The sequence below is a fragment of the Helianthus annuus genome, chromosome 16, assembly GCF_002127325.2.
Source record: "Helianthus annuus cultivar XRQ/B chromosome 16, HanXRQr2.0-SUNRISE, whole genome shotgun sequence".
Taxonomy (NCBI): domain Eukaryota; kingdom Viridiplantae; phylum Streptophyta; class Magnoliopsida; order Asterales; family Asteraceae; genus Helianthus; species Helianthus annuus.
Window position 1 is genome coordinate 10,470,561 of NC_035448.2, and position 72,089 is coordinate 10,542,649.

General features: G+C 38.7%; 3 protein-coding genes across 5 annotated transcripts; 1 reads left to right on the forward strand and 2 right to left on the reverse strand.

Annotated features, from left to right (window-relative positions):
- Nucleotides 1-8,299: 8,299 nt before the first annotated feature.
- LOC110916327 (pentatricopeptide repeat-containing protein At3g53170) lies at nucleotides 8,300-13,047 on the forward strand. 3 transcript variants are annotated; one of them, XR_004884721.1, is made up of 6 exons: nucleotides 8,300-8,917; nucleotides 9,012-10,107; nucleotides 10,203-10,349; nucleotides 11,646-11,725; nucleotides 11,905-12,007; nucleotides 12,969-13,047. XR_004884721.1 is itself a non-coding variant. In XM_022161074.2 (3 exons), the coding sequence occupies exons 1-3, from the start codon at nucleotides 8,564-8,566 to the stop codon at nucleotides 10,223-10,225; spliced, it is 1,473 nt and encodes a 490-aa protein (XP_022016766.1). In that variant the 5' UTR covers nucleotides 8,300-8,563; the 3' UTR covers nucleotides 10,226-10,525. The 3 variants fall into 3 exon arrangements, 1 of the variants encoding a protein (XP_022016766.1); XR_004884722.1 differs by having other exon boundaries at nucleotides 11,966-12,007; nucleotides 12,969-13,033; XM_022161074.2 differs by lacking the exons at nucleotides 11,646-11,725; nucleotides 11,905-12,007; nucleotides 12,969-13,047 and having other exon boundaries at nucleotides 10,203-10,525.
- Nucleotides 13,048-14,727: 1,680 nt separating this feature from the next.
- LOC110916780 (transcription factor MYBS1) lies at nucleotides 14,728-16,606 on the reverse strand. The gene is made up of 2 exons (XM_022161445.2): nucleotides 16,102-16,606; nucleotides 14,728-15,471 (listed from the first exon to the last, which is right to left on the reverse strand). The coding sequence occupies exons 1-2, from the start codon at nucleotides 16,569-16,571 to the stop codon at nucleotides 15,012-15,014; spliced, it is 930 nt and encodes a 309-aa protein (XP_022017137.1). The 5' UTR covers nucleotides 16,572-16,606; the 3' UTR covers nucleotides 14,728-15,011.
- A 21,282-nt stretch (nucleotides 16,607-37,888) lies between these two features.
- LOC110916628 (aldehyde oxidase GLOX1) lies at nucleotides 37,889-39,425 on the reverse strand. Its single transcript, XM_022161334.2, has one exon. The coding sequence runs from the start codon at nucleotides 39,383-39,385 to the stop codon at nucleotides 37,889-37,891; it is 1,497 nt and encodes a 498-aa protein (XP_022017026.2). The 5' UTR covers nucleotides 39,386-39,425.
- Between the last annotated feature and the right edge of the window lie 32,664 nt (nucleotides 39,426-72,089).

The window sequence follows — 72,089 nt, forward strand, 5'->3', positions numbered from 1 at the left end:
CATTGGTAGAAAATGAGCTGATTTGGTTAATCGATCCACAATTACCCAAATTGCATCATTACCTTTTCTGGTCTTGGGTAACTTAGTAACAAAATCCATTGTTATGAGTTCCCATTTCCATACAGGCATTTCTAGCTGTTGTAGTAATCCTGAAGGTTTCTGGTGTTCGGCCTTAACTTGTGAACAAGTTAAACACTTAGATACATATTCGGCTATATCCTTTTTCATTCCTATCCACCAGAAATTGTTTCTTAAATCTTGGTACATCTTATTATTTCCTGGGTGTACGGTATACCTAGATTTATGAGCTTCTTCTAAAATCTTATTTCTTAATTCTCCTTGCTTAGGTACCCAAATTCGTTTCTTGTGGAATTTCCAAATTCCATCATTTCCTTGTTCCAATTCTTTTATGTAACCTTTCATTCCTTCAGCATCATCTTTGATTGCTGTTTCCTGAATTTCCTTCAATTGCTCCATTAAATCTACTTGTAGATTTAATCTAAGAGCACGGACTCGCTTTTGCTTCTCATGATACTTACGACTTAAGGCATCTGCGACTACGTTCGCCTTTCCTTCGTGATATTGAATATCACAGTCGTAATCACTTAGGATTTCCATCCATCTTCTTTGTCTCATATTTAACTCTTTTTGCCCAAATATGTACCTTAAGCTTTTATGATCTGTATAAACAGTAAACTTACTTCCATACAGATAATGTCTCCAGATTTTAAGGGCAAAAATTATGGCTCCTAATTCTAAGTCATGAGTCGTATAATTTTCTTCGTGCTTTTTCAATTGCCTTGAGGCATACGCAATTACCTTCTTGCGTTGCATCAACACGCATCCGTATCCTAATTTTGAAGCATCACAATAGACTTCAAAGTCTTCTGTTCCTTCAGGTAAGGCTAAAATTGGAGCATTTGTCAATCTGTGCTTTAAAATCTTATAAGGCTTCTTCTTATCTAGGTCCCCATTCAAACTTAACGGTTTTACAGGTTAGCTTAGTTAAAGGTACAGCTATCTTAGAAAAATCCTTAATAAATCTTCTGTAGTATCCAGCTAAGCCTAGAAAACTTCTAATTTCCATAGCTGTTTGTGGGACCTTCCTTTAGTGATTGCTTCTATTTTAGCAGGATCTACATGAATACCTTCGTGATTTACCACATGACCTAAGAATTGCACTTCTTGTAACCAAAATTCACACTTCGAGAATTTGGCATAAAGCTTTTCTTTTCTTAACAAAGTTAAGAGTACGTGTAAGTGCTCACAATGTTCCGTTTGACTTTTGGAGTAAATAAGTATATCGTCGATGAAAACGATCACAAATTTATCCAAGTATGGTTTACAGATTCGATTCATCATGTCCATAAATGCTGCGGGTGCATTTGTTAATCCAAAGGGCATGACCGTAAACTCATAATGACCATACCTAGTTCTGAAAGCAGTTTTAGGTATGTCTTCTTCTTGTACTTTCAACTGATGATATCCGGATCTTAAATCTATTTTGGAAAAATATCTAGCTCCTTGAAGTTGATCAAAAAGATCATCAATCCTAGGTAATGGGTATCGATTCTTAATTGTAACCTTATTCAATTCTCTATAATCGATACACATTCTCATTGATCCGTCTTTCTTTTTCACAAACAACACTGGTGCTCCCCAAGGGGATGAACTAGGTTGTATAAATCCTTTGCTTAGTAGTTCGTCTAATTGCTTTTTCAATTCTAGCATTTCGGTGGGTGCTAATCGATAAGGTGCTTTCGCTATTGGTGTAGTACCCGGAATTAGATGAATTCTAAACTCTACCTCTCTATCGGGTGGTAACCCAGGTAATTCTTCTGGGAAAATATCTGGGTATTCTGAGACTACAGGGATGTCCTGCAGTTCCTTACTTTTAGTGTTAATGATTACAGAAATCATATACACCATTTCTTGTTTTCTCGAATAACTAGCTAATTTCATTACTGATATGAATTTCAGTGGCTTTCGAGGTCTATCTCCTGTAATTAAAATCACCTCTCCTGTGGGGGTACGAATTTCTACGGGATTCTTATCACATAGGATTCGAGCATGGTTGGCTACTAACCAATCCATTCCTAATACCACATCGAATCCGGCTAATTTCATAGGCAACAGATTTGCAGAAAACTTATGGCCTAATAGTTCTATTTTTCCTTTTTGCAAAACTTTGTCTATGTTAACAGGATTCCCTTCTGCGGTTTCGACTGTAAAAATCTGCCTAAGGGTAGTTAATGGTAAATTAAGAGCTTGGCAGAATGAAGTATTAATAAAACTTTGGTTTGCACCAGAGTCAAATAATACTTTTGCAAACACGTCGTGAACTAGGAACGTACCAGCTATCACGTCTGGAATGAGTTCGGCTTCTTGAGTGGTCAGCTGGAATGCTCGTGCATTCTTCTTGGTTGTTCCGTCGGCTTGTTTGGCTTTGTTATCGGTTGGTTTAACTAACTTAGGACATTCTGGTCTAAAATGCCCGGTTTCTCCGCAGTTGAAACAGATGGTTGTCTTCTTTCTACAGTTTTCTTCACTATGTCCTACAGCTTTGCAAAAATTACAAATTGCATTGCATTTTCCAAAATGTTTCCTTTTGCAACTCCTGCAGAATGGCGAGTTTGAAGATTGCCTTGCTCCTTTTCTTTTGAAACTGGTATTATTACCCATACGAACGCCTTGGGTAATTTTCTGAACCAAGTCCTTCTTTCTATTTTCATCTCTAGTACGCACCAGTTCATCAGTTAGAGTATTAGCTAATTCTACCGCATCGTCAATAGTGCGAGGTCTCGCAGCTTTAACGATGTTACGGATTTCACCAATTAGTCCCCAAATGTAACGGGAAATGAGTACCGGTTCCGGCGAAGCCAGGGTAGGTACCACTCTCGCATATTCGAAGAATATCGAAGTATATTCCCGACAATCTACGCCTATCATACGATGATTCAGGAACTTGTTTGCCATTTGTTCCTTTTCGTACTCGGGACATAATTTTCTTTCTACAAGACTCTTAAATTCTTCCCAGTTCATTGCATAGGCCACCCTTCTTCCTTTTGCTTGCAATACAATGTTCCACCACTCTAACGCCCCTTCTTTAAACAAATTCGATGCATACATAACTTGATCTTCTTCGGCACATTTACTTATTGCAATTACTGCTTCGGTTTTCTCTAACCAACGCAGTACTGCAGTTGCTCCTTCGTTGCCTGCAAATTCAACAGGTTTGCAAGCAAGAAATTCCTTGTAAGTGCAACCAGGCGTTGCAGCTTTCATTTTCTTAGGAGGTGGAGCCTGTCGTGGATTATTATTGTCATGATTGCCGCCTCCATTTACACTATGACTAAAATTATCTTCTTGGGTACGTTTACTAGGAACGATTTGTTGCGGTTCAACAGGTTTCTGAGCAGCAGCCATGATTGCAGGAATAGCATTAGATATCCCTTGAGTGATGATATTTTCAATATCTTGTCTAGTCATGTATTGGTTTTCCTGATTTTGCTCAGATTGATTCTCTTCATTAACTGGTTCATTACTAGCGTTTTCCATCTGCTAGTTAGTATTGATAGGAGTTATTAGTATCTAATTATTGTTAACAAAACAAGCACAGATAAACATATAAAGTCTTACAACACACAATTACAACCAAAATTGTCGATGCCTCGACTTCTGTTTTGTTTTATAGATTATATCTGCTTCAATACACACTTTTTATCTTACACTGTTTTATTTCCCATTTTACAGAGTTAGATTTTACTATTACTATTATTATACAAACAGACTTTCCAACCCCACTATTTCTTTGATCAACTGGTAGTTCAGTAGTGACGCTCCCTCTCGTCATACTTCCAAGAAATTTGTTCCCCTATTTCCTGTACCTATCAGTTCTTCACCAAACTGATGAAGTTCAGCCAGGTTTTCATAGCTCATAGGGGGTTGGGGATAGGTTCGGGATCAAATTGAGGAAGTAAAGTATAGGGACTATTGATCATATTTTGGAATTGCCAGTCATTTGTCCACCACTCTTCCATTTGGCCTAAAGGTCGTGTGTGGATTAGTGGGTCTGGAATAGCTGGTCCTAGGTTTATTGGGAATTGGGCTGTGGCAGGGTAAGAGTAGAGATTATTGTTGATAGGTTCTATGACATCACAATTCGCCAGTAGACGGTCTATTTCGTCTTGGAATATGATCTCCTCAGTTTGTTTAGAGCTCTCTCCGATCTCTATTCCATTTTGCTTAATATCTTCCCTTATTTCTATTTCCGCTTGTTTGGAACTCTCTCCAGTTTCTATTTCTTTCCCTTTGCTCACAGGATTTTCTATTTTAGGAAGTCTCCTAGTGGCTGGCTTCCTCCTGCGCACTTTTCTCCATCCTACATATCTTCTTCTCTTTTTAGGTTTGGCTTTTTCCAGCGGTGGAGCTTGGAATTCCAGGGGTTCCTCTATGTCATCAATGTAACCAGTAAAGTCGTGGGAGACTTCAATTGGTACTGGGTAGAGGTTGAGATTCTGGAATGCTTCCGATATCTCATTCATGCTGGATAGCATATATGCAAAATGCGCAAAAATGTTAAGTTAAAACTTTGGAACAAAGTTTAACAAATAAACATTGAAGTTTTATTGCATACTAATTTGTACAAAGACAACAGGAAAGAGAACACACTAGGATTGATTTATTTATTTACGGAGTAGCAGTTTCCTACTAGTTTGGTAATTTAAAGGTTTGCGTTTTCTGCTACGGTAGCTAACATGTAAAGATTTGCCCATTTTTCATCTAATTCGTCCTCCCAATGTGGATTAGTAACAAATTCCTGGATTTCTGGATTAAACCTCATTTTCTTGGCTTGGGGTTTCTTTATTTTCTCTTGACCCTTCCTAAGAATTGAATTTCTTTTCTCTGGGGTAAGAGGATTTTCATAATTTGCTTTACGAACAAAAATTCCTTCTTTTAAATCTGTTGGGGGTTTGGAGGAAGAGGTTCCTTTTTCTGTGGGTGTAGTGTCTAATTTGTGGTAAATAGCAGAAAGCTTTTGTTTACCCATACTGTAGCTAACAAATAAATCAGTTACTAATCACATATAATCACAAAATAGCAATTAATAAAATTAAGTATTTTGTTAAATACTTAATTTATAGGCTTAAATCAGTGGCTCGATCAGTGGCTCTGATACCACCTTTTTCCTTTTACGGCCCTCGGCCCGGTTTGACCCGGTTCAAGAACCGCGGGGCAGGAATCCCGTGGTATTTATTTTAGGTGACAGCGGAAGTCTTTTAATACAGGATCTTTTAATATTAAAAATGCCCGTTTAATATATTATATAAAGTTTTAGGGATAAAATCCCATAATTTACAATAAGATGATTTTACAAGGAAATCTTTATTTTCTTAAAACATGTTTCTTTCATTTATTCACAGTGAGCCACTTCTCTGAGCTTGTAGTGCTTCGCGGCACTTTTCTTGGATTACAACAGATCACCTGAAACATGTTTGAAAAAGGTTTTGTCAGCGGGGAAATACTGAGTGAGTTCATTCAGGTTTTATACAAAAACATTTTCGTTATAATTTATAGTATTAAGAGCGATTACAATATTTCTGATATCAACCAACTACCCACAGTATTTGTCACTCGACCCATTGGCCCTCCCGTTGTCCAATGGTGTCTGTGACTATGGTCATATCACCCAATGGCTAACTCGTTGTGCAATGGTGAAGATTATCAAGTAATGTATACAAAACCCCACATACCGGCTGTAATATGGTGATTACAAAGACTTAATCCCTGTAATTATAACTATGAAAATAATTTGGAGTTTTGTAAAACAGTTGATAAAAAGAGAATGACTCACATTGCAGATTTAACGAGCAAGATATAAGCCTACTGATTCGCCTTGATTAAACCTAATTTAACACATTACACACACAAACGGGTTAGTAACTAATACAGCAGTTACGTCAATTCACGAGATTCAACCCTCACAACGATTAACAAGTGCAATACTTAACAATTCAATCGGATTCACAACGAATAACAGAGCATAGTCCGAATTCGAACAGTACTCAAATATTCAAGTCAAAATCACGATGAATAATCAAAGTATAAGCTCAATTTGAGCAGCACTAGGACAATCGTTGGATAGTTATAATCGATCGGACGTTGAATCGTAATAGCGATTGAGTTATTACCCTGATTGCGGCAGCACTTCGTGAATTAGTGTGTGTTGTGAACTGTTTTGCTTATAACTCGACGTATACAGAAGGTTTGTGCGTCGTTTTAACAACAGAATTCAAGTGCCAAGGTCGGCTATTTATACTGATTTTTGGACAGGCTTACGGACCGTAAGCCAATTCCCTTACGGTCCGTAAGGGAAGCAGTCTAATTATAGGCTGCCTAGGTTCGGGACTAGCTTGGCTGAATCAACAAATTTAACAAATAAGATTTAACCAACGAGTTCTGTGGATAATCGTCCAACTAGGGTTTACCCCCCTTGAGTTTTAGGGGCCCTGATCCTGATTCCGATGGTTCCGGAAATTTTAGGGTTTATGCCAAATCACTTGGGTGTCTTAATTAGGGTTTTCTTAATAGATAATTTTTATCCTAATTACGTATTTTAGTGAGAGTTGTTACACATTAGGTGCTGCAGCGTTACAAAGGTTTCTGTAAAGGTGAGATAACACAGCACTGCCTCAACTATATCCCGAACATGCGGGCAAATCTACAAGAAAGTCTAAAAATTTTATATCAATCAGGTGGTTTGCATTGTCAGGTAAGACTGTGCATCCTATCAAATAAAATATTATTTGACATGCACGAAAAAGGCAGTCTTCATCTGATGCTTGGTTTTCATAAAAATTCGACTGTATTGCTTGTAAAACTCGCGTCGACTTAACCCTTTTGCCCTTCACATCATCTTCAACAGGGGTAAACCCCAATACCTCTTGACACTTGTTTATTACAGTATACATTGTCATACCAGTGTCAGCCCCAGATATAGGCAACCCATCTATTGGTAGCCCCCACAGCACGTTGACATCCTGTAATGTCACAGTTGTTTCGCCAAAAAGAAGGTGAAACGTGTGAGTTTCTGGCCTCCACCTCTCAACCAACGCAATTATTAAGGCGTGGTTACCGGTACCCAATTTCCAGTATCCCAATGAATCCTGCTGCACGTATTAAACCTTCTACCCTTGGACCAACCGGATTCTTTTTCATATGCACCCAGAACGATCGATCTGATCGTTTAATATTTAATGGGTTGCTATGCATATTTGGATTTTTGAATACCTCAAACGCCCGGTGATCCTTGTTCAAAAACAACACCGATGCATTAAGAGGACCAGGATGACATTCTAAACTCATCTTCGGCAGATCAAAGTTCACAGAAAATTTATCGGTAAAGCAAGGTTTGAAGCTTTGTTTGATAGGTGTTTGAAACGAAATGTGGTATCTCGAGTGCTTTGCCTTATGTTCAACTTTAAAGACTTGTTTTGGGGTAGCAATTTTCGAATCCATACTGAACAACAATAGATTTCTTACAATACAGTGGAATCCTTACAATGAAATTAAACTTTGCATTCTTTAGTCATTTCATGTCATAAGAATCGGGTACTGTATATTGCATGCAGGTTTGAACAATGGCCAAAAATTGAAATCACATGTCTGCGAAAAGACAAGGGAAAACAGTGACTCCTGCAAAGTCTCAGGCTTGCATGTAATTGTAGCACCAATTTGAAATTAAAAGTCACATGTGACCTCTGCCTGCTGCACCATTTAACAAGAAAGTTATATGAATTTGCGACCTTCAGCAACAAAGTTACATGAATTAGCGACCATTAACAAGAAAGTTATATCAATCAGCGACTTTTAACAAGAAAGTTATATCAATCGGCGACCTTCAGCAAGAAAGTATTATGAATCTGCGACCTTCTGAAAGACTGTTAAATGATTCAGCGACTTTCAGGAAGATAGTTATATGAATTAGCGACTTTCAAGAAGATAGTTGTATGGAACAACGACTTCAGAAGGTCGCTGTATCAAACAACAACCTTCAACATGTTTTGCAGCTTTTGCAGAAATTCTGATTTTTGGTAGAATTGCTTCCTGAAAGTCGTTGTATGGAACCACAACTTACCTAAATCTGAAAACAAAAAGTTTGACCACCTAATGACACTCTTTTCTTGCTCAAACCACCTATTTATGCAAAAAAAATCTATTTTTTCGTTAGTTTTGATATTACTGATATACCCCCATCTTCTTCTACAAACTGCAATTTACTCTTTCCTTTATTATCTTCATCTTCCAGCCCCTGTAATACTCTCAAACCACCACCCCAAAGGCCCAAACCGTCCTCATCCTCATTCCGGTATCTTCATTCCCTCTACAGTTCGTTTGCTGCTGTTGGGACCAAGAAACTCTCTACAGTGCCGTCGGGCACCATCTTCTTCATCCAATTGAAAAATCATACATATAAAGCATATTTCCATTTTCCAAGCCGACAATTCGACTCAGTATGCAACAAATTCCCAAATTCTAAACACCCATATGATTTTCTTACAATATGGAGCTCTTTACTTTCGACAACAGTCGCCTCAACAACTTACCCTCTTCTTTACTCACTTCGCCCACCAAGTGTTTGATGAAATGCCTGAACCAACGCCCGCACTCTTTTTCAAACCCATCTTCTTTGCTTATCACAGCAGCCAAAAAGAAGTCTCACACCCCTTCTTCACAAGGCATCCAAAAGTCTACTGAGAAACAATTGTCTCGTATTCTAAGGTCAGAGGCTGCCATTGAAGCCATTGAGAGAAAAGCCAACTCAGCCACTGTTAAGCATACCCGGTTTTCGCCAAAACTTGTTTTGGAAGCTTTGGATAATGCCATTCGCCATAGACGATGGGAATCTGCTCTTAAGGTCACTAACCTTGTTTTATGTTGTGAAATTGGTCCATGAGTTTGTTTTATTGTTTATACCAAATTTACATGATTATGTATTTAATTGTGTTTAGATATTCGATCTTCTTCGTAGTCAACATTGGTACGAGCCAAGATGCCAAACATACACAAAGCTATTGATTTTACTAGGAAAATGCAAGCAGCCCATGAAAGCTGGCTTGCTTTTTGAGTTGATGTTGCAGGATGGGCTTAAGCCGACTATCGATGTTTATACCGCACTCGTTAGTGCGTTCGGTTACTCTGGACTCCTTGACAAATCGTTAGAAATCATTGATCGAATGAAGTTGATACCCGACTGCAAACCTGATGTGTATACATACTCGGTTTTAATAAATTGTTGCACTAAGCTTCGCCGATTTGATATGATTAAGCGTATTCTTGCTGACATGGAATATTCGGGAGTCGAATGCAGCATTGTGACGTATAATACTATTATTGATGGGTATGGGAAAGCGGGATTGTTTAAATTGATGGAAAATATGTTGACGGATATGCTTGAGGATGGGATGTGTCTTCCAGATGTTTTCACGTTCAATTCGGTTATTGGTGCTTATGGTAATTTAGGTATGATTGTTGAAATGGAGAAGTGGTTTGATGAATTTCAACTGATGGGGATAAAACCGAATGTGATGACATTTAATATACTAATTAAGTCGTATGGGAAAGTGGGAATGTACGACAAAATGGGGTCGGTTATGGACTATATGAGTAAAAGGTTCATTCCTCCAACTGTTATTACTTTCAACGTGATTATCGAAGCGTATAAAAGGGCGGGAAATATCAAGAAAATGGAAGAGGTTTTCTTGAAAATGAAGCATCAAGGATTGAAACCTAATGCGGTTACGTATTGTTCTCTTGTGAGTGCGTATGGTAAAGCTGGACTTATGGAAAAGATCGATTCAATCATGAGGCAGATAGAGAATTCTGACGTGATTCTCGATACAACGTTTTTTAATAGCGTCATCGGCGTGTATGGTCAAGCACGCGATACGAAAAAAATGAGTGAAATGTTGTTGGCAATGAAGGATAGAGGCTGTGAACCGGATGACGTTACGTTTGCTACTATGATTCATGCCTACAAAGCAATGGGAATGGCGGATGCTGCTCAAAATTTGGAGAATAAGATCTTTATGACCGAACATGATCCAGGTACTTCTCGATTACTTCTAGCACTCTTTAACAGTTTATTTCACTGAGAAATTGTGAAAACGGATTGACATGTTATTTCATATTGTTTTGATCAGGAACACGGATGATTGAGGGCTAATATGATCATATATAATGTGGATGATATGTTTTCAAAGAAGGAAGACATGATAAGTTCACTATCACTGCATCTTGCCCGATTGAACTATGAGCTATGGGGGAACATCGAACATTAGGGTTTAACGGTAAACGGGTACCTTAGGTTTATGTGTCGGTGTGTGTATGTTTTTATAGCTTCGCACTTACGTCGAGACACCTTATGTGCCAAAGTATCCCTTAACAAGAGTTTGTAAATTGGCATATTGTCTTTAAGTTTTAATTAACTTTGTACTGTTTCTCTTGGTATATATGTAATATATTTATCCTTTAATACTTCTGTAATTTCAAAAAGAAAAGGAATAACTTTTAACTCTTAATGCTAATGCTGCTTTAGCTTCCAAATTGATAGGATTTATCTTAATTAGGAGACGGTTATAATGGTCACTTTGTTTTCTTATGTTTACCGTGTCTGCGTATTTAACGATTAGCGGAGCGTTTCTTACCGTTTTGTTATTTTAATTATTTTTTGTGTTCTATTTTGGATAAGCATAATTTGATAGTATTATATACTGATATGAACATTATGCAGAAGTGATTGTATGTGACATGATTATGCTAAATTTAATTATTTAAATAGCAAAAATAAGCAGATAAATGAATTTCCATGGTTTTATTTCAGAGTAAATCTGGTTCTTTGTCTTAATTCATTATTAGTTTATCATATTAAGCTACTTTTTGCATGTGTCCATTTTTTACTTTCAAAATATACTTCATTGCTAAGCAGTCAATAGCGGTGCTATAGCAGTTAGCGGACCTCAGGGTGTGTAGCGGTTCAAATAGCGGTGGCCTATAGCGGTACTAAATACCGCTATTTGGCCGCTATTTGGAAACCTATATAGCGGTTATAGCTTCAGCTCATTAAAAATCCAAGTCGAAGAGTGTACTGCTTGGTCCTTAGTTGCTAGGTAATAACAGAGAAGAAATGGTGGCTAATCGAAGTTGCTGAATCGAACCTTACATGCTGATCGAACCTTACCTTCCCTGCTGTAACCGGAACAGAGCATCCATCATCATCATCGTCTAAAGAATGTGTATCCGGGAACAGTGTGAATGTGGATGCGACCGTTCCTCTTGCAGCAGTGAAGAAGAGATGGGGAGTGGGAAAACAGCGTATGATGAAAGTGAGGATGTTTATGGTTATTTAAGTTTGGGTATTTTAACATATAACCCCCTCCATCTTCATTAGTTTATATTTAGTCCTCATACTTTATATATATTTGTTCAGAGATGTATTTATATATATATAAAAATACATAAATTATGCATGGTATAAAAATTACCGCTATATCACCGCTATACCACCGCTATAAATTACATATCATATAGCGGACCTTGACCGCTATCCGCTATTTTACCGCATTAACTGCATAGCTTCATTACAGTTCAAGAGTTTGCCCCAGACGCCACCATCGTTTCAGCTGGATTTTATGCTGCAAAGGGCGAACCACTTGCATGCTGTTATGTAAGCTTCTCATTCGTCCTTTAGTTTACTTTTTTTCACCTCTCTAATGTAACTAATAAAATTTTATATCTTGTGATTCTTTCTCTAGTGGAAATTTTATACTTTGCAGCTACAATCTCCATATATCCAGTGAGTCTATAATTAATATGTTATTCCTTTTAAATCCGTACCCCGGACAGTTCTAGATGTATTGACGATCAAGAAACAATTTTTGCCCTAATATGGGACCCGTATTTTCAGATCTGCAATCACAATGGGGATCATATGCTTTTCAGGAAATAAGTGAGTTCATTGCTATCTTCTGGCCCATACCTTATTTTCCTTTTCTAATTATTTGAGCTATTAAATAAATATATATATATCTAAAGCCAACTTTTACAAATTAATGGTCTTTGCATAAAATTGTTATCGACCTTTATTACATGTTCCCTACTTCCCTTGCATGATATTCTTGAAAAATATTATAGGAAACTCTGGTGTTATGTGGAACGTACCACTCCAAATTCTTTTTTTTTTTCATTTCTCTAAGGTAGACACCATTGGCGAAGGATAAAAGGGGCGGGGAGGGGCGCCCGACCCCCCGAACTTTTCGCTTAGTAGTGTTATATATATAGTTTTCGTATAGAAATTTTTGGATGTATACGTTTTCGACCCCCCGGATCTATAGAATTTTTTTGGTATATACGTTTTCGACCCCCCGGATCTATAGAATTTTTTTGGTATATACGTTTTCGACCCCCGGTCTACTAGACACATTGACGACAATGCCTGTGCCTGTGAAATCTGGGCTCACATTTATCCAAATCTACATCTAAAAGGCAACATCTTTGTTTTCTGCATCTCATTTAACGCTGTGAAAAGAAATGTGATGGTGAGTTGTAGAGGTGACAAAAGGGGCGGGGTTGACAGCGATACTTTTTGTATTTTTCATAAACATTTTTTAGATTAAATATTGTTAGAATAATAAATATATTTTTGAATAATTCAATTTAAAAGTCACTTTTCCCTAGTTGATTTTAATTTCTATTTTCCCATTCAACCTATTAGATATTAGTCCATATCACCCGGTTCATAAGTAAAAAGGTCGAAATTGCTACATCTATTTTAGTTACTTTACCTAAGCTTTTTTTTACATTTGAGATCCCCAAAACGAGTTATTCAAAATTTGTGACTTTTAGCTGAATCTATATTTAAAAAAGTGATTGAAATCTTGACAATTTATTTTCCAATCTTTATCTTTCAGAAAAGAAGGAAAAGCGCTGATTGGTAACCACCATTGCAGAAAGTGGGACCAAAAATGTTTCTACAGCAACATCTTGTCTAAGCAGCTTCGCCTAAACTTAAGAAGGCGTATAATATCATCATTTTGGTTTTGTACTATCTTTGTTTATACTAAACGTAGTATTCGTTTTCTCTCAAGACTAGGTGGTCAAAGGCTCAAGGTGCAAAGGGCTCGCTTGTTGCATAGGCGCAAAAAGGCGACACACGAAAGGGAAGAAATCTAATAAAACAAATTATAGGCATTGAAAATAGTCTGAATGAGTTGTCAAAGTCGATCCAAGAGACAGTTCCGTGGTGCCTACTTTTTGCGGGATGATATTGTGTTAGTTGCGGAGAGTAAACAAAGTCTGAATGCGAGGTTAGAGGAGTGGCGGGTAGCTTTAGAAAGCAAAGGTTTAAGGATTAGTCGCTCTAAGACTGAGTATCTTTATTGTGATTTCAGTGGTGCATGCGTAGACGAGGACACTCAGATTACCATGGAGGGCCAAGTAGTTCCCCAGACAACTAAGTTCAAGTATTAAGGATCATTTCTCCAAAGGGATAGGAAGATAGATAGCGACGTAGCCCACCGTGTTCAGGTTCGATGGTGTAGGTGGAGAGCAGCCACTGGGGTATTGTGCAATAAGAGGTTTCCAGCTAAACTAAAGGGGAAGTTTTATAGGATGGCAGTTAGACCTGCTATGTTATACGGAAGAGATGGCTGGGCCATCAAGAAGACACATGCACATAAGCTGGACGTAGCTGAGATGAGAATGTTAAGGTGAATGTGTGGCACACCAGGCTGGACAAGATAAGAAATGAGGTTTTACCGGAAAGATTAGGGGTAGCTAGTATTTCGAATAAGATAAGGGAGGGGAGGTTGAGATGGTTTAGACATGTTAGGAGGAGGCAGGTGACGGCCACGGTGAAAACCGTGTAAACTCTCAATGTTGAGGGGAAGAGTAGTAGAGGCAGATTGAAATTGACTTGGGAGGAGCGGATTGGGTAGGATTTGCTAGACTTGCACAACTCTGAGTACATAGTCGAGCATACGAGTTCATGGAGACGTATGATTAAGGTTAAAGACTTTTAGGAGGATGTTTTGGTTTTGTATTAGTTTACCGATTTAGGACCATAGCTTTTTTAGTATGTTTCAGTGGCCTGTGAATATTATAGCTTGCATGTGTGTCTATTTCATGTGTTATCTTCTGATCCTATTATATGTTTTCACTATTTCTCGTGTTTGGTAGCTTAGTAAGAATATCTTCATTACTTTTTATGTGGTTATTTGTCTATACTTGTTTTTATTTGACTCTTTGGTTTGGATATGAATTTAGAGCTAGGGGTTTCACTGGAAGCAGTCTCTCTATCCTCCTGGGATAGAGGTAAGGTTTGCCTACATCCCACCCTCCCCAGACCCTACCAATAGCTTGGCTATGGGTGGGATTATACTTGGTATGATTGATTGATAGACGGCATACCTTGCGTCTGTTCAAGGCGCGTAGGTCTACGCTTGCTTGTCTTTGACTACATGGTATTAAGCGGATTGTTTTGAAAATATTATCATGCCTTTTGTTTTTCTTCTTTTTTTTACATCGACAGCCGACGATGTTTGACTGCTTAACTTTGGCACTCACCACCCGCCTCTGTGTCACATTTTGGACCTCAGAAAGTTGGAATAGAGGCCACCATTAGACTTACTTTGTATATCTATCCTGTCCCCTCATCAATCAAGTGCCATCTTCACAAATTCAGAGTATGGTACAACTTTTCATTGCAAGTGGTACAAATCATTTAGCATTATTCTTGCTGGTACAAATTATTGCAATGTAGAAAGTTTGTAAGACTGAAAAAATGTACATCTGCTGTTGAAAATTCTTGACCCAACAGAAACTGATCATTAAAAAGTTGCTGTGGTCCTACTTTTTGTCCTGATGAGCCTTTCACAATGCCAATTTTTCTGTGAAAGAAAAGCTCATTTGGACTGCATTGTCAAATTTTAGCACTATGACTGAGAATCCATGAATTATTGATGCATTGTTGGTGGTGGGGCCATCGGGTACGCCACCGGCATAACATACGGCAGATGGTGGCTGTGAGGCATCATCACCGGAGTGCCAACTGCCGACGGCATATGGCCAGGGGTGGCGGCAACCACTTGGCCCATTGGGGCTCCATACATACCCATGCCTGGCGGCATACTCGGTTGGTGGGGCCTATGTTTCATGGGCGCGCCAACCGTTGAACCATTTGATGGGTTTGTACCACCCGTGATTGGGATTTGGTACGAAGAGACGTCACCATTGTTAACGCTTGTAATGTCGTGAATACTCGTTCGCCTTCTGTCTCTATTCATGGAGTTCAATCTTATGAAGTATTTTTGGGCATGGCTTGCAACTTGTGTTGGTGTTCTTGATATCACATAGTTTCTTGAAATGCTTCTCCAATCTCCTTTACCAAACTTGTCCAATCCTAGTAAAAACAGCCTGCATTTGTACAACATGCATAAGAAGTTGTACTGAACTCTAGAGATAGGCCAGATCTAGTAAGACCATGTGTAGTGGTTAAGAAAAATAATGCCCCCACCATGGGGCATTATCCGACACGTGGCAACCCAGTTAGCATGGGGCGTTATTGCAAAAGTGGCGTAGTGGGAATAATGCCCAAATAATGCCCCTTCCAATCATTAAACAAAAAAAAAAACAAAAAAAAAGTTAACTAATTTCTTATTGGCCAGTCAAAGATCAGTCAACCCATCACACTCCCTTCTTGGCGTTTTAATAATAACGCTAACACAATTTTTTTTCAAAAATAACCCCCCAAAACGCTCTATGTAATGGGAGTGGGGGCGTTTTTTTTGGCTTTTTTTGAAAAATAACTTCCCACTACGGCTGTTCTAATAGAAATGCATGTTTTAAGTTCAATAGTTTCACACATTGTACACTAGGAAACATGAGTTTAATTGGTTTCTTGACACATACATGTCCCAATGGTCAATCACAACTTGTACCCGTCTACGCATATCATATTTAAAATGCGTTCAAGTGTAATATTATTCTCTATACGCAAAGCTACTATGTAACTCGATTATATAAACAATCAATAAAAATACATACCTATGCTCTTCTTCTGTCCATGGAATCCCTTTCCGACGTTCTTGTTCCGCTTTTGAATTCCCTTTTCCGCCACCTTGGCCAGTGGAATCATGGGCGAACCCAGAAATCCCGTTAGCGTAATTGCAAGACGAACGTCGATTTGAATTCGAGCCGTGCTGATTGCTGTCTTTGGTGGAAGATGAAGATGATTCCTCTCCAAGATACTTGGGAATGGGAATGAGTCCACCTTCAATGTCATCAACATCTTCAACAAGTAATTGGTAGTGTTGTTTCAACTCTGGAATGGTTTTGGTGGGTACAAGTGAAGCAATTTTATTCCATTGTTGTTTGGAATCCCCATTCCAGTGGGTGGCAATGGCATTCTCAAAGGCTTTATCCTCTTCTTTGCTCCAAACTTTTGATGATGACATGATTGTACCACTTGATTTAATGCTTGAACAGGATGTTTTAGAGAGGATAAGAAAGGGCATATATGTTGTGTATAATAAGAAGAGGGAAAGTGAAGGATAAGAATTGTGTATCAAATTGTATTAATGGAATAGGACCACTTTGAGGTTGGAGAGATGGGCATTTTTGTCATTTTCTTAATAAATAATTCTTCAATAGTTGAACACTATTTGCCACACCCAAAATTCAAAAATTCATAATTTTGAATATTGCTTTCTGTTTTAGGCATTTTTGTTCTCAACATATTGTTAACAATATTTTACACACATGTATATATGCAAACATAACACACACCCAAATATGTCTTTTGATAATTTGTAGTTGCAACTTGCAAGGGTACATTTATGTCAAACACAACCTGATATGTAGTAATATATGTTTGGTTTGAAATTTTCGTTTTCTAGTAATAAATTACATAATCAAAGATGATTAATGTGTATTAATTTAGATGTAAATTCTCATTTGTACTGTAATATATTTGAACTTTGTTAGGGAGTAAATTCATTTATATCTAGGATTATTGGTGTTTTTACAATTGTTTAGAAATAGTCATGACGTTAATCAATAGCATGTACAATTGTAATTGGTTTAGCGCATCACAATATACATGTGTATCCAACAGCATTGCGACAACGAAAAAAACTTATATATTATAATGAATGTATTGTACCGTTGTATACTTGTGTATCGAAATTCATTACAATAATCAATCAAGCTTTTGCAAAGTGTAAGCATTGTTGTGCAGGTTTTGACTTGTGGTTGTGTGTTATGCTTCGGTGCCTATTATGATAGTGCATTAACGTAGGGTCTAACACACTATTGTAATGTTTGACGCATTCTTACATACTTAGATGGTTAAAATTTAATGAAAAGCGAAACATTTAAGTGTTTATTTCACCTCTTTTTTATCATCATAAACAAAATTTTATTTCATATTGGTTACAATTTTACAATCAAATTAATCTAAATACGAATAAAAGACTCCATTAAATGCCACGTGGCATTTTCTCCTTCACCCTCATTATTTACATTTATTTTATTTAAAAATATATTTTGATCCTTATCCTAATTATTATTATTATTTATAATAAAAACTATTAAAAAAACTTGTCTTGACCCATTTTTGGGTCGGTGGGCTGGACTTCACGTATCAGCAATCAAATGGTTGTTAATTTAATTTTTTTTTCTTTTTAACAATTTATTTCACATACACTATAGTTATTTTTTAACAAGTTACAAGTTATAATATCTAACTTTTTTGAAATATATAAAACCACACTTTTGTTTTAATTTATTTTAATATTATATATATCATTTTTACTTTAAAAACTTATCAAACTTCAAAATACTAGAAAATAAATATCATATAATTTTAGTTTATAATATACTAGCTCCGCACAAATCTTATAAACGAAAAAACAATTGGATTTATCAGACGGAAAATTTAAATAATAATATAATTTATGAAACAATTGATATATCCATAACAATACACATATTCAACCGTGTGATAAAATAATAATATTATTTTACTAATCGTAAATCACATTTTTATAAGATCACAATGTATATTTTCTCAACCCTTGTGATCAAATTCATGAATTATGAATGTATAAAATTATAATATTATGACTTTTTAACCGTGTGATAAAGATTATATAGAAGTTTATGATTTACATTCTTTTCGATATCCATTCCAACCTATATGATACATGTGTTTGTTGTAACATTTGTGCCTGTAATCATTGTGAACAGTTCAATTATCAATAAAATAATGTTATTTAATCCCAATGTTTGTTTCGTTGTGCCTTACATTTTTCGTGTTTTGACTTTTGTTCAATTTCAAACTCTACATCGCTTTCTAGAGAATTATACGCAAACTGGTGCGAAAACGTACTCAGTTTAATGCGACAAATACTCCGGAACATCAACATATACTCAACATACCTTAAATAGCCTTTACATAACTTAGAAATAAGTTTTGAAGGCTTTGGTATGGCAAAAACAAGTAAATTCGCTTACAGGGACTAAACTTGACAAACTGCGAAAGTATGCCAATTTGAACTGTAACGAACATTCCGGAACATGTCCATAAGTTAAACATACCATAAATATCCTTTACATGGCTTAGAAATAGGCTTTGAGGGGTTTGGTATGCTAAAACAAACTTTTGGATCATTCAGGGACCAAAAATGTCAAAAAGTGCACAAGTTTGCACTTTCGCGCATAACTGACGTTCTGAATACATCCGGACATCCAAAAATTTATGTAAGCATCCTTATATTATGCCTAAGTGTTTGGCATAAGAAAAATCCATTCGTCGCGTCTTTTGGATCGTCTTTTGCGCTTATGCGCACTCCGTCGTAATTTACCGAACATCGCGACCGTACGGCTAAACGAACCGACATCCGACATATTTTTGAGCACATTTTCAGTTCCCTATACTTTAACATCATTTTAGAGCTTTGAAATGAGGTTAACGGAGCTTAAACGTGCCAAAAACGCATCGAATACCAAGTTTTGGCGCTGCAGGGACTAAAGTTGTAATTCTGCCAAACTAGGGCCTTACGGACCGTAAGGCAAAACCCATACGGTCCGTAAAGGGTCCCCAGATCAGCAGAATCAACATTTAATGCTGATTGGCTCTTCAGATTGCGAAAGGGTCGAATGCCTTTTCACCCAATGAAAGGCCAATGGCCAAATTCAGTGTATTTAACCCCTGGACACATGTACGCACGAGATCAAGGCACGATATTCGATAAAACGATCCTAACGGTTCCACTTTTCCTATAAATACCCCCCCCCATTTGTGTAAAAACCCACAAGAATCAGATCTAAAGCTCTAAGTTGAAACCATTGTTTCATACCTGAGCTATTTGGTCTTGATTAGCACTCGGGGACCCTCCGTAAGTCTTCTTTCGCTCTTTTATTCGCTTTTCGAGTCCGAAAGTCGACGTTTAGTTGACTTTCTGCATTGACCAGCTTATGGTCGATGCGAAGTTCATGGAACTTCGGGGACCCTCCGTAAGTCTTCTTTCGCTCTTTTATTCGCTTTTCGAGTCCGAAAGTCGACGTTTAGTTGACTTTCTGCATTGACCAGCTTATGGTCGATGCGAAGTTCATGGAACTTCATAACGTGAGCATGATCACGATGGTTATGGTCCGTAGTGACCATACCTACTGATTTCCCCGTTATCTAGGCTCAGTGACGAGTCGTAGTTTCGGCCAAAATGCGCATTCTTGCGTATTTTGTAACCAAACTACTCGTGAGCATCAAAGCCGTTTGTTTTGATGCCAAACCTGTTTTCTAAACTTAGTTAAGCATGTCCTAACATGCTTAGCTCGTCACTTTTAGTGTAGTGCTTATATAGGGTCGTAAGGTAAGCGATCTAAACCATCGCTTATACTTTCGAACCCGACCCATTTGGTCGGTCATTAGGACCCAACCAAACACATTAGGTGACCATAGCTATAACCTTCCGAGGTTATACCGTGTGGTCGCAATGTTAGGCGTTCCGAACGCGTTCTACGCGAACGACGCGTTAGGGTAACCTAAGCTACCTAAACGGGTCGTGATGGACCGTAAGCACTTAGGTTAAGTTTCATTTTAGTATGTAGGCTTGTTTAAACCATATTACACGAGTCTCCATACTCGTTTGGTTTACAAACCCGCGTACTATCCGATCCTCCGATTTAGGTCCGGTATATTAACATAAGCTACCTAATAGGTGCCGTTGATATTCCGTGATCTCTCGCATTTCCTGATTTTTTCACAAGAACAACAAAGCAACCTCAGGTGAGTACATAGAACCCCATCTTTTACTGTTTTCCAAACTGTTTTGGGGTGAAACACATGTGCCTATCTGTTACATTCATGCTTTCCATGTTTTCACATCATATGCCTGCTATGTTGTTAGTACATTATAGTACATGATTTCATTACATTTCATGCTATGTATGCCCATTGTGTGCGTACTTAGTACATTGATTTACATTACATTTCTGTTGCATATGTTTACTCAGCATATGGACACATTGATTTACATGAACATTTCTGTTGCATATGTTTACTCAGCATATGGACACATTGATTTACATGAACATTTCTGTTGCATATGTTTACTCAGCATATGGACACATTGATTTACATGAACATTTTTGTTGCATATGTTTACTCAGCATATGGACATATTGATTTACATGAACATTTCTGCTTCGTATGTTTACTTAGCATACTTAGTACAATTGTTTACATCACATGCCTACATTTTGTTATGACATTTGGTTTGTTTAACATGGGACAATACATTCATTAACATTAGCTACGCCGTTCGTTAGTAGGTAGTGGTACCATAGGAATTGACAACTCCCATTCCTGAAGTCCTGGGTTTGATAGGACTGGAAGGAATGACCGAATTCGATATACATAACTTAGATAAACCTTTAATTTGTTTAAGGGTTTATCGCCGCAGTCTCAAGGCTTGGATGTATGCATAGTTTACAATACCACATAAATGTTAATATCAATAGAGCATGCATTTCCCGCAGAACATAACGCTGATTTAAACCACGTTTTACTTCAACGACTTGTTTTGTGCATATGGTTTAAGTTGATACATTTCGCTTACCATACATGATACATTTTGGGATTACACATTACATGATTTACATTGAACATAAACACGTCGACATTGACATACACATTTGGTGGTTTACATTTGAACATAAACATTTGACATGGTTTACAATAACACTTGGCATTTGGTTTACACATGAACAATTTACATGGTGGATTGGTTTGGGTAAATGAGTTAAGTAACGTGGCATATGTAATATGATACAAACATGGTGGATACGCCGCTGGTACTTCCTATATATAAATGTTTGTATAATATTACATATCGTGGCGTTATCTAAGTCATTTCAGTTTAGACACATTGCATTTTACATGAATAACATATCCTTCACAAGACAATATTTTCACAACTACTTATCTTATTCAACTCATTTTACTTGGTTATTCATTTAACCTTGCACTTATTTATACATATCCTTTGATGTTATCGTTTTTCAAATGATTTACAAAGCAAGACAAAGTACAAGGTTCATGACTGACTGTTATTAAACATTCTTTAAACTCAAGTCATGAACCACATTTTCACAAAACCTATGTATCTCACAGGCATTTTTATGCTGACGTACCTACTTTCACATGTGTTTTCAGGAGCTGTTCCATAAGGCGTTGATCACATTACTAGGGCGGACCTGTGCCTTAGTGCCTAACAATGAAGTTAGAACTAGCATAATTATGTTTTGATTTCCGTACTCTCTTTCCAAGACAATGTAACACCCTTGTTTATAAATAAAATACAACTTGTATGCCATGGTTATGAAACAATTTAATTCTGTCCACGACACTCCCCGGCGTTTCCGCCGCGGTTGCATGTTACACGCGGCCGGGGTGTGACAGAAGAGTTGGTATCAGAGCCATTGGTTATAGGGAATTAGGTTATTAGTAATGCTTTGACCTAGACTATAACTTTCTAGGACCCTAACACAAGTTATCTTGTGTTTAGAGTTTAAACATGCACATCACCTATCCTTAGGTGATAACCACAACGGGAACTTCGGTTCCGAATCCGCTTTGAAAATTAATCATCTGTTCTAGGATGATTGATTACTAGGTTTTGAACCCTCTGTTATAAGGTTTTGAACCCCTTTGAATTTTCAAAAATCCCGTCAAAGTGTGGGGTTAATAGTGTGAACACGTGCGAACTGGAAGAGTGAATGCCTGTACCCTGGGTTTTCTGTCTAAGGCTAGAGTGTTCGTACAAATCCACATAATCGGACCAGTCACTCTTACCTGGGAACTCTTGGGGTGAGTGTTCACTTATAGGCAAGCATGTCTTCGCGATACACTAATTCTGACCCATTTACTTTGACTAGACATTTCGCGTCGCTTAATTGCTTTGCGATGCATAACCACCATCTTTGTTTTTATTGATTCTATTTCATCTCGTTCTCTACTCCCAATCATCTCACTCGTTTCCTTTCATGTTTTCCTCTTCCAGAATGCCTCCTCGACGCGACAACCAGATAGCTACTGCCGAGCTGGCGGAGATTATTGCGCAGCAGATGGCTGCTCAATTTCCGAATATCTTTGCTCAATGGAACCAGGCCAACAACAACAATGGTACATGCAAATACAAGGATTTTAGCTCGGCTAAGCCACTCAAGTTTAGTGGTTCTGAGGGAGCAACTAGGCTTCTTCAGTGGTTCGAGAGCATCGAGAACACTTTCCGTCATGTGCAGTGTCCTGACAATCGCAAAGTCGAGTTTTCTTCAAGCGTGTTTCAGAAGAGGGCTCTTACATGGTGGAATGGGGTTATGAGAGATCAAGGTGCAGAAGTTGCTCTAGCTCAGACATGGGCTCAACTGAGAGCTCTTATGATGAGGGAGTTTTGTCCTCGTCATGAGCAACGAGCGTTGGAGAAAGAATTTGATGTGTTGAAGCAAGATAGTGGCGAGCACAGGGCTTATACAGATAGGTTTGAGGAGCTGAGTCTTCTTTGCCCGACTATGGTTACCCCACTCGATAAGGCCATCGAAAGATACATCGACGGCCTACCTGACTCAGTACAAGATATCCTTACTGGTAGCAACCCTACCACACTCCGTCAGGCAATCGAGTTATCAGCGAGACTGACTGAGTCGCAGATCCGAAAGAATAAACTACACAGGAAGGGTGACAAGGGCAAGAAGCAGTCGGCTGACAAGGAGGATAGTGAGAAAGGTCAGAACAAGAAGGGAAAGGACTCTGGTTCCTCAAGGGGGTCAAGGAAGCGTAAGGCTTCCCAAAATTTTGCTGTGACTGCCCAAGCTAACCAGGCAGCTCCCAACCAGCCTCCAGCAAAGAAACCCTATTCAGGAAGTGCACCTTTGTGCAATCAATGCAACAGTCACCATCAGCCGCAATATCAGTGCCGTTTCTGTACTAACTGTGGGAAATCAGGTCATCTTGCCAATGTTTGTCGGTTTGCTCAGAATCACGCAGTCCAGAACCCTGCTCAACAGGTTGCTCAACAACAGGGTCAGGCTGCACGACCAAACTACCCACCAGGTGCATGTTATAATTGTGGGGATCTGACCCACTACAGAAATCGGTGTCCAAGACTAGTCAACCAGAACCAGAATGCAAACCAGAATCCGGCACCGGCTCGAGGTCGAGTCTTTAACATGAATGCACAAGAAGCACAAGCAGACAACGAGGTGGTGAACGGTACGTTCTTTATTAATAATCAGCCAGCATCTGTTCTTTTTTATTCGGGTGCCGACAAGAGTTTCGTGTCATTGTCTTTCGAGACAATGCTTCGCGTGTCTAGAACGAAACTAGGTAAACCTTTGACAGTAGAGGTTGCCAGTGGTGAACCCATTGTTCTAAATTCTATTCTGCGCAACTGCCAGTTGAATCTTAACGACCATATTTTTCCTATTGACCTCACGCCAATGCAACTTGGAAGCTTCGACGTTATAGTGGGAATGGATTGGTTATCCAAGCATCGCGCAGAGATAGTTTGTTCTGAGAAGATTGTTCGTGTGCCGCTGTCTACAGGCGAGATCCTACAGGTTCGTGGTGAGAAGCCTGTCGGTGGTCTCAAACTCATGTCCTGTTTTAAAGCACGGAAGTATCTGCGAAAGCACTATGTGGCTTTCTTAGCACATGTTACAGCAGATAAAGGCAAGGGTAAGTCTATTTCAGATATTCCTGTCGTTCGGGATTATTCTGAAGTATTCCCTGAAGACTTACCTGGCCTACCTCCAGCACGCCAAGTCGAGTTCCGTATTGACCTCGTACCTGGTGCAAATCCCGTTGCCAGAGCTCCATATCGTCTTGCACCGTCCGAGATGCAAGAGTTGTCTAAACAGCTGCAGGAACTCTCCGACAAAGGTTTTATCCGTCCTAGCTTTTCACCTTGGGGTGCTCCCGTTCTCTTTGTAAAGAAGAAGGATGGATCTTTTAGGATGTGTATCGATTACCGTGAGCTTAACAAGCTTACCATCAAGAATCGATATCCCCTACCTCGCATTGATGATCTCTTCGATCAATTACAAGGCGCATCTTGCTTTTAAAAGATTGATCTACGATCTGGATATCATCAGCTTCGTGTACATGAAGAAGATATTCCAAAGACAGCGTTCCGTACTCGTTATGGACATTATGAGTTCACAGTCATGCCATTCGGTTTGACTAATGCTCCTGCTGTTTTCATGGACTTAATGAATAGGGTCTGCAAGCCTTATTTAGATAAGTTCATCATCGTTTTCATTGACGACATTTTGATATATTCTAAGACGCGAGCTGATCATGAGCAACATCTTCGTCTTACATTGGAACTCCTAAAGAAAGAGCAACTTTTCGCCAAATTCTCCAAGTGTGAATTTTGGCTTAAGGAGGTTCAATTCTTAGGACACATTGTCAACAAACAAGGTATTCATGTAGATCCCTCCAAGATCAGTGCGATCAAGGATTGGGATACACCTACTACTCCTACTGAAGTTCGTTCTTTTCTTGGTCTGGCGGGTTATTACCGCCGCTTCATTGAGAACTTCTCGAAGATTGCAGTTCCTCTAACTGCTCTAACTCAGAAGAACAAGCCATTTGATTGGGGAGGCAAACAAGAGGAAGCATTTCAGACTTTGAAACAAAAGCTTTGCGACGCGCCTGTCCTAACATTGCCTGAGGGCAACGATGATTTCGTCGTTTATTGCGATGCATCTAAATTAGGACTTGGCTGCGTCCTAATGCAAAGAAACAAAGTCATAGCATACGCATCAAGGCAGTTGAAGATACATGAGAAAAACTACACCACTCATGATCTTGAGTTAGGTGCAGTTGTCTTCGCTCTCAAAATTTGGAGACACTACTTGTACGGTACAAAATGTGTGGTTTTCACAGACCACAAAAGTCTTCAGCATATCTTCAATCAAAAAGAGCTCAACATGAGGCAACGACGTTGGGTTGAACTTCTAAACGACTACGATTGCGAGATTCGCTACCATCCTGGTAAGGCGAATGTCGTAGCCGATGCATTGAGTCGCAAGGAACGTACTAGGCTTCATTGTGTACGTGTCCAATCTGTTATTCAAACTGATATACAAGCCCGTATTTCTCAGGCTCAACAAGCTTGTGTTTCACAAGGTTTAATGGATAAGGAATTTCCTTATCACATAACACCTGCTCTTGAACTGAAAGACAATGGATCGTACTATTTCATGGACCGTTTGTGGGTCCCAAGCCAAGATGATCTTCGTACCTTGCTTATGGATGAAGCCCATAAGTCTCGTTATTCTATTCATCCTGGCTCAGATAAGATGTATAAGGATCTTCGTATTCAGTATTGGTGGCCTGGTATGAAGAAAGACATTGCCTTATACGTATCCAAATGCCTTACTTGCCTTAAGGTTAAGGCTGAACATCAGCGTCCTTCCGGATTATTGGAGCAACCAGAGATCCCAGTTTGGAAATGGGAAAACATTACGATGGATCTCATTACTAAACTCCCACGCACAAAGAAAGGTCACGATGCCATCTGGGTAGTCGTTGATCGTCTTACCAAGTCAGCACATTTCTTACCAATCCGTGAGGATTATTCAGCTGACAGACTTGCTCAAATCTACGTGGATGAAATCGTAGCTCGACATGGTGTTCCTTTGAACATCATTTCTGATAGGGATGCTCGTTTCACTTCTCATTTTTGGAGAACCATGCAATCTGCTATGGGGTCCCAACTTAATTTGAGCACAGCTTATCATCCGCAAACGGATGGTCAATCTGAAAGAACAATCCAGACACTGGAGGATATGCTTAGAGCTTGTGTGATCGACTTTGGTGGTAGTTGGGATTCACATCTTCCATTGATTGAATTCTCCTACAACAACAGTTATCACTCCAGCATCAACATGGCTCCTTTCGAGGCTCTCTATGGTCGTAAATGTCGTTCACCAGTCTGCTGGAATGAGATTGGCGAGGCTCAGCTTACTGGACCTGCCCTCATTTTAGAGACAACAGAAAAGGTAAAGAAAGTTCGTGATAACCTTCAGACAGCTAGAAACCGTCAGAAGAGTTACGCGGACCTAAAACGCAAACCCTTGGATTTTCAAGTCGGTGATCGAGTATTACTTAAGGTCTCACCTTGGAAAGGTGTGATCAGATTTGGAAAGAAAGGAAAACTTGCACCTAGATACGTTGGACCATTCAGGATCGTCGAAAGAATCGGTAAGGTAGCCTACAGACTTGCGTTACCTCCTGAACTTGGAAATGTTCATCAACCTTTCACGTGTCCAATCTCAAGAGGTGTTTAGCCGATGAGAACCTCCACATACCGCTTAATGAAATTCGTGTTGATGAAACATTGAAATTTGTTGAGAAACCGGTAGAAATCATGGAACGTGAAGTCAAGTGGCTCAAGCGCAAGCGCATTCCTTTGGTCAAGGTTCGTTGGGAATCTAAACGCGGACCCGAGTTTACTTGGGAACGCGAAGACCAAATGAAGGCAAAATATCCGCATCTTTTCCAATCAGTTTCCTCTAAATAAATTTCGGGACGAAATTTCCACAAGTAGGGGAGACTGTAACATTTGTGCCTGTAATCATTGTGAACAGTTCAATTATCAATAAAATAATGTTATTTAATCCCAATGTTTGTTTCGTTGTGCCTTACATTTTTCGTGTTTTGACTTTTGTTCAATTTCAAACTCTACATCGCTTTCTAGAGAATTATACGCAAACTGGTGCGAAAACGTACTCCGTTTAATGCGACAAATACTCCGGAACATCAACATATACTCAACATACCTTAAATAGCCTTTACATAACTTAGAAATAAGTTTTGAAGGCTTTGGTATGGCAAAAACAAGTAAATTCGCTTACAGGGACTAAACTTGACAAACTGCGAAAGTATGCCAATTTGAACTGTAACGAACATTCCGGAACATGTCCATAAGTTAAACATACCATAAATATCCTTTACATGGCTTAGAAATAGGCTTTGAGGGGTTTGGTATGCTAAAACAAACTTTTGGATCATTCAGGGACCAAAAATGTCAAAAAGTGCACAAGTTTGCACTTTCGCGCATAACTGACGTTCTGAATACATCCGGACATCCAAAAATTTATGTAAGCATCCTTATATTATGCCTAAGTGTTTGGCATAAGAAAAATCCATTCGTCGCGTCTTTTGGATCGTCTTTTGCGCTTATGCGCACTCCGTCGTAATTTACCGAACATCGCGACCGTACGGCTAAACGAACCGACATCCGACATATTTTTGAGCACATTTTCAGTTCCCTATACTTTAACATCATTTTAGAGCTTTGAAATGAGGTTAACGGAGCTTAAACGTGCCAAAAACGCATCGAATACCAAGTTTTGGCGCTGCAGGGACTAAAGTTGTAATTCTGCCAAACTAGGGCCTTACGGACCGTAAGGCAAAACCCATACGGTCCGTAAAGGGTCCCCAGATCAGCAGAATCAACATTTAATGCTGATTGGCTCTTCAGATTGCGAAAGGGTCGAATGCCTTTTCACCCAATGAAAGGCCAAGGGCCAAATTCAGTGTATTTAACCCCTGGACACATGTACGCACGAGATCAAGGCACGATATTCGATAAAACGATCCTAACGGTTCCACTTTTCCTATAAATACCCCCCCCCCATTTGTGTAAAAACCCACAAGAATCAGATCTAAAGCTCTAAGTTGAAACCATTGTTTCATACCTGAGCTATTTGGTCTTGATTAGCACTCGGGGACCCTCCGTAAGTCTTCTTTCGCTCTTTTATTCGCTTTTCGAGTCCGAAAGTCGACGTTTAGTTGACTTTCTGCATTGACCAGCTTATGGTCGATGCGAAGTTCATGGAACTTCATAACGTGAGCGTGATCACGATGGTTATGGTCCGTAGTGACCATACCTACTGATTTCCCCGTTATCTAGGCTCAGTGACGAGTCGTAGTTTCGACCAAAATGCGCATTCTTGCGTATTTTGTAACCAAACTACTCGTGAGCATCAAAGCCGTTTGTTTTGATGCCAAACCTGTTTTCTAAACTTAGTTAAGCATGTCCTAACATGCTTAGCTCGTCACTTTTAGTGTAGTGCTTATATAGGGTCGTAAGGTAAGCGATCTAAACCATCGCTTATACTTTCGAACCCGACCCATTTGGTCGGTCATTAGGACCCAACCAAACACATTAGGTGACCATAGCTATAACCTTCCGAGGTTATACCGTGTGGTCGCAATGTTAGGCGTTCCGAACGCGTTCTACGCGAACGACGCGTTAGGGTAACCTAAGCTACCTAAACGGGTCGTGATGGACCGTAAGCACTTAGGTTAAGTTTCATTTTAGTATGTAGGCTTGTTTAAACCATATTACACGAGTCTCCATACTCGTTTGGTTTACAAACCCGCGTACTATCCGATCCTCCGATTTAGGTCCGGTATATTAACATAAGCTACCTAATAGGTGCCGTTGATATTCCGTGATCTCTCGCATTTCCTGATTTTTTCACAAGAACAACAAAGCAACCTCAGGTGAGTACATAGAACCCCATCTTTTACTGTTTTCCAAACTGTTTTGGGGTGAAACACATGTGCCTATCTGTTACATTCATGCTTTCCATGTTTTCACATCATATGCCTGCTATGTTGTTAGTACATTATAATACATGATTTCATTACATTTCATGCTATGTATGCCCATTGTGTGCGTACTTAGTACATTGATTTACATTACATTTCTGTTGCATATGTTTACTCAGCATATGGACACATTGATTTACATGAACATTTCTGTTGCATATGTTTACTCAGCATATGGACACATTGATTTACATGAACATTTCTGTTGCATATGTTTACTCAGCATATGGACACATTGATTTACATGAACATTTTTGTTGCATATGTTTACTCAGCATATGGACATATTGATTTACATGAACATTTCTGCTTCGTATGTTTACTTAGCATACTTAGTACAATTGTTTACATCACATGCCTACATTTTGTTATGACATTTGGTTTGTTTAACATGGGACAATACATTCATTAACATTAGCTACGCCGTTCGTTAGTAGGTAGTGGTACCATAGGAATTGACAACTCCCATTCCTGAAGTCCTGGGTTTGATAGGACTGGAAGGAATGACCGAATTCGATATACATAACTTAGATAAACCTTTAATTTGTTTAAGGGTTTATCGCCGCAGTCTCAAGGCTTGGATGTATGCATAGTTTACAATACCACATAAATGTTAATATCAATAGAGCATGCATTTCCCGCAGAACATAACGCTGATTTAAACCACGTTTTACTTCAACGACTTGTTTTGTGCATATGGTTTAAGTTGATACATTTCGCTTACCATACATGATACATTTTGGGATTACACATTACATGATTTACATTGAACATAAACACGTCGACATTGACATACACATTTGGTGGTTTACATTTGAACATAAACATTTGACATGGTTTACAATAACACTTGGCATTTGGTTTACACATGAACAATTTACATGGTGGATTGGTTTGGGTAAATGAGTTAAGTAACGTGGCATATGTAATATGATACAAACATGGTGGATACGCCGCTGGTACTTCCTATATATAAATGTTTGTATAATATTACATATCGTGGCGTTATCTAAGTCATTTCAGTTTAGACACATTGCATTTTACATGAATAACATATCCTTCACAAGACAATATTTTCACAACTACTTATCTTATTCAACTCATTTTACTTGGTTATTCATTTAACCTTGCACTTATTTATACATATCCTTTGATGTTATCGTTATTCAAATGATTTACAAAGCAAGACAAAGTACAAGGTTCATGACTGACTGTTATTAAACATTCTTTAAACTCAAGTCATGAACCACATTTTCACAAAACCTATGTATCTCACAGGCATTTTTATGCTGACGTACCTACTTTCACATGTGTTTTCAGGAGCTGTTCCATAAGGCGTTGATCACATTACTAGGGCGGACCTGTGCCTTAGTGCCTAACAATGAAGTTAGAACTAGCATAATTATGTTTTGATTTCCGTACTCTCTTTCCAAGACAATGTAACACCCTTGTTTATAAATAAAATACAACTTGTATGCCATGGTTATGAAACAATTTAATTCTGTCCACGACACTCCCCGGCGTTTCCGCCGCGGTTGCATGTTACACGCGGCCGGGGTGTGACATTTGTAGCACCTATAAATTAATATAATAGTCAATTTTTTTTTGACAGTTGACCGTGTAATACACGGGTTTATAAGCTAGCTTATAATAAAAGACTTCAAATAAATAACATACTCATTTTGTGAAATTTGATTCGTAAGGTTTTTTTTTTTTTTTTTGCAGAAGTATTATAACTTATATTCATATTATACCTTCACATTTTGTGAAATTTGATTCGTAAGTATTTTTTATTGATATTTTTTCCCTCAACCCGTGTAACACACGGGGTGAATAACCTAGTATATAATAATCATCTAAGACATTTTACAATTACCTTCCCATCTTTAGAATAAAATTAAATAAAATTAAAAAAAGTTATAGAAAGTGTTTTAAGATTTTTAGACTAACACATTCATTCTCCATTTTTGTCTTCTAAGAGAAAAGTTATATAAATATTTTCTCTCTTATCATAAACCACACCACATAAAAAATAACTTTATATTTCTTTTCCGACCTATAGATAAAGGTTATTCTTTTCTCACATACTATTAATAGCAACACATATTTTCTTTTCTCAAAGCTAAGAGTACAGCGATAAGTCGGTCATTGTCGAAAATAATTGAAACCAATAATTCTTTCGAAAAATATTAAAAGTGAAATGTATTGGAAAAGAACATCATGTTGTCCAAGAAAAATATCTTTTGGATAGTGTTATTATGTCGACTATTGTAAAATTTTTATGTACATACACATCCACCTTCCCCCGTTCATTTTAGAACTAATAATATGTTGCTGTGAGATGGTATAATGCACGTAAACTTACCACATATAAATGATAATTAGAAGTAGAGAAAGTAGAAAACAAAAAAACTAGCCAATGAGCTAGTGGTGGAGTGTTAAGGGAGAGACCTTGTGTTCCAAGTGACTCAAGTTCAATTCCTACTCCTAGCATTTAGTTTTTGCGGCACCTGATGATGATGGGAGACTAGGCGAGTAGGCGGCGATCGCTAGTTCGATCCTTGAACTGAGCGGGTTTTACCTCACCGCACTGTCGTGCCTTCTGGCGAGTGTTCACGGGCTTCGGCCCTAGGTGGGGGTTTTCCCCGGTTCGAAAGGCGAGTGTATCCCGATGTGGTGGATTTCGCCAGTAGCTCATTTGAAGGATTCGTTGACCGTTAAAAAAAGAAAACAAAAAAAGTTACATAACCCTGCATCTTGTGTATCACCTTTGAAACAATAAGTACACGTGCATTGTAGAAAAGTTCTCTAGGTTATTAATATATTATTATTGGTTTTTGAAACAAACGTCTCGAGTTGAATAATACTCTTATAGAAAATATAAAAAACTTTCCAATATGTTTTACACTAAACTTGTTTAAAACAAACCCTTCATATTTTATTTCATATCATTCTACGTTAAATTGGTGATGATGCCAACGCTATTTGGATACATGTCAATTGGTTGACATTTGTTCACACAAGTAACATCCGATTACTCACTAGTTCATTGTCGTTTTAGGGATTTGTACGGCCGAGGATGCCTCTTCATATGCTTTCGTGGCTTCAAGGGCTCAATCTTGGGGTTTACAAAACCACATACTCCGAGAATGTGGTGGGGATGTTTTGGACTCCGATTACAGGAGTGCGTTGGACCGTTTGCATAGTTCTCTTCCCGACCTTGATATTGGCGGTTTCTACATTAAAGACACCGCCCCTCCTAAATCCCAGAAAATTCTAGCGAATGCCTTATATGGCGAAATTGTCAAAAGGTTTGAAGAGAAGTTTGTTTTATCCCCTCGGCAAAGAGCTGTGTTTGAATGTCTACGTGCCCCACATGCTCAGGATTTTCTGTCTGTCACACCTATTGAAGGCTTGGGGCAACACATGTCGGCTGTGGAATACCGTGCTATCCTTAGATACCGACTGATGATTTCATTGTTCCCAGTTGACGACGAGCCTTGTCCGGTATGCCGCAAAGCGTGTTTGGATTCTTTCGGCGAGCACGCGATCCACTGTAAAGAGCTACCAGAGTTTAAATATCGGCATGATTGGGTGAGAGATGTGTTATGTGATGTTCTTAAGCGGGCCGGGATCTCTGCCAAAAAGGAGGCTCCAGTAAATTTCCTGACTGACCCCTTAGAGGGGAGGTCCACTTTACGCCCGGCGGACATCCTTGTGTTTGGATGGGAAGGGGGGAAACACGCTTGTGTAGATTTAACTGGAGTCTCCCCCCTTGTCGGGCTCAAGGACAAGGGCTTTGTTGTAGGGCAAGCGGTGCTCAAGGCAGAGGCGAGCAAAGTGGCAAAACATGAGAAAGCCTGCCGGGAGAATCAACATGTGTTTGTCCCGTTTGCGTTTGATACCTTTGGTGGTCTCGCTCCTGACGCTGTGCGACTCTTGAATCGGGTTCAAAAAGTCGTTAACAGTAATTCTTCGTCGCTAAAGGTTTCAAACTTTGTATTTAGTAGAATTGGTTTTCTATTCAAAAGGGGGTGGCGGCGCAACTTGTTGCCCGACTACCTGCCATTGCTTTGTAATTGCCTTTTTCGTGTGAAATGAAATTCATCATTTATACCATTATTAATCATTTTCCAAAAAAAAAAAAAAATTCATTAGAGAATATTATTCTCTAGTTCTAGATCTTACTAAAATTTTAATCTTCATGACTTAATTTGTGCCTATCGTTGTATTTGTTCTTATATCATCGTTTTTCTATCAAGACTTTGACATGACACACATTTTGTCACATTCTACCTATCTCGAACCAACTCTCGCACTCACTCTCCATGCCACGTCCTTTTGACATGACACTCTCAGCTCAAGGACCTCTTGGATTGTGTTGAGCATTCATTGGATTTCTTAAATTTATGTGAGTGACTTAGTTATGTTATAAGAAATGGTTATGAGTGGTTTTGAGTGAATGAAAGAGAAAATGTTACTGTTCATCTGTAAATATACGGAACACTGTCCATCTCTTAAAAATTTAATATTTTTTAAAGTGGTTGAGAGTGGAAGAGAGAGAAAATGTAATGATAAAGATATAAGATATATTATTTAATTAAAAATTAGAGAGAAAAAATAGTGATTTTTATGTAATTATATAGATAGGAGATAAAGAATTAAATGTGAATGCTATGAATCTTCCTTGTCTTTGGACAAAACATGTCACACTTGTAGTACATCAACATCTACTAGACTTAATTGCATATTTATTTTCTTTCTTATAAAGCTAGACCTTTGTATGTTGTTCATTATGATGTTTTGTTTCTCATTCTGGCTATTACTACTTTATTATCTTTATTGATGATGATTGAAGTCATTTGACTTGAATGTTTCCATCGACATTTGATTTTAGATGATTGATTAGATACCTCATATTAAATCTCCCAACAAAATCTATCTTCTTTCCAGGGGCGGACCCAAGCCCATTGCAAGGTGGGCGGGCGCACCCCCGGGGAAAAAAAAAATTTTGTGTTAAATTCCGTCGAAAATCCCGTCCGCACCCCTTGGAATTTTTCGTCCGCACCCCTTGGAATTTTTCGACCGCACTCTTGAAATTTTTCGTCCGCACCCCTTAGGTAAAAAGTTTTATCAATTTATATTTTAATTTTTTTAGTAAACTCTTATTTAAAAAAAAATACTACCCAAATTATATAACTTTTAATACCTAACTAACTAAACCCAAATACCCATACATTTACCCACTTATAATTCCTAACTAGCTAGCCCACTAAGTCTTATCCCATTTTAACCAAACCCAACAATATTTCAAACTATAATAAAATAATTAAAGCTCAAAACGTTTAGAAATTCTCTCCCGCTCTCTCCCTCTCTTGCGTCCATGCACTGCCAACGAACAACATCACCCAGCGACAACAGTCCAGCAGCCGACGACCACCATAATCAGCCACCATACCACCGTCTTTTGACACCAAATCTAACCGGAATCCGAACACGGGTAAGTTTCTTTGTTATTTTGATGATTTTGGTTGATATTAGAGGAGAAAAAAAGGTAATAAAGTTGTTAAATAGGTTTGAAAATTTATGTGTTTTGACATTGTTTATGGTTGTTTATATATTTTTAGGGTGATTACAACTAACGTTATGATTTCTAGGCTTGAATAGTTGAAAATTAAAATTGAAACATTATGTTATGGAGCGATGAACTTATGTTATATAGAGAAAGAATTGTTTAAAAAATTAGTTTTAAAGATGGTTTGGATAGATTTCAAAAAATGAAAACCCGTAGGGCGTCGACGTTTTAATTATGTTTGTAACAAAGTTAACATGTTTTTTATTATTATATAAATTTAGTTTGATGTTCGTTTGTTTTACATGACCCGACCCGACCCGATACGAACCGATTTTTTTACTCATATACCTAGGGGCCTAAAATTTTTAAAAATGTTCCGCACCCCCATAGAAAAATTCCTGGGTCCGCCACTGCTTCTTTCACGGAGTAAACGTTTGCAACGTGATGGTTCTTCGTTGCTCATAAAAGGTTTAAGTAGCTTTATTGATAATTTAACCATTACTTATCGTATTTCCTTATTTCATGTCTTTAGATGTAACACGATCTCTTGTCCTTACATGTAACACCATAGTTTTCATTATGTATCTTCACCATTATTATATATAACTAGTAAATATCATCCGCGCTTCATGGCGGATTTTTCATAATTCCCCTAGAGTTACTTGTGTGTGAATAGGGGTGTTCACGATCCGATCCGATCCGATCGAGGGTCTGCTCATGCTCGGATTGAATTACAACCGATCCGATCCGAGCGGATCAAATTTGTAAAACCGATCACAAAAGTGATGCTCATGCTCGGATTGAATTTGAATCGAACCGATCCGATCGGCTCGGTTTGGCTCAGTTTTTATTAAATCCTAAAAAAAACGAGCGAATCGTTTTTGCTCGATTGAATAATAAGGCTTCGTTCAAAAAAAACAAATTCTAACTTAAAGTGCGAATACAAAAGCAACATAAAATAAAGTGCGAATACATAAGAAACACAAAATAAAGTGCGAATACAAAAGAAACACAAAATAAAGTGCGAATACAATCAACCAGGCCCAACTAGCAAGAAGCTAGAAAGGACCTGGGACAAACAACAGCTAATCACCAACTATGTTTACATCAAAATTTTGCCAACTGTCGAATGTCATCGATCTCCATCTTTCTCTATGCTACTATAACAAACATACCAAACAGAAACATAACATACCAAACAGCAGATTAAAAAAAACAACGGATTAATAAAAACAGCAGATTGAAGAACTGTTGAAGACCGTCCGAAGATTGAAGACTAGAGACAGCGGCGATATGTGTGTCGGAGATTTGAGGGTCGGAGGCGGAGACTGTGAGTCTGTGACTGTGGAGACCGGAGAGTGAGACCGAGATTCGAGCGGCAATTTGAATACGACTGATTATGGAAGAATAGATTTAGGGTTAGATACTTAGATTTATATATTAAATATTAAGTTGGGTTGAATGTTATTTGGGCTTCTAGTTTTTTTTTGGGCTATTATATTTTTTTGGGTTTTTATCTATAAAATCTATAATATAAATATATATATTAATTATTAATAAAAATAATTCGAGCGAAATCGAGCGATCGACGAGCGAGCGGAGCTATGCTCATGCTCGGATTGAATTTGAATCGAACCGATCCGATCGGCTCATTTACAAACTGAGCGGGAATCGAACGAGCATTTTTCGAGCATTTTTCGAGCGATCGTCGAGCGATCTTCGATCGTCGAGCAGTTTGAACAGCCCTATGTGTGAACAGAAGTCAAGAATAAAGATGCAACAAATAAGTGGTTGCAAAATTGATAGTAACAAAAATACATAAGATCCATATGGATTTAGCAAACCAAATATCATTGCAAGATTGTTTAAAGTTTCATTAAACAAAAAGAAAACTTTGGCAACTTACGACACCCAAACAACTTTGCAATTTTGATATCTTCAGCAAAAAAACTGTTTAAATTTATAATTAGAAAGACCTTATTAAGTAAAGAAGATTTTAAATTAAAGTTCTCCTAAAAGGTAATAGATGTAAACTTTTATGGTAAAATTGTAAAATATAAAACTTTAGTAGTCAAAATGAGAAAATTAAAAAAATAATTGTAGCAAGATTCTAAATTAGAATTTTCTCTTAAAAGGTAATAAATGTAAACTTTTATGGTAAAATTGTAAAATGTAATACTTTAGTGGTCAAAATGAGAAAACTAAAAAAATAATTGTAGCTAAAAACTTCATATTTTATATATATATTAATATTAATAATAATTTGACAACCACTCTCATTTTAACAATACTTAGCTAATAATGTTAAAGATATAGTTACAGGGTTTAGGGCGGAAGGAGTGGTTCCGACAAAACCAACTTGGTGCCAATTCCATGTCCTAGGTGGTATGTTTTCGTTGAAGAGGAGCTTTGTTGACTTTTGAATCCGCAAGGAGGATTAAGATCTTAGACCTCCTAGCCGCAAATTACAAAGGAAATCACACCTTCACAATCACATGCCGCAAGAATAAGCAACCTTTCCGATCCATGTCGTTGACCACTTGCCAGAACCACTCTTTCTGCCCTTACAAACCAAAGTTGTGTATGTACCAGTATTTACATCATGTTTTTCAAAACAAAAACACCATGCATGTTGCAAGTAGCTTAAAATAACCCGATAACCAAAGGGGCATGTAACCTGACCCAACCAATTAATTTTTTTTGTATGTACTAGTGTACTACCATCTTTATCTTTTACAAGTAATGACAATTAAAAAAATAAAAATACTTTCAGTTCAAACCACTAATCCGGTTAACCCATCCAGCCCAACCGGTTTGATTTGTCATTTTCTGAAACCGTAGTTAGCAGTTCATCCAATAAGTTTTATAAAAACATGTATAACTGAACCCGAAACACAACCGCTATATGCTACACGCTACGATTCCAAGAGAAACCATAACCAATCACATATATAATTATACATATGAGATTTACAATTATCCATTCTTATTACAACCCTTAGGTTTATTGTGACGTTTATCTCATTTATTAACTTCAAACACCTAGAGCAAAGTAGTATAACAAAACTTTATCACTGTATGTTTATCCAAACGCCTTCACTTGGAATATCTTGATGCACCACAAACAGTAGATAATATCCTGCCGGAGCGATGTTTCCGGTAGGCGGCATTGCCACACTAACTTGGTAGTTAGAACTTTCAGGATCTGTTGTGACAGGGCAACTATCAAGAACCAACAACCTTTGATTCATCGAAAACGAGTGCGTGTTAAACGATGGCGCCACTAATGTTACCATGACCGAATTCGGGTCCAAATTGTCTGAAACTGCAAATTGCATAAGCACTTGATCACCATACTTCATATTAGCACCCGTCACGGGTGAGATTATAACTGGGCGTAACCCTGACACGTCAGAATCCAAATACGAAGGCGAAAACTCCTCCAAGCTCAATTCAGTCGGATAAAGTACGTTTGAAAATTCATATTTATCGTGCGGGTTACTTCCACCAACCAGAACCCGACCATCTCGAAGCAAAACCGCTGTTGAATGGTACATTCGAGGTATGGTGGCCGGGGTTTGCATCTCGAATCTTGACCCAACCGGGTCACCTGCTCGGTAAACCACGGGGGTTAAAACCGGGTCACGCCCGTATTCCCACCCAGCCGCCCCGGCTGACGCGCCATTAATAATCAAAACATGACCATTTGGTAACAACAACATGTCACCCATGACACGTGCCATAGGCATAGACTCCATAACCCATTGCGGATCCGGGTCGGATATCTTGATCCGACCACAAGTATCCAAAGCCCCATCAAACACCCCATTCATTGCATTGAGGAATGCTGTTCTAGGTGCACCTCCACAAACCATAAACTCAACCTCAGGTACACACCCTTGTACAACCCGCATTGGGAGTAGTACACCCGACCCGGTGCTCGGATAGTTTCTCGGGTCGTCACCGGGGATCTTTGGAAAATTTTTAACAACTTGGTTGTTCACATAGTCGAAAAAAATGGCGCGATTATTCGCGAAAATAAACAAATTGCCATCCGGATAGAGAAATACAAATGGGTATAGATTATTCTCCATATTGGGATCATTTGTTTCAGTTAGAAAGGGGAAATCCACCGCGGCAGCAGTCTCCGGTGTCTTCGGGTAGAACTCGTAGTTAAACGTCCCCCGACCGCCGATGATTATTTGTCGGCCGTCGGGCAGTTTATGATTGGTTGCATACCATCTTTCAGCAACTAACCCATTTGGTACCTCTTGCCAGTCACACGTGTCACATGAGTTATAAGTCCTGACGACCAAAGCGCCGTCAGCAGAGCCGCCAGTTTGAGTTACGGTCCCGTCGGGCATTAAGCTGCCCGACGAGCACCAGACTTTGGAGAGGACGGTTAGAGGACGAACGGAGTTCGATGCGACGTCGTACTCGACGGAGTGGGCAGAGCAATCGTCAGAGTTGGGGCGGCATTTGCCATTTGGAAGAGAGATATTTGAGATTCCGAAATCAGTACGGTCGTATATTAAGACACGGTCGTTTGGAAGGAGTTGCATGTGCATGGCGGAGATCCCAATGTTTGGGTGGAGCAAGTACCATGATTCCCCGTGTACGAGACATGGAGGAGTATGGAAGAGAATGAGGAGGAGAAAGACGAGGAGATGGTAATAATGAGGGGGAGAAGACGACCACATTTGCGTGTTTTCTAACATGTTTTCGAGTAGGATTTAATCAGGTAAAAAAGGGAGCGTTGGTCGCAACTTTAAATAAGGTGAAGATAGATGAGGAAGTTAATCTCATCACATTCATTTCGTCTTGTGAAAAATGTATCTAGTTTAAGAAATTTTTGGATTAATTACATTAATTACATTTACTTCTTTTGATAGTTGCTTTTTTTAGTTTATTAATTAATATTATACATTTTTTGATAAATAAAATTAACACATTAGAAAGCTTATGTAGAGTATTTAAAACTTTCAAATCATCTTAAAAAATTTGTATTGTGATTAAGTATTACATTTTGTATTTTGATTTTTAACAAAATTTAAGTACTAAATTTTGATTATATATTTTTACCTCTATAACTCTTATTGTTATAGAGAAGTCTTTTTTTCTCGATGGCCTATTGGGCTGAAACCCAATTCATCCCTCATGGACCAAAGCTCTCTCGGTAATCTATACCTTATTTCCCTGGTTTTAAAAACCTACTTACCACATACATGCTCACACATATAGGTGCAAAAAAATATGTACCCGGACCCGAAAAAAACTGGAACAAGTATCATTTGTACCCGGGTATTTTATACTCGGAACCGAATTCGACCTTACCCGTAGAGTATGAATAGGGTATGCAATTTGAGATCAATATCTGTATCTGAAACCGTACCCGATTTATACCCAAAAAAACCTAGAACCGGTCATACCCTATACTCGAATCCCGATATACCCTATACACGATACCGGTTTTTTTTAACCCGATAGGATACCCAATTTTTTAAAGTAGATTTTTATGTTTACCTTACAACTTTTATATTTAAGTTTTTTTTTTTTAAAAAAAATGCATATTATAAAGCAAATAATTTGTATTTGAGTAAATTTATGTTATTGTAATTTATATCAATTATTTTTACAAGTTATAAACCAAATTTAATTTTTAAGCAAATTTATCTTTGTGTAAAATAATTTAAAAATCTTATTGTTTAAAGCCGGGTATTAATACCCGAACCTATACCTGGTTCCAATACCTGGTTATACCCAAACCCAATAACATCCTACCCGGGTACATAGGGTATGGTTTTTCTCTTCAATACCCGTATCCGGACCCTACCCGGTTTCTCTCAATACATGATTTTCCAATATCCGATCTTACCCGGACCCTGGTATTATAAAAAATCCGATTTGTGCACCTCTACTCACACTGATAATGTAAACATAAAAATCTTATATGTCAAAGGGTGAAGTGGTGAACGAGTCATTGAGTCAATCAAAGTGGTGAAGTGGTAATAAAGTTGTAAACATATAAGACCTATTAGAAGGGTATCGAGACCAAAGCCCCAGTCTTCCTCGCTCGCTTCTTTGTGATTGTTGTCTTTTGATTTCTTATCAATGCAAAGGGTTGTATTAATTTTTGAATGTGGTTGTAAGTGGAGGAGAGAAAAAATATAATGACAAAGATTTATAAAAAATATTATTTAATTGAAAATAAGGAAGAAAAAGTAGTGATTTTTATTGTAATTATATAAATAGAGGATTAAAAATTCATTGTGAATGCTTTTATGGTCTGGCTCGGCCTATTTTAATGAAAATTCTAACTTAAACACTAATTATAGTTTTGAAAAACATCAAACCAAACCTGGTTTGTTGTGTAATCACTCGTGAGGCTAACTAATTTTAGCGGTTTAGTTGTTCGATAGTTTGTAGATTTACACTCTTCAAGGGTTAGTTTGAATCAAAGATTTCAAAAATATATTATTAAAAAACAAATAGTTAATAAATGTTAAACGGTCGGTTCCAAGATTCAATCGTCACATAACCTGTTAAACCATCATAAAAATCTTGAACCAGCGGTTTAGATGTTTTGATTGGTTTAGTAGTTTATAAAAAAAAATTAAATAGCTGCAATCAAAATATGCCTTCATTAAATATAATAAAATCCTTACGTTTTGAATCTTTTTAGTGATTTCTATCATGTATAAACAAATATGTTATATCTTAGTTTTTTGTACGCAAGTGACTGTTACGTATATGTATTATAGTGTATAAATGTGAGATTGCTATGAGCTAATTGATAACTAGCTTGCATTAATTTGTTGACTCTTATAACCTTAGCTTTAATAGTTTAGTTAGATTCATACAATCGAATTTGAAATGAAAAGACTTTATTCATTACAAGAAATTAGTTTCTTAAGCGCTTGTTTCATGGAAGAACGTAATTTACAGTAATTTCGTAACTGAATTAAACACTTTTGGTTCAAGTGTAATTATAGTAGATTTTTTTAGTTAGACCCTTCTTTTTATTTATTTTTACAAAGAATTATTTTATGTGATAATTCGTTGATAACATGTAAAAATCAACATATTAACTTCTTAAAATCGTATCGAAATATACAATCGAGAGATCAAGAAGTAATGGGACTTCAAAGGTACATAAAAAAACACAAAAACATAGAGTAAATTACAAGTTTGTCCTTTATGTTTACATCAAATTTCAGACGATGTCCTTTAGCGCAAAAGTTGACAGACGCTGTCCTTTACCTTTCAAAATCTTGCACGTTTTGTCCTTTAGGCCAAACCCAGTTAGATTTTTTGGTTAAATCTAGGGCTGTAAACGAAACGAACGTTCAGTGAACAGTTCTTGAACCGTTCGGCGGGAAGTTCGTTTATGTTCGTTCGTTTAATAAACGAACGAACATGAACAAGAAATTCCGTTCGATTAGTTAAATGAACGAACATGAACAAAGGTGTCGTTCGGTCAATTGTGTTCGTGAACGTTCGGTAAGGTGTTCGTGAACATTCGTTCATTTGCGTTCGTTTATGTTCGTATGTTCGTATTTTAATTAAAGATTTTTATACTTTCATGTATTTTATCTATACTTTTTATACTATTAAACTTTTATTTATATCATTACCTTTACAATTAAACTAGGAAACATTCTTTCACCTTGTTTATGCACCATTTCCCTTTCTTTTGTCATTATTTACATCGACGAATATGATCTACCTCCATTCCACAATAAGGGATTCAAGTTCTAGTGCTACTCTCTGGGCCATCCACCTTTATCATTCATCGCGTTCGCCAAATTTATTTGTGTTCGCTTGTGTTCGTGAACCGTTCGTGAACACGAACATAAAATCTCGTTCGGTAGGTGTTCATGAACCGTTCGTGAACACATTTATTTCCTTAACGAACGAACACGAACAAGACCTCGTTCGTGTTCGTTCGGTTCGTTTACAGCCCTAGTTAAATCTAGTCATGTGCAAGGCACATGAGGATACTATTGTAATTTCACCATTAAAGGTATTAAATTATAACCCTGCACACACACTCTCTCTTTCTTAACTTTCTCTCCCTCTTTCTTCTCTCTCTCTAAAACAAGTTCTCTATGCCACGTCCAGACCACCACCACCTCCTCCTGCTAACCACCATCTACACCCTTTTCTCAAACATTTATAAAGTTGAAACCCTCTCTCTGTATATATATCTCTCTCTCTATGCCATCGTCGGCGATCCACAGCGACCTCTCCAAAACCCAGCAAGCCCTCCGTCTCGCTGGCCTCATCGACGCCGACAACCAGTGGTCCGGTGGCTCCTCTACTCTGGTTCAATTTTGCGACCTTTCCACTGTACGTCTCCTTCTAGGCTTGAAGAATTTGGAAATTGGGCTTATTGGTATACCACAGGTAACAACGCATAGGGTGTTAATGGGCCAAAACCGGTTTATGAATCGATGTGGTGGTTGGATCTGAGGCGGTGGTGGGTTTGGATCTGAGAGATGGCATGTTATGATGGTGTATGTGGTGGTCGGTGGTGGGTGTTTGGTTAGGCCAATCCTTCAGCAGCTCGTGCGAATCGGAATCAGAACGGTTGAAGGTGGAGACAAAAACGAGCATGTTAGTTTGATGACTTTGATTTCATAGGTTGAACGTGGTTGCTAAATTTGGAGGTTAAATTATGAACATTATAATGACAGTTTTCGTGTTGTGTCTGTTAGATGTGGATTTTGTGTAATAAGGGGTGGTGGTGGTGGTGGAGGTGGAGAGAGCATGGTTTTGGGGATTAAATGGTTCAAGATTTAAAGTAAGATTGTGATTTGAATTGAAAGCAATGGTAAAGTATCTGGGGATTTGATGTTTTTCTGATGTTATTGAAGAGAGCATGTTTTGTGTATTGGTAGATGTTTTCATGAATAACAAAACATAACTGATCGGTGAAATTACAATAATAGCCCCTTGATATTATAAAAATAATATTTTAAACTACTTTGTTTTATTTTTACATAATAGCCCCTTGATATAATTTATCTTACACAATAGCCCCTTGAATGGTGAAATTACAATAGTACCCTCATGTGCCTTGCACATGACTAGATTTAACCAAAAAATCTAACTGGGTTTGGCCTAAAGGACAAAACGTGCAAGATTTTCAAAGGTAAAGGACACCGCCTGTTAACTTTTGCGCTAAAAGACAGCGCCTGAAATTTGATGTAAACATAAAGGACAAAACTAGTAATTTACTCCAAAAACATATTATATTTGAGTTTATCCATTTTTAAAGAAACGTAATCAACTTGAATTTATACCAATACATACATAAAAATAAACACGTGAAAAATGATTACAAACTTTTAAAAAGTTGAAGAGTCGTAAATGTTAATATTAAATGTTGAAGGGTAAATATACTAAAAGACAAAAAAAAAAGGAAAAATTGGCCAGCTGAAATTACTGTATAACTTGTTATTGTAACTGTATATAATATTTAAACCGTTCAAACGACATAGATACAATTTTTTATTTAAATTCTCTAGGGTGTTGTCGTATTGTATCGTGTTACGATCAAATTTACATCTTTACTCTTAATGTTAGAATGACGTTGGAGATTTTGAGGCCTATACATTTCAAGAAAAATATCTCTTGATCCTCTGGCATAATAAACCCTAATGAATCGTACTTTACAACAAAAGCCATATGAACCACAAAGTAAATAAAGCAAACAAAAAACACTTTCATTTAGATGTCTTTTAAATTAACCAAAACATAAATAGCATCTGTATTGCCTTTTGCAATCAATTATATTAAAGACAAAATTTAACACGTTATAAATAAATACAAGTTCTATTTTTTTTTTGAATGACTAACGTTGCACACTATGAGGATTGAACCCCTAACCTTTCCTATCCTAAGCTCTATCTAAACTCATCATTACCACTGAGCTATTCCGAAATGAATAAATACTAGTTCTATATGTGTGTGTTTCCGGTTGAAGAGAAATGATAGATTATAATATTATGTGATTTTGCTTCAATTTACAAATGTAAAAAAAAAAAAAAAAACGTATAAAGAACTAAACAAGAAAGCTAATTAAACCAATTGCAATACATATTTTTATGTTCATGTATTACTATTTTCTTTTGATTTGGTAAAGTTTAATCTTTGGTCCCAACTTTTTGAAATTACATTCGTGCTTCTTGTGATTTGCTTGTTTGTTACTCAAATAGTCACTAAAGTGGATGCAGGTTAATTTTCCATGTCTAGTATCTGAAATAACAAAATTACTCTTACCACTAAAAACATTATATTAAACAATGGAATGGGATCAAATACAAACACTTAAGTTTGTAAGAACCGTAAGAACCAACAAATAATTGACAAGTGTCTATCAATAAAAAAATTAGTTTAAGGGTAATTTAGACCTTTTGACCATATTTATTTAAAACTAATTAAAAATAATTACAAAAAATATAATCAGCACAACACTATATAATTAGCATAACATGCTTAATCGTTCTTCATTATCAGCACATCATACTCAATCGTTCTCCATTATCAACATAAACGACATCAGCACAACAACCTCAATTGTTCTCCATTATCAGCACACCAGATGTGCTGATTATATCTACTTTTGGTGTTTGGATGTATTATTTTGTAATTAACACATAATCAGCACGTTATCAGCACAATTATAAAACACCTTTTGTTAACTTTTTAAAAAATCACTTTTATAAATACAAAAAAGTATAGCAATATGGTACTCATATTAAAGATAAAAAAATACTTGATTTTATGATATATTTTTTTTAAAAAAATAATGAAGTATATAAAAGTTATTTTAGTTTAAAAACCTTGGTGGAATTTGTATTTAATGGAAAATGGTCAAATGACTAGCAATTTTACAAAATTACCCCTAATTTTTTAGTAGTAACTTTTAATTATAAGGGTTTTTTTTATAATCAATATCAACGCTTGATTTAAATTATCAATGGTTCAGATCTGTTCTTACGGTTCTTATAATTAGCAATGTTTGTACAGGATCTCAACCCATTAAACAATAAAAGAATTATAGTAGACATTTGAGTGGGGCCCACTTCTGTATAAAGACAAACCCTCCACCCATCCTCTTCTCCACCCCCACCAATGCCACCACCACTTCTCCCACCCCGCCACCCTCCCACTTCTTCCACCGTTTCAACTTTTGTTGTATTTTTAGTCTTGTATAGGTAGGTGTACATACATGTTGTCACAAACATTCCATGGGTTCAATACTATAACCACACTCATCCAATGTTACAAAACCCTAAAAAGCTTAAACTTAATCAATACATACCAAATCTTACATTTGATGACTTGAAAACTAACATAATAACCAAACGAACATCGGTTACACGTGACCCGAAAACTAACATAATCACTAAAATTAACCGGTGAAACTCAGATTCAACCACACTCTTCTCTCGTGGAAGTTAATGGGCTGTGATTATTTGATGTTCAAGTAGGTAGACTTTGTTTAGAAAGAACTCAAGCCAATAGATTGTTTGAATCTGTTAAATTTAGGTGGAAGAAGTGGCATAGAGTGGAAGAAGAAGTGGTGGTGTTGTGGCGGTGGTAGAGTGGGGAAGAGGGTGGGTGGGGTGGTTTATGTTTATAAAGAAGTGAGCCCTACTCAAAATTATATTATATTTTATTTATTGTTTAATATAATTTCTATTAGAGGGAAGGGTAATTTTGTTATTTTAGGAAATTAACCTCTATCTACTTTAGGGACTATCCTAGTAACAACCGAGCAAACCACAAGATGCACACATGTAATTTCGAAAAGTTGGAGACTGGAGGTGAATTTTACCAAACCACAGGGACTATCCATGCATTTTACTCATTTTCTTTTAAATTTGGACTTATGTTAGGCGTCACAAGAAATAAATATGTGTCTAGCGCTACAACGTAGACCGACCAACATGACCCAGACATGGCTTGATAGTTCAACAAGCCTTTATGTAGACTCAAGCTTGTCACGCGAAAGATTTAAAATCGATCCGCTAACCATGAATATTAATACAAATTTATATTTCTAGGGATATGTAATCTCTAAAATGTCATTTCTAACTTTCAAATGCCTCAAAACGTCCATTTGACTTTTCAATCCTTATAATATCGCCCAAAATACGGGCATCGATACCTATGTTTTATGAACATACGTTTTATGATAGGCCGCCTATGTTTAGGTTCCACGAAATAATGCCACTAGCTTGTTGGAAACACCTATGTTTATTGCAACGTCGACGACTCCAACATGTTTTTGTAGTCTATGTCGCGGGCGCCGCCGCTTTTACATTTGTGTCACGGGCGTTTTCGATATGCACATCTGCTTTTATATTCCGAAGCTCCAATTACCGATTATGAAATCGAGATACAGATCTTCATCATATTTTCCATTTTAATGACACTAATTTGTGTGGTGTTATGTAGGGGTGCAAACGACCCGAGCTGAGCCCGAGCATTACCTTAATCGAGCAAGGCTCGTTACAATTTCCTGAAGCTTGAGCTCGGCTCGATTCGAGCCTTGGATTTTGGGCTCGAGCTCGGCTCGTTAGTAAAGTTTAAAACTTGAGCTCGGCTCGAAAGCACGATCTAAGTATCTATAGCGCGAGTTAAAACAAGTTAAAGCTCGACTCGAGCTCATTTTTTGTTGTTATTGAGCCAAGGCTCGACAGATTGAGAACTTGATTAAAAAACATCTAGATCATTCAAAAAGTAATAGATAGTTTAAACCCTAAAGTACACTAAGCTCGATAAGGCTCGACGAGCCTAAATGAGCTACACATACAAGGCTCGAGCTCGGGCTCGATATCTAATTGATCCTAATTTTAAGCTCGGGCTCGAGCTCGATAAGGCTCGGCTCGTTTGCACCCCTAGTGTTATGTGATGTATTACAAAATACATCCGTGTATAGTTTGTACAGTTTTCGAGTCCTATTGTGTCATTTTTATAACAACTCTAACATAAACCGACACCCTCATAATATTTCCGACACCCTAAAAATATTTAAAATATCCCAATATGTCCTAAAAACATCCCATACGCGAAAACGGGCCCCGAATACCCTAAATATTAACAAAAATAATTAAAAAATGAAATTTGGTGTGCTCGCGGGCCGCGTAGCCCTTTGGCTACACCTACGCGGGCCGCGACAACTTAATGATCAGGCGAGCTCCAGTGTTGCCACGTGTCTGAACGCGTGTTGAACCTAGGTAATGACCCGGATCAGCTACAGCCTAACCCCCCCCCCCCTCCTATGACGCGGGCCGCGTAGGCATTGGCCTAACCTTTACGCGGGCCGCGGGAGACTTGTTTTTCATCCCTATATAAGGAGGCCTCGAGATTTCATTTTCCGTCACTCAATTCTCTGCTTTATAAACGAATTCTCACATAATAGGCATAATATGTGGGTATTATACCCCCTAATGTAACACCCCGTGTTTTCGAATGTCAAAGTCAAAGTCAAAGTCCAAGTCAACTTTGACTTTCTTTGACTGTAGATAGTCGATTTTACAGTTTAGTTGTATTATGTGGAGTAAGTGTTGTAATCAACTAGAATCGAGGTAACTGAATGTGTTTTAATGCGAACCGATCTACGACTGTGAATGATAGGAAGTAACAATGCGATAAAGTTAACCTAATCAGTAATCAAACTGATCTAACAATCAATCGAACTCGAGACTCGAATTATGCGAATTGTGGTATTGTTATACGTGTGTGTGTGCCTTATGTGTACTTGTGCATGTTTACTTTATGTTTGGTGTGGTATTCAAACAAATCAATCGAAAATCGAATCGAAACTCGAAAAGCAATCGAACTCAATCGAAACGGACATCGAAACATGACTTATAGGAGATTGTATGTTAGATATAGTAGTTGGGATTAAAAGTAATTTGACTAGGAACTCTATCGAATCCGTATCATCGTCCATCGAAATCGAAACGTCGGAAATCATCGCAAAATACTCGAAGTGCGTGGCGGATCGAACAGGAAGCATCCTGATCGAACAGGCCAGCCGATCGGCTAGCACCCTTCCAGCCGATCGAGCAGCCCACTCGATCGGAGCTCCCAGCCGATCGGCTGCCACTTTCCTCTTTTGGAAGCCTATAAATAGGGCTGTCATTGTCATACTTTCCACTTTTGGAAAGCTCTGACCGAACCAGCTATCTTCTTCACCTTTTCTCAGATTTCTCTCAATCCCGGTAAGTTTTCACTCTAAATCTTGTACGTTTTTTATCATTACTTGATTCTACACCTTTCTATCTTTCAAAACTTGGATTCTAACCGTGAAATCACCAAGATCTAAGTGTTCTTGGGTGATGTCATCATGGTGTTCTTGAAGAACATCAAACTTTGACATCATTCAACCATGAATAGCTTAGATCCAACCGATTTCCACATAAACAAGTTAAGATCTATCATAGATCTAAATATTTTCATGGTGTGAAGGATTGAAAAAAGGGTTTCCAACTTTCTTTCAACTCTTTTACACTCAATGCCTCTCATCAATAGAAACGGAGCTTGAACCGGCTAACTAATCATTCAAATAGTTACAAGGTTCAAGATTTGGGTTCTATGAACAAGGTTCACCGATTTCGGGTTCAACTCCAAACCGACATTCCGAACCGTTCACCGGCCGGATTTGGGTGATTCCTGTTCGAGCCAAGGGAACAGGTAGGAACGAAGGTTAGCATAGTTCAACACGTTGTCAAGATACCTTGAAAGAATGACAAATAAACAAACAGCCAAGTGTTAGACGAAAGGCCAACCAGGTCAGAAATGCTGGCCGAACGGCTAGGCTGTTCGAACAGCCCAGCCGATCGGATATGCCAGCCGATCGACCGGGCCAGCCGATCGGCTAGCACATGGTCCCACACTTTCGAAATTTCATGAGGTATAGTATTGATGAACTAGTGTTCGATCGAACATGTCACTCGATTGGTAAACATTACTGTTCGGATCATGAGATACTATGCTTCAACACTTAATCATTTTCACAACTCGTCCGTAGTAGGGAATGCCAGCCGATCGAACAGACTGTTCGATCGAGTGACATTCAGTTGAGAACCACTTCTGAAATTCCTAGCCGATCGAGTGAGCTAGCCGATCGAGTGAGCTAGCCGATCGAGCGAACCGCTCGATCGAGCGACTTGAAAGGTAGGAACATTTCAGTGTTCTCAAATGCTGCAACGAAAACTTCAAAAGTTCAAATCCTCTAACACAAACACACCAGAGGAAGAAACAATCCACTCGAATGGTCCAGCCGATCAAGCCAACCGGCCGATCGAGCCAACCGGCCGCTCGAACAGGACTGTCCAATCAGATATACCAGCCGATCGAACAGGCCGTCCGATCGAACCCGCCGTTCGATCGACCATCCTATTCGATCCTTTCACACTTGTTTACTTTCCACGTTACTCATTGTTGTGCTATCAAACTATTCAGGCTAATCTTACTCTCAGCGCTCCCTTCAATCCATAATCAATCACTGTGAGTATACTCGAACCCTTTTTGCTTTAGCACTTTTGGGTGTTACATACGTTACTTATCAAAATCACAATCAAACACACTATTCAAACTATTTGAACGCTAACCGATTGCATGTATTACGTGATTAAAAGTATGCTTGTTATTATGTTTACACGTGGAAAGCTGTCTACCTGCCTTAGCAACGTAGTACTATAGTTTGGACTCAGCGCCCGTTCACACGGGGGTTGTTAAGGACAATCTACTTGCATGATTTACAGTGGTGATCATGTATTGCGAATTGTCTCGGACAGTCAACCCGCAGTCACTGGTATTGATAGGTCCATGTCGATAATTTACATGCATCATTGCTATCTGTGTACGTGCTGGTTATGCGTAAACTATTCGAACTCTATATGCTATTATCAAACTTGTATGCTCACCTTTACATTATATGTATTGACTTTATTTTAACGTATGTGACAGGTGCTTAAGTTGCTAGGATGCTTAGGTGCATGGTGATGAAATCGAGGCTAGGGAGTCTAGAACAATAAACATTTGTTTGTAATAATTAAATCTGAGTTGTCGGAACGGAATTACTTGTCTTGTTGCTTTCTGTGATAACTTGTTATTTGTTTGGGACATGGTATGGGACGTGTCATTTAAACTAAATTTATATAATAGTTGTTATGGAAACTTCTGGACAATCTGTTTCGCTCAATGCCGCGCCCCGATGATTCCGCCATCGGTTGGGGTGTGACAGATTGGTATCAGAGCCATAACTATAGGGAATTAGGCAGACACGACCTAGTCCGGGTCGCTGTCTTAGAGACCTAGACTATAGTTAGGAACCATTAGACCAAGTTTATGTGCTTAATTCTGCAATCCTTCCCTATCACTGCACTCGAGTTTTCAAATAAAAGTCGGTAGGTTTAGTTGGGAATAGGTGTGAAAGCCGCACACTCCTGACCAAACTGCCTGACTTATGCTGATTTTATTCGTTTATTCATGCTTATCTCGTTATTTTCACCAACAAACCAAGGAGGTTATGCCAAATCAGGAGTGAAATCCATATTTTGACGAATAACCTCCTTTATTTTATTAAAAACAAGGAAGAAATTGCTAAGCCAAGGGGTGAAACCCTGACCTTAGCAGTTTGTTCTGGATTTTCTTCATCTCACCGAGGCTACGACGGACTCCATCGACCTGAACTCACAAGTATGACCTAGGAAGCGCGTGCGGAATGCCCAAGAATCGAGGCAGAAATACGACCCCTAGAGTCGAAAGTGATGACAAGTCTACTATGAATAGTCGAGTTGCCTTGGGTAGTCGATGTCTAGTAGCCGCAGACAATCTATCTCTCGATTTTATGTATTTCGATTCTGAGAACCGTAACTATGTACTCTGATGACTTGTTGATTTTATGTGTTTATGTGTGCTTTCTTGTTTTACGCTTATGTTTTGGGATATTATTCGATTTTGCTATCGACATACACGACTCGCAATTGCTGTTCTATCTCAATTCGGCATCCAGTTATCGCAACTCTAAAACGATATCATACTATACCGTGCTATACGACTAAGATAGGTTATACTATACGATGCTACTCGATACGATATTCAAACGACACTCGAGCTTTGAAGGATAGGTTTCTGTTTTCTGACTACCTCAGTGATTAAATGCCTAGGTAATTTACGTATGTCTATGTTTTGTGCTTCTGTGCTTCTGTGCTCTAGGTACTTCTGTGCTCATGTGTATCTGTGGTTCTGTGCTTATGTGTTTATGTGATACGTATTTGTAACGCCCGGCTATTTTGTACTTTCCATTTATAGAAAGTTTGATTCGTAATTCTATTTTTGGAAACTTTGTATTCTTGTAATCATTTCTTTCCTTGTAATCTTTATCAAATCGAGACTTGGATCATTAATGAAGCTTATATTTTGTTACATCTATGTTAAACGCATTCTATGTATACTCGTATGATCGATTTGGTGAATCAATCTATGTTTAATCGTGATTCTTGGAAACTATGTGCGAAACTTGTAATTAAACTAAACTTATGCATGGAACGTGTTTTGAACGAGAATGACACTTGATTTGATACTTATACGCTTGATTATACTTGGTTTATACTCCTCGTGCTTAATCATAACCTAATCTATGCTTTTGTGGCGAAAATGGTCCTTAAAACACCTTAATTGCATCAAATAACAACTATAGGGGCCAAATATGTCAAAAATCAAACTTGTTTCCAAACCCCAAAGGGCTCACGCCCCGCGTGAACTTACCTGGATATCCCAGGCGGGCCGCGTGAGGTCCATGATCAGCAGACTATTGAAAGGTCGCGACCAACTTCGTTTTTGGGCGGGATTCTTGAGTTTAAACCGAGTTTTGGCTCTTGTAATCACCTCTAATCAACCCTAATCACTCCCCTATAAGTACCAAAGCTCCCCCAAGCACTTGGACACTTTCACCACTCTCAAACTTCACCAAAACACTCCCAAATTCAAGCACAAAGCTGCATTTTCGGGCAGATTGATACACCTACACTAAAAGTGGTATAACTTGCTCATTTCTTAACGAAATTGCTTGATTCTTTTTCCTACTTGCTTGGTTAATCATGTAGTTTGATTCCTTGACTTCTCCTTGGAGAAATCAGACCTGGAATTGCTCCGAAATTGACCAAAAACTTTCTGTTTTGTTTCAAACTTATGCAAACTTCATCTAACTTGTGTGAAACACATCTCAAACCAATGTCCTAATGCTTACAACCCCTCTTATGGTTGGTTAAGCTTAAAAACATGGTTGAGACATCTAAATCAGAGGTTAAAACCTCATAAACTTTCTGTTTTAATTAGGGTTTTACCCACAAGTAATGTTCAAGTGTGAAACTTGTTGAATGTGTGATGGTTGGATTAGCTTGGGCTATCCTTCATAAGAATCCACTCATTACTTGATGTTTTACTATAGATTAGTTGTTGTTAATACCTTGATACTTGTATGTTCATGACCCTCCTTGTTGTTTATAACAACAAGTGTAGTGGTGAACAATAGAGGTGCCTAAATGGAAGCTTGTTCTTCCTACCTCATGTATGTATTCTATTACACAAAGAGGTACCTAAATGGAGACATTAATCTCCTACCTCATGCTTGAATCTTAAGACTTGTAAAACTATATAATATCTAAGTTATTCTATACGTATACATCTAAGTAACTAAGACTTGATGATGACTTAATAGTTATTTGTTAAGTGGACGTTACATCATCTATGACCATGCCCTTGTTACGACTCTAATGGATCTTAGAATCCATGAAATCATACCAACTCTTTTGAGTTTCAATAGTGTCAAGAACAAGAGTTATGTGTACAAGATGATTATTTTCACCTATGTTACTTCTTTATATTTTAAAAAAACTCCGAATCTATAATCTTCCGTATACGCCAAACTCACACACCTACGTTTCCTTGTGTAGAAGGACAAGGTGCTCCAAACTAACTCATCTACAAACTTGCTCTCGGAACTTCAAGTCACCACTTGTAAACCGTGAGTATACTCGAACCCATTTTACTTTTAAACACTTTGGGTGCAACATGTATTCTATATTAAACGCACGTGACACTTGAAACTTATTTGAAACATGCTCTATCCTTTTAAACATGAAACATGAAACTTGTGATACTTGAGACTATTTTGTGCTATGTGAACGTTTAATCCTTGTGTGTAGTTCCGCCTTAACAATGGTAGCGCTATAGGAGTAATGCACCTCCCCGTTAGTCTTTGGGGTATTGTTAGGAGGAGACATATCAACCTCCCGTTAAACTTTGGGTTAGGTACTTTAACGCATTGGGAAACTTGGGCTATCACTTGGACTACGTAAACTAGCACGTTGAAACTATTTTGTTATGTTCATGTTAGATATGAGTTTTTATTCTATTATGTTATGTAAACAAACTTGTATACTCGCTCTTTGCTTTTGCATTGAAACTCTATTTTAATACATGTTGCAGGTTGATTATTGAATTATGGATGATTCATGAAACAAGTTAGGGTGGACTAGATACACGCCTAGAATATTTTATCTTTTGTTTGTTATGTTACTTGTTGAAACAATGTTGTTATTTCCTTTTGAATCATGTATGACTTTTAGTTTTGAAATGAAATTCGAATTTAAATTAATTATTGTCACATAGTGTTATGACGTTTTGAGCAATCTACACACTTCGTCTCATCCCGATGTTTCCGCCATCGGTTGGGGTGTGACAGATTGGTATCAGAGCCATAACTATAGGGAATTAGGAAAACTGCCATGCTTTTGCCCTAATCTATAGTTCTAGGAATTTTGTCTCTTATTTGTTGTTTAAAACTTTGTACTCTACCATGCATGCTCCCTAGCTATACTTTTGATTAAATTTATGTGCCTTTCCTAAGGCTAACACGAATACACTTATGCTATTTTTATACTCTTGTAACACCAACGAGAAGAATTTACCAAAATAGGCGTGAAACCCACAATTTGGTAAACGACTCTCATTCTACCTTTAATCTATTTTTGCACGAAATTTCACCATTAAGCTAGGAGTGACATCCACAACTTAATGGTAATTTCCATTTCAACTCTAGTGGACCCTCGTCAAAGTGTCAAAATTTATTTTGGCCGACGAGTACCAACCACATTTAGGGTACGAAATCGTCAAGTTAGGGGTGAAACCCACATCTTGTCGATTAAGTCCCATTCCTTGATTTTTATTCTCGCCAAAGTCCCGAATGTTTCAATCATTTAGAGATGTGTAGTAACCGGAAGGGTAAGATACCGTTAATCGCTTCTCGACGAGAGTATCTTACTTATAGGCCAAAGCACAATATCTCTAATTCGAAAGAACTTTCGACCCACTTTGGAATAGTCGACGTTTCTCTACCCGAAACACTCCAATGTTTTATTGAGCCTCTCTTTTATGTATCTCAATTTATATGTGATTTTTATACTTGAACGTTCGTTCATTTCAAAATGTCGTTTTAAACATTTCGCACGCTATGGCAATCACAAACAATAATAATCCCTCGTGAACAAACTAAATTTACAATGCTTTCATTCATTCATGTTATGCTATGTGGAATCCATGACTATGCTATATGAAATGTTTAAACATTTGTGCTATGAAACTTTTATGCAATGACTCTTTTGTGCCATGAACCCTATATGCTATGTGAATAACTATGCTACGTGAACGAATTTATTTTCTTAATCAAGCATTATGACCAAGTCTCACCTATTCGTTCTTTTGAATCTTAGATGTCTTCTCGTCTCTCCAATGCGTCTAAGAAGTCAAAGTCTCGTTCCACCAAGAAGATGATGGCTTTCATGGCCGATCAATTTGCGCGCGTCGTCCCAAAGGTCATTTCCGAGATTCGTGCATCCGAAACTCCTCACTCATCCGTCGACTCTAAGGTCGAAATACGCAAACCCGCCTCGTTCAACTTTAAGCACTTCTCGTCGTGCAATCCCAAGCCATTCACCGGCGATTGCCCTGACGAACTCAAGACACGTAGCGCAACCGGGGTATTCCAAGCCCGCGCTCTTGAGTGGTGGTCGAATGAAAGAAACATCCGTTCGAACGAGTTGGCTTATGCGTTGACCTGGGAGGAGACTAAGGCCCTAATGATGGATGAGTTTTGTCCTCCGCATGAGCAAAGAAAATTAGAAGAAGAATTTTGGGTTTTAAAGCAAGTTGGTGATGACAACCTAGCCTACACCACCCGTTTCAAACAACTTAGCTTCATTGTCCCTCACCTTGTATCGACCCCTGAACGCAAGAATAGCAAGTACATCAATGGTTTGCCCCCTACCATGCGAGACACCATCGAGGCAGCCAAACTCGATAGCATCGAAGCCATTTACCGATTAGCCGCGTCCTTGAACAACAATCGTGTTCGCGATAAGCAAGCCGCAAACCCCGTTCCTTCTAAGCCAGCCCATCAAATTACCCAACAATCGAATAACAATAGGGGAAAGAAGCGAAAGCAATCCAACCCCGTTTGTAACGCGATTGTGCCGCCTGTTAACCCAAATCCTATCGCTCCTGTTGATGCCCCCAAGCCGTACACTGGGATTCACCCCAACTGCACCACTTGTAACTTCCATCATCCCGCTAATGCTAGGTGTCGTCGTTGTGAAAATTGCAACCGTTATGGTCATACCATCAACTATTGCCGCCAAGGGCAGCCAGCTCAACCAGTTCAGCAAGCTCAGCCAGCTCAGCAAGCTCAGCCAGCCCTACCTGCTCCTCAAAACGCAAGACCCGCTAGGGCATGTTTCAAATGTGGGGATGTTAATCATCTTCGTCCCCAATGCCCTCAATGGATCCAAGAGCAGCAACAGCCTCCTCGTGGACGCGTCTTCAACCTAAACGCAAATCAAGCACACAACGACAATGATGTCGTTAACGGTACGTTTCTTGTTAACCATCTTTATGCTTCGATACTATTTGATACTGGTGCGGACAAAAGCTTTGTGTCCTTAGAATTCGAATCATTGTTAAAATGTGCACGCTCTAAGCTACCTAAGTCGTTTTCCGTTGAAGTCGCCAATGGCAAATCTATCCTAGTCGATTCCATTCTCCTCGATTGTCGTCTTATTCTTAACGAGCACGTTTTCTCTATCGATCTCATACCCATGCAACTGGGTAGTTTCGACGTCATCATAGGCATGGATTGGCTTCAAAAGAATCATGCCGAAATCGCTTGTCGCGAGAAATTCGTTCGCTTACCTCTTCCCTCTGGTGATGTTTTACACGTTTATGGAGACCGACCTTCAAGGGGACTAAAGTTGATGTCCTGCACACAAGCAAACAAGTACTTACGCAAACAGTACTTTGCCTTTTTAGCCCACGTTGTGGAAGAAAAAGGCAAGGGAAAGAGCCTAAGTGATGTTTCAGTGGTGCGCGATTTCCCTGACGTCTTCCCTGAAGATTTGCCCGGTCCTCCTCCTCCTCGATCCGTTGATTTTCGTATTGATCTCGTACCTGGCGCAACTCCTGTTGCCAAGGCTCCTTATCGTCTTGCACCTTCCGAGATGCAAGAATTATCTTCGCAACTTCAAGAACTCCTCGAGAAGGGTTTCATTCGTCCAAGTACCTCTCCATGGGGTGCTCCCGTGCTCTTCGTTAAAAAGAAAGATGGCTCTTTCCGCATGTGTATCGATTATCGTGAGCTCAACAAACTCACCGTCAAGAATCGTTACCCTCTTCCGCTTATCGACGATCTCTTTGATCAACTCCAAGGCGCTACCTGTTTCTCCAAAATTGATCTTCGTTCTGGTTATCATCAACTTCGAGTCCTCGAAGAGGACGTTCCCAAAACCGCTTTTCGTACTCGCTATGGACATTACGAGTTCGTGGTTATGCCTTTTGGCTTAACCAACGCACCCGCTGTGTTCATGGACCTCATGAATCGTGTTTGTAAACCTTACTTGGATCGTTTCGTGATCGTCTATATTGACGATATTCTCATTTATTCTAAATCTCGAGCCGATCATGAGCGTCATCTTTGTCTTATACTCGAACTCTTGCGTGGTGAACGTTTATATGCTAAGTTCTCTAAATGCGAGTTTTGGATCAAAGAAGTTCAATTCCTTGGACACGTTGTTAGTGAAAAGGGAATCCATGTCGACCCTTCAAAAATCGAAGCTGTGAAGAATTGGACCGCGCCTAAATCTCCTTCTGAAATCCGTTCTTTCTTAGGATTGGCGGGTTACTACCGTCGATTCATCTCGAATTTTTCAAAAATCGCCGTTCCTCTCACTTCGTTGACTCAAAAGGAGAAACCTTTTGCTTGGGGTCCCGAGCAAGAGGAATCTTTTCAAACTCTCAAGGACTTGCTTTGCAACGCTCCTATCCTCGCCCTCCCTGACGGGAATGATGATTTCGTGGTGTATTGTGATGCCTCAAATCGTGGTCTTGGTTGCGTCCTCATGCAACGAGACAAGGTCATCGCTTACGCTTCTCGTCAACTCAAAATACATGAGAAAAATTATACTACCCACGACCTCGAACTTGGCGCAGTTGTTTTTGCGTTAAAAATTTGGCGACACTACCTATATGGTACTAAGTGTGTGGTTTTCACTGACCATAAGAGCCTGCAACACATCTTTGACCAAAAAGAACTCAATATGCGACAGCGACGTTGGGTGGAATTACTTAACGACTACGATTGCGAGATTCGCTACCACCCTGGTAAAGCGAATGTCGTGGCCGATGCACTTAGTCGTAAGGCTCATGTAGTTGTCATTCGTTGTTTTCATATCTCGAGCGATCTTCACGATCGTATTCGTGAAGCGCAATACTCATCTATCAATGAAGGTTCCATGGCCGTAGAAATACGTGGAGCATCTGAGAGTCAACTCGTTTCAAAACCTGATGGTCTTCTTTATTGTTGTGATCGCGTCTGGATTCCAGACCGCGACAACCTTCGTGACCTTATCATGAACGAAGCACACAAATCTAGGTACTCAATTCATCCTGGCGCTGACAAGATGTATCATAATCTACGTACATCCTATTGGTGGCCCGGCATGAAGAGAGACATTGCTGTGTATGTTTCCAAGTGTCTTACCTGTTCGAAAGTCAAAGCCGAGCATCAACGACCTTCTGGTCTACTCGAACAACCTGAAATCCCTGTTTGGAAGTGGGATAGCATTGCGATGGACTTCATAACTAAACTTCCTCGTACACCTGCTGGTTACGATAGTATTTGGGTGGTCATTGATCGTTTGACCAAGTCCGCTCAATTCATTCCCATTCGTGAGGATTTCAAGGTTGAACGACTTGCTCGTATCTATACCAATGAAGTCATACGCCATCAAGGTGTTCCTCTCGACATCATTTCTGATCGTGATGGTCGATTCACTTCGCGTCTCTGGCAAACTTTTCAGTCCGCTATGGGTACTCATTTAAATCTCAGTACGGCCTTTCATCCTCAAACGGATGGACAGACTGAACGTACTATCCAAACCCTAGAGGACATGCTCCGTTCTTGTGTCATCGACTTTGGTGGTAGTTGGGATGTGCATTTACCTTTGATCGAGTTCTCGTACAACAATAGCTACCACTCTAGTATTCAAATGGCTCCTTTCGAGGCATTATATGGTCGCAAATGTCGTTCTCCTTTAAGCTGGCACGAGATTGGTGATAAGCATCTTTCTGGCCCTGAGATCATTCAAGAAGCAACGGATAAGATTCTCCAAATCCGTGACAATCTACTCAAGGCTCGAAATTGTCAAAAGAGCTATGCTGACAAGGGACGAAAACCAATGGAATTCAACGTTGGGGACCATGTCCTACTCAAGATATCTCCTTGGAAAGGAGTGGTTCGTTTTGGTAAAAAGGGAAAACTTGCCCCTCGTTATGTCGGTCCTTTCAAGATACTCGAAAGGATTGGTAAGGTGGCTTATCGACTCGACTTACCTCAAGAGCTCAGCAACGTTCATCCAACGTTCCACGTCTCGAACCTAAAGAAATGTCTCGCTGATGAAGGACTTCAAGTTCCTCTCGAAGATCTTCAAATCAACGATACTATGCATTTTGTGGAAAAACCAGTGGAAATCGTTGAGCAAGAAGTCAAGCTATTAAGGCGCAGCAAGATTCCTATCGTCAAAGTTAGATGGGAAGGAAAACGTGGCGCTGAATTTACATGGGAACTCAAAAAGGATATGAAGTCAAAGTATCCTCATCTTTTCCCTACGTCTTCCTAAATTTCGGGACGAAATTTCCTAAAGGAGGGGAGACTGTAACGCCCGGCTATTTTGTACTTTCCATTTATAGAAAGTTTGATTCGTAATTCTATTTTTGGAAACTTTGTATTCTTGTAATCATTTCTTTCCTTGTAATCTTTATCAAATCGAGACTTGGATCATTAATGAAGCTTATATTTTGTTACATCTATGTTAAACGCATTCTATGTATACTCGTATGATCGATTTGGTGAATCAATCTATGTTTAATCGTGATTCTTGGAAACTATGTGCGAAACTTGTAATTAAACTAAACTTATGCATGGAACGTGTTTTGAACGAGAATGACACTTGATTTGATACTTATACGCTTGATTATACTTGGTTTATACTCCTCGTGCTTAATCATAACCTAATCTATGCTTTTGTGGCGAAAATGGTCCTTAAAACACCTTAATTGCATCAAATAACAACTATAGGGGCCAAATATGTCAAAAATCAAACTTGTTTCCAAACCCCAAAGGGCTCACGCCCCGCGTGAACTTACCTGGATATCCCAGGCGGGCCGCGTGAAGTCCATGATCAGCAGACTATTGAAAGGTCGCGACCAGCTTCGTTTTTGGGCGGGATTCTTGAGTTTAAACCGAGTTTTGGCTCTTGTAATCACCTCTAATCAACCCTAATCACTCCCCTATAAGTACCAAAGCTCCCCCAAGCACTTGGACACTTTCACCACTCTCAAACTTCACCAAAACACTCCCAAATTCAAGCACAAAGCTGCATTTTCGGGCAGATTGATACACCTACACTAAAAGTGGTATAACTTGCTCATTTCTTAACGAAATTGCTTGATTCTTTTTCCTACTTGCTTGGTTAATCATGTAGTTTGATTCCTTGACTTCTCCTTGGAGAAATCAGACCTGGAATTGCTCCGAAATTGACCAAAAACTTTCTGTTTTGTTTCAAACTTATGCAAACTTCATCTAACTTGTGTGAAACACATCTCAAACCAATGTCCTAATGCTTACAACCCCTCTTATGGTTGGTTAAGCTTAAAAACATGGTTGAGACATCTAAATCAGAGGTTAAAACCTCATAAACTTTCTGTTTTAATTAGGGTTTTACCCACAAGTAATGTTCAAGTGTGAAACTTGTTGAATGTGTGATGGTTGGATTAGCTTGGGCTATCCTTCATAAGAATCCACTCATTACTTGATGTTTTACTATAGATTAGTTGTTGTTAATACCTTGATACTTGTATGTTCATGACCCTCCTTGTTGTTTATAACAACAAGTGTAGTGGTGAACAATAGAGGTGCCTAAATGGAAGCTTGTTCTTCCTACCTCATGTATGTATTCTATTACACAAAGAGGTACCTAAATGGAGACATTAATCTCCTACCTCATGCTTGAATCTTAAGACTTGTAAAACTATATAATATCTAAGTTATTCTATACGTATACATCTAAGTAACTAAGACTTGATGATGACTTAATAGTTATTTGTTAAGTGGACGTTACATCATCTATGACCATGCCCTTGTTACGACTCTAATGGATCTTAGAATCCATGAAATCATACCAACTCTTTTGAGTTTCAATAGTGTCAAGAACAAGAGTTATGTGTACAAGATGATTATTTTCACCTATGTTACTTCTTTATATTTTAAAAAAACTCCGAATCTATAATCTTCCGTATACACCAAACTCACACACCTACGTTTCCTTGTGTAGAAGGACAAGGTGCTCCAAACTAACTCATCTACAAACTTGCTCTCGGAACTTCAAGTCACCACTTGTAAACCGTGAGTATACTCGAACCCATTTTACTTTTAAACACTTTGGGTGCAACATGTATTCTATATTAAACGCACGTGACACTTGAAACTTATTTGAAACATGCTCTATCCTTTTAAACATGAAACATGAAACTTGTGATACTTGAGACTATTTTGTGCTATGTGAACGTTTAATCCTTGTGTGTAGTTCCGCCTTAACAATGGTAGCGCTATAGGAGTAATGCACCTCCCCGTTAGTCTTTGGGGTATTGTTAGGAGGAGACATATCAACCTCCCGTTAAACTTTGGGTTAGGTACTTTAACGCATTGGGAAACTTGGGCTATCACTTGGACTACGTAAACTAGCACGTTGAAACTATTTTGTTATGTTCATGTTGGATATGAGTTTTTATTCTATTATGTTATGTAAACAAACTTGTATACTCGCTCTTTGCTTTTGCATTGAAACTCTATTTTAATACATGTTGCAGGTTGATTATTGAAGTATGGATGATTCATGAAACAAGTTAGGGTGGACTAGATACACGCCTAGAATATTTTATCTTTTGTTTGTTATGTTACTTGTTGAAACAATGTTGTTATTTCCTTTTGAATCATGTATGACTTTTAGTTTTGAAATGAAATTCGAATTTAAATTAATTATTGTCACATAGTGTTATGACGTTTTGAGCAATCTACACACTTCGTCTCATCCTGATGTTTCCGCCATCGGTTGGGGTGTGACAGTATTTTGACGTGATTCTAAGCTTTAGATAGTAGTAGACGTGTGAGGTGAGATTCGATTTCGTTGTGTTGAGACTCGTGACGATGTCTAATGCAGACCATGTCGTCGTCTGGATCCCGACCCTGAGCCCCACTTACCCGCCAGGAAAAGAGGGACAGACGTCTCGCTGCTATCATCTCCAAAACTATGGCGAAAGCTGTGAGTGAGGTGTATGAAAACGCTAGCAAGTCGTCTGAAGAATCACGAGCTGAAATCCCTAAGGATTCGAGCAAGGCTGCTTTCAGCTTTAAGCAGTTCAAAGCATGTGGACCAAAGGAGTTCACTGGCGAAGATGGTCCAACAGCCATGTTTCACTGGTTCGACTCGGTCGAAGTCACTCTGCGCCAGAGCGGATGTCCTAAGCATCTCCGTACTCTCAATGCTACAGGCGTCTTCCAATCCCGTGCTCTAGACTGGTGGATGGCCGAACGAAACAAGCGCGGAAACGATGCAGCTTACGGGCTATCATGGAAGGAGTTGAAAGCGATCATGATCGAAGAATTCTGCCCTCCTCATGAATGTCAAAAGCTGGAGGACGAGTTCTGGGGAATCAAGCAGAAGGATGGAGACAACGCTACTCTCACTGCTCGCTTCAAGCAGCTTAGCATTATCTGTCCTGATCAAGTCAAGAACTCAGATCAAGCCATCAAGAAGTACGTCCGAGCCATACCTGATTGTGTAGCCGATTTTGTTCACGCAGCCAAGCCAACAACGATCGAGGAAACCTACCTACTCGCCGCTGAGATCAACGACAAGCGAGTCAAGTTTGGTTTCTGGGATAAGCAACCCAAGTCTCTGCATCAAGCCACTGCAGCACCCACCGACTCATTTGCTCAATCCTCCAAGTCTTCAAGAAGGAAGAAGAAGAACAACAATAACAGCTCCAGCAACAAGAGCTGTGCTGCCGCGACCACTGCTGCTCCCCTACAATCTGTACCAGCTCAATAGCAGCAGCACCAGCGCTCAGCTCCAGTGATCAATGCACCACCAGCAAAGCGTGCATACACAGGCCCTCACCCACTCTGCCCGACATGTTCGTATCATCATCCAGTGGGTCTAGCTTGTCATTTTTGTGCTCACTGCAACCTCTACGGTTATTTCACTGCGAACTGCCGTTATGGTCCCCGTCAAGCCCCAGCTCAAACTACTATCAACCAAGCTCTACTCCCCGCCCGTCAAGGCCAACAAGCAGCTCCAGCACCAGCAGTCAATGCTCGAGTCTGCTTTGCATGTGGTGATCCTAACCACTTTGCAAACAGGTGCCCGAACAGGGTGGTTAAGCAAGAGCCCCAGCAGCAACAGCCACAACAGCAGCCTCAGCAACAGCAGCAAGCAGCCCATGCCCGAACCTTCAACATCAACGCCCGCCAGGCTCAGGCGGATAACAACGTGGTTAATGGTACGTTCCTTGTGAATGGTATTTATGCATCATGTTTGTTTGATACTGGAGCCGATAACTGCTTTGTGTCATTTGAATTCGAGAAGCTCCTTAGTCGTAAGCGCTCTTATCTATCCACGTCATTCGAAGTCGAAGTCGCTACCGGAAGAACTATTGCCGTTGACTCAGTACTCCGTGATTGTACTCTCGAACTCAACAATCACATCTTCCCAATTGACCTTATTCCGATGCAACTCGGAAGTTTCGATGTCATAATCGGCATGGACTTTCTTCGTGAAAACCATGCTGAAGTTGTGTGCTTTGAAAAGATGATTCGATTCTCGCTCGCGAATGGTGATCTCCTATGTGTATACGGTGAAACAGCATCGAAGGGTCTCAAGCTTATGTCGTGTATTCAAGCCAGCAAGTATCTCCGCAAGGAATACCGAGCTTTCTTAGCCAACATTGTAGTAGCGGAGAAGGGAAAGAAAAAGAAAGTTGAAGTCAAAGATGTTCCAGTGGTTCGTGAATTTCCTCAGGTGTTCCCTGACGATCTTCCCGGACTACCGCCAAGTCGTGATATCGACTTTCGTATCGACCTCATTCCTGGAGCTAACCCCGTTGCCAAAGCCCCTTATCGACTCGCACCATCCGAAATGCGGGAACTCTCGAACCAACTCCAGGAATTACTCGAAAAAGGCTTTATTCGCCCAAGCACCTCTCCTTGGGGCGCGCCAGTCCTTTTCGTCAAAAAGAAGAATGGGTCGTTCCGGATGTGCATCGACTATCGGGAATTGAATAAGCTAACTATTAAGAACCGATACCCCTTGCCCCGAATTGACGATTTGTTTGATCAGTTACAAGGTGCAGCATGCTTCTCTAAGATTGATCTACGTTCAGGATATCACCAGCTACGGATTCAGGAGGAAGACATTCCTAAAACCGCTTTTCGAACCCGTTATGGCCATTACGAATTTGTTGTTATGCCCTTTGGTTTAACCAATGCACCCGCGGTTTTGATGGACCTGATGAATCACGTGTGTAAGCCTTACCTTGACCGTTTCGTCATCGTATTCATCGATGATGTCTTGATCTATTCCAAATCGAAAGCCGAACACGCTCAACATCTACGTTTGGTTCTCGAGTTACTCCAGGGGAACCAACTCTATGCCAAGTTCTCCAAGTGCGAATTCTGGTTAGAGGAGGTTCAGTTTCTGGGTCACATAGTGAATAGTCGGGGTATTCATGTCGATCCTGCGAAGATTGAAGCTGTCAAAAGCTGGATTACGCCTAAGAACCCGTCAGAAGTTCGTTCTTTTCTCGGACTAGCGGGCTATTATCGACGATTCATTGAAGGATTCTCCAAGATCGCTGTGCCGCTTACCGCTCTTACCCAAAAGGACAAGCCTTTTGTGTGGGGAAACGCACAAGAGACTGCCTTTCAAACCCTCAAGCATATGCTGTGCAACGCACCGATTCTTACACTGCCCGACGGAAGCGACAAATTCATTGTCTACAGTGATGCTTCTAATCTTGGTCTCGGCTGTGTTCTCATGCAGCGAGACAAGGTTATAGCCTACGCATCTCGTCAGCTCAAGATCCACGAGAAGAACTATACAACCCATGACCTCGAGCTAGGCGCGGTTGTCTTTGCATTGAAGATTTGGTGACACTACCTGTATGGCACTAAGTGTACGATCTACACTGATCACAGGAGTTTACAACACATCTTTAATCAGAGAGAGCTTAATATGCGTCAACGCCGATTGGTAGAACTCCTCAACGATTATGACTGTGAGATTCGTTATCACCCAGGCAAGGCGAATGTGGTTGCTGATGCGCTCAGCAGAAAGAGTTACGTGCTCAGTACCCGAAACACCCAATGTAACACCACGTAAAAACAAGCCCATTGATATGAAGACACGTGTCCTGTACTTAAAGCACGTGGGAATTTCATAAGGGACTTAAAGTGTCAATATGCTAAACTCGAGCCTCTGAGTGACACTATGTGGATAATATATTCTTAATCGAAAGGTTAACTGAATATAAAAAGCCATTTGTGTATATTTATAAAAGTAAGGCTATGGAATTTAATGTGTCAACATGTTAAGTTTACCTCTGAATGACCTTTTAAAAACATTTCCGAAAGCTTTATAAAATATACTATATACACATCCATAAATGGCTATTTGAGAAGTTGTAAATCTCAGATATTAGAAATGGTTCACACTTCAATTCTAAAATGTGATATTCTTGGGCAATACCGACAATTTCTTCATGTTGTGGCAATCTTTGAAAACTCCAAGGGGACACATTGCATGAACACTCAGAACTGATCACTTGGACTATTACACTGAACATGGGTCAAGAAATCAGACATGGAAATGCATGGTGAAGTGTATAAAAATTATAAAATTTTTGTCCTCTGGTCAACGGTTACGGACCGTATAGCCTTAGGCTTACGGTCCGCAAGGAGGTAACTAGCGATGAAAATCAGGTTCGGTTACGGACCGCATGAGTGGTATCTTACGGTCCGCAAAACGCGGATACGAACCGCAAGAACTTCCGCTTACGGTCCGTAAGAGCGTCGCTGGGCAGAATTTTTGGACAGATGTATGTTCTTTCCTTTAAACCGACTTATAGTGACTTGTTATGAAACCATGGACTCTTAGACGGTAATTATAAACCACTAGGACACCTGGGGTGATCCTAGGGCCCTCATAAACACCTGGAAGTGATCCAAGATCATGGGATTCACTATATAAGGAGTACTAGTTCATGAGTTCATAACTCACAATTGCAACAACTTAAGTTTGGGACTTGCACTGGAGCTTTCAGCAGTAACAAGTGGACTTGAAGTGTAGAAAAGATTGCTAGGACCATTAGTAAGCTTCTAATTACCCCTTTAAGTTGTTTAATTAGTTTAATTACTTAGAAGTCAAACTTAATGTATAAATAGTTTGACTTTCGTTTTAATTACATGTGGCTTAACCACTGATCAAATTGTAAGTGGTTATGAAACCACATTAGTATAGGTGATTAACCCCTAAAACGGTGTCCCCTAATTATCTTGTTTGACTGGTTAAATGTCGGGTCAAAGTAGTTTGACAAAAAAGTCAAACTGGACAGAATTGACTAAAATGATTAAAATTAATAAACCAGAGGTTCTAAATTCTAATATAACAATCTAATGACTCGGTAATGACTATATAAACATGTTTTATCAGTCCTAATCCGACAATTAATCATCTAAGGGCAGATTATAACCGAAAGACGCAAAAGCTTGACTTTTGCTATGACTTTCAGTTCTGACCCATTCAAGCTTATTTCTTCCATGTTTTAAGCTTCCGTTAGGACCATATTACATTGTAGTATAACTCTCTGAAGTTATATTGCATGGTGCCTAATCGTTTGTAATTTATGCTCTTGATCGTAATTATGCTCATTAATGCCTAAAACGCCCTTCTTGCATAAAACCGAGACTTTTAGCAATATGAATGAACTAAAACCTTTGCTACTGACATTTAGACATATCCTGAAAATTTGACATCAGTTTGAGGTCTAGAATGAGAGTTATGCTCAATAGCGTAATTAAGGGACTTCTTAGTAATTAGAAAGCGTAATTAGCATAAGGCCCATCTAAACCCGATTTTTATCACCAAACTTTTTACCTACTGATGTTAAATAATATTTTGGGATTTTTAAAGATTTTTATTTATTTTTAAACTGAACTTAACATAGGATTATAGCCTAGTTCCGGTAATTACCGATTTTACCCTTTTCATGCATAAAAGGAGTTTTACATAACTTTTTGAAGCCAAACTTTTTGCTACTGATCATAAATGATAAATGTATTATTTTGAGCCTTATAAACTGACCAAAATATCAGATTTCCTATTTTTATCATATTAGCCCTTTAAATCGCATATTTAGCGTTTTTAGCACCTAGTTTGGGTCAAAACTATATTTATCATTTAAAACTCATAACCTACTGATGTTTTAAAATAATTTACATAATATTACAGTAAGCTAATGTTTTAAACTCAGAAATCTATTTTTTTTAAAAAGCCTATGCAAAATTACCAAAATACCCTTATGGGACCTATTTTGGTTTAAATTGTTTTTGGGCATAAATGTTGATATACTACTGATATATTAACACATTATGAGCATAATAATGATTAAGACCTGTTTATAGGTTGTCCGGTTACCCGTTACGCATGTACGCGTTCGGATCGGGTTACGTGACTAGTTTACGTAAAATAGCCGAAACGGGCTGAACCTTGTCATTAAAACCTCATTTTCCAGAATGTGTTTAGTTTACCCATATTATACAAGTATTCAACTTGTCGGGTCTAAATCACATTCTATTCCGGTTTCCGTTTAATCTACCGGTTAGGTCCGTAAGGTTTCTTTCTAGCTAGTCGGTCTAAGTCTTTGACTTAAGTAAAGACCTGTTAGCATCCTAATAGATAATTAAACCTTCTATACATATTTATAGCTTCCGGTAAAAAGTATCTTTCAAGAACTTTAGGAATTTACTGCTACAACAGGTAAATACTTTTAACTTATTTTCCCTATACGGGCTTGGGATACGGTATATTAATACCGCTTGGTCGGGTGTGGGATTATTATGTCGGATTGTGATTTAATAAATCCGCATAACCCGTTTTAATCTGTATTGTTTGATAACATAAACATTTGGGGGTTAACTACCGTGTCCTGGATATCCTTGGCTCATTTAAGTTATTAATGGCCACGACCTATGCACGGGGTGCAGGCATGCACCTGACAGATGCAAATGCTATATATTAATTTACCCACAAGTTGGGGATAACTCCTCTGTGGGTTCTTTAAGTGGTGAGTCAGTTAATCATGTCCGGTTTATAAACCGGCCCCACATGTATGACAAGCATGTAAAACTGTATACAAGATTTTAATAAGATTGTCCCAAGTTATAAAGGATTTGTGCCTTGTGCATTTAAACCAATTTTCTTAAATGTTTTCAAAACGAGTCAGTTAAATTGTATTTACCAGTGTATACTGACGTATTTTCCTAAAGATTGAATTGACAGGTACTTATCGAAATAGGCTGGAGCTATAGGGTGTTGTAGAGGATCTTGCAAATCCCATAGATACCCGGAGTCTGTAGTTTTTGTTTCTTTGTACTTTATGATCCGCCTGTGGATCTTATTACATTCCAGTCTGTATTATTCTTGTACTCGAACATCGACAGACAGTATGGTTTGTAATAGTTTATTTCCCAGCCTTCCGCTGTGCTATATATTTGTGTATGTTGACAACGATGATATCAATTACGTCACGATACTCCCCACCGGGCCCACCGGTAATACGTGGAATTATTGGGGTGTGACACCCAAGCCCAACACAATCTCGAAACCCTTATTCGTGAAGCCCAACATGCTTGCTTTAACGAGCGTACATTGAAAAGAGAGAGAATCTATCACGACGGAGCTTAGTTAGTAAGCAAATCAGATGGGATATTCTATTATCTGGACCGAATTTGGATCCCTAAGCGGAACGATTTGCGAAAGATTATCATGAACGAAGCCCACAAGTCCCGATATTCTATTCATCCCGGTGCAGACAAGATGTACCAGGACCTGCGTTATAAGTACTGGTGGCCGGGTATGAAAAGGGATATCGCTCTGTACGTTGGAAGCTGTTTAACTTGTGCAAGAGTAAAGGCTGAACATCAAAGACCTTCCGGCTTACTCGAACAACCGCCGATACCTATATGGAAGTGGGAGAGCATAGCTATGGATTTCATAACAAAACTCCCGCCCACGCCATCAGGTCACGACAGTATTTGGGTCATAGTCGATCGTCTAACGAAATCAGCCCACTTTTTGCCGATACGAGAAGACTACAAGGTGGAACGTGTCACACCCCGAATTCCACGTGTCACCGGTGGGCCCGGTAGGGGAGTATCATGACGTGGTTGGCAACATCATAGTCAAACAACACAATATATAAATGCACAGCGGAAGCAAAATATAAATATATTACAATCCGAATATAAGGTAATATCAAGTATTACAACGGAAAGTAAAGGATCCACAGGCGGATCTTAAAACATAAACATTGTTCAACAGACTTTAGACGCTTAGAACTTGCAAGATTCCTTATTAACGCCCTGAGCAACTTCCAGCCTATTACGTACTTGTACCTGTCACTTAGACTTTTGAAAATACGTCAGTTTTCACTGGTAAATACACTCAACCGACTCATTTGTAAATGTCTGTGAAAATTGGTTTAGGTGTGCAAGGCACTAAAATGTTGACACTTTGATTAAAATGCACAGAGGCAAAATTAATCTTTTATACTTGGGACAAACTATATTTTATGTTATCAGTTTTACATAACTTGCTCTACATACGGGGCCCGGTTCTATGCCGGTTCATGATTAACCGACACACAACTATTCCCTTATTGGGAATCCCTTATTGGGTATAATTAATTATTAAACATATGGCATCTGTCAGGTGTATGCCTACACCCCGTGCTTAGATCGTGGCCATTGCATTTAATGAGTCAAGGATATCCAGGACACGGTCACATTAACCCCCAATGTTTCAGTCAAGCAATACGAATTAAAACAGGTTATTTGGATTTCCCGACTCCTCGGTCTTTGAATCCCATACCTGACCATGCGGTATTTATATTACCGTATCCCAAGCCCGTAATAGGGAAAATAAGTTAAGAGTATTTACCTGAGCTAGCTCCTGCCTTAAATATCAAGAATTCAATAACTCAGCCGTATTCACTTAAGTAAGCTAGGTACAATTTACCGGAAGGCTCTAGTCTGGAATGATGGTATAAATAACCAATTAGAATGTTAACGAGTCTTTAATTAAGCCTAAGCTTAGACCGGTTAATTATATGGTTCAAACGCACGATTAGGCGAAGACCAGAATAGAATGTGATTTAGACCCAACAAGTTCAGAGACTTGCTTAATATGGGTATTTCATACACATTCTGGATTTTGAGATAAAACCGATAAGGTTTGACCCGTTCCGGCTAATTTCGGCAACCTAGTTACATAAACCGAACCGAACGCTTAATAAGCGTAATGGGTGGACGTAAGAGCCATATACAGGTTTCCAAAGTTAATATGCTTCAAATATGTTGTGACATCAGTAAGATATCATTTATTATGCCCGAAATGAATTTAAACACAAACTATGCCCCGTAGGGGTAGTTTGGTCATTTATAAGGTTATAAAAGGGTTTAAGTATTAACCTGAGTTACAGGTCTGATATAATCAGCAAAAATACTCAATTTACTAAGTTATAACAGTAGGGTAAAGTATATATGTGAAAACTTATCAATTATAACCAATTTATGCACCGTAGGGGCATTTTGGTAATTTCACATAAGTCGTAAAGCTCAAAACGGAGGTCTGAGTTTAACAACCTTTGCTTACTGTTAAAATATTATAATTGGCCTCAAATATCAGTAGGTATCAACCCTTGTATGTTTAAAATACTTATAGTACATACTATGCGTTAAAAACGCTTAAAAAGGCGATTAAAGCCATTTCCGGGTTTGATACTTAAATCTGATATTTTTATATTTCCAGAAGGCTTAAAATAATTTATTAAACATGTGTGATCAGTAGCAAAAGGTTTGGAGTCGTTTTGATATGTAAAACTCATTTTATGGCCCGTAAGGGCAAAATCGACCAGTATCGGATTAAGCCTACAACTATGAGTTATGCTCAGCCTAAAATTAATTAAAAATCTTTAAAATTCCCAAAATAATATATTACATCAGTGGGTAAGAGATTTGATATCAAAAAGTATGTTTAAGTAGGTTATACGCTAATTACGCCATTTTATTAACATAAAGCATTCATTTTGCGATAACGAGCATAACTCTTAATCTACAATTCAAACTGATGTCAAACTTTGCGTACACGTTTATATATCAGTAATTAAAGTTTCTACTCTTTTACATTTCCAAAAATCACGTTTTAAGGCAATAAGGGCATAATGGTCAACATATGAGCAATTAACGGAAACGCGTAAACGAGTGGGTCAATCAATGAACCAACCACAGAGGGTTATGTTAACATG

Coding starts and splice junctions, on each gene's coding strand:
- LOC110916780 (XM_022161445.2), bottom strand. CDS start 16,571: ATGCCCTTTCTTATCCTCTCTAAAACATCCTGTTCAAGCATTAAATCA. Junction 15,472..16,101: donor TGGACAGAAGAAGAGCATAG/GTATGTATTTTT, acceptor GTACAAATGCAG/GCTGTTTTTACTAGGATTGG.
- LOC110916327 (XM_022161074.2), top strand. CDS start 8,564: ATGGAGCTCTTTACTTTCGACAACAGTCGCCTCAACAACTTACCCTCT. Junction 8,918..9,011: donor GATGGGAATCTGCTCTTAAG/GTCACTAACCTT, acceptor AATTGTGTTTAG/ATATTCGATCTTCTTCGTAG. Junction 10,108..10,202: donor TATGACCGAACATGATCCAG/GTACTTCTCGAT, acceptor TGTTTTGATCAG/GAACACGGATGATTGAGGGC.
- LOC110916628 (XM_022161334.2), bottom strand. CDS start 39,385: ATGCACATGCAACTCCTTCCAAACGACCGTGTCTTAATATACGACCGT.